General features: G+C 39.2%; 3 protein-coding genes and 1 long non-coding RNA gene across 4 annotated transcripts; 3 read left to right on the top strand and 1 right to left on the bottom strand.

The window, feature by feature from the left end:
- Positions 1-15,259: 15,259 nt before the first annotated feature.
- On the top strand, positions 15,260-31,231 carry LOC143848674 (vacuolar protein sorting-associated protein 9A-like). Its single transcript, XM_077357667.1, has 5 exons — positions 15,260-15,468; positions 22,550-22,697; positions 23,887-24,057; positions 27,857-28,036; positions 29,783-31,231. Exons 1-5 carry the CDS (start codon positions 15,359-15,361, stop codon positions 30,590-30,592), a joined length of 1,419 nt encoding a protein of 472 aa, XP_077213782.1. The 5' UTR covers positions 15,260-15,358; the 3' UTR covers positions 30,593-31,231.
- A 3,793-nt stretch (positions 31,232-35,024) lies between these two features.
- LOC143848484 (uncharacterized) lies at positions 35,025-36,234 on the top strand. Its single transcript, XR_013235397.1, has 2 exons — positions 35,025-35,555; positions 35,653-36,234. It is a non-coding gene; the product is annotated as an uncharacterized LOC143848484 (long non-coding RNA).
- A 2,449-nt stretch (positions 36,235-38,683) lies between these two features.
- LOC143848885 (T-complex protein 1 subunit zeta 1-like) lies at positions 38,684-57,130 on the top strand. Its single transcript, XM_077357938.1, has 13 exons — positions 38,684-39,012; positions 39,102-39,165; positions 41,938-42,073; positions 43,434-43,585; positions 43,713-43,748; positions 44,275-44,471; positions 47,236-47,320; positions 49,777-49,981; positions 50,108-50,202; positions 54,071-54,139; positions 54,229-54,336; positions 54,441-54,559; positions 54,664-57,130. The coding sequence occupies exons 1-13, from the start codon at positions 38,879-38,881 to the stop codon at positions 54,737-54,739; spliced, it is 1,476 nt and encodes a 491-aa protein (XP_077214053.1). The 5' UTR covers positions 38,684-38,878; the 3' UTR covers positions 54,740-57,130.
- A 796-nt stretch (positions 57,131-57,926) lies between these two features.
- LOC143848360 (Late embryogenesis abundant (LEA) hydroxyproline-rich glycoprotein family) lies at positions 57,927-59,525 on the bottom strand. The gene is made up of 2 exons (XM_077357284.1): positions 58,818-59,525; positions 57,927-58,131 (listed from the first exon to the last, which is right to left on the bottom strand). The coding sequence occupies exons 1-2, from the start codon at positions 59,406-59,408 to the stop codon at positions 58,045-58,047; spliced, it is 678 nt and encodes a 225-aa protein (XP_077213399.1). The 5' UTR covers positions 59,409-59,525; the 3' UTR covers positions 57,927-58,044.
- Between the last annotated feature and the right edge of the window lie 1,237 nt (positions 59,526-60,762).

Raw genomic sequence — 60,762 nt, 5'->3', positions numbered from 1 at the left:
AAATAAAACTATGGTAAGCAAACTTACGAATGCAGATATAGCCAAATTAACTTACCAAATTATTTGTAGATAAATGGATTTCTCAGAAAGAAAATACCCTTTAAATTTACAGCCTCTAACTTGTATTTCTTTCCTCCTCCACCCATTACTAGAAAGATTATCAGGGTAGCTTCGTTTTTATTCATGTGTTTGAATGGAAAAACCTAACCAATAACATACAACAATGAAAATATCTAGTGTTAGTAAAACAAATCAACAAATCTCTTCAAATTACCTATCAAAAAAAAAAATCTCTTCAAATTCTAAGAGCAAATACATGGGTTCTTGGGATTAAGTGAGAAAGAGAGAGAGAGAGAGAGAGAGAGAGAGAGAGAGAGAGAGAGAGAGAGAGAGAGAGAGAGATCGTCATGCATATAAAAGATTAACATAGAAAGATGTCTTAAAAAAACATTGACCATAGTGATCTATAAGAGCAAGTAATAAACCAAAAGAAGGGAGATCAAGTAGAGAAGAATATCATTACCATTCGTGCATGTGTTTTTTTCCTCAATTACCTGTGCACTGAGAGAGAAAATGGGCAGATGAAGAAGAAGTAATAGTGTCGAATGTTGCTTGAGGGGAATGAAGCCTGGTCCGAGGTCATTTAGGATTAAATCCATGGCTCAAAAACTTATCAAAATTTAAAACCATAACTCTCTCCTACATGATCTAGAGCCAGACAACATTCCCCACAACCTAACCTTAACAAACAAAACAACCCAAATAACAAATTCCAGATAAATTCACAAAAAGGATTAGGGAGAGAGAGAGAGAGAGAGATTTGAGAGGAATGAAGCCTGGTCCGATGCCTTCACCTAATTATCATTAGAGAGAACGCCTCGAGCCAGCCAACATTCCCCTCAACAAAACCATTCCCATGTCATAAGAAAGAAAGTAAAACAGAGATAAACACAAAAGAGAGAAAGAAATGGGTGTATGGAAAGAAGTGAAGGGCTTAGGCCCGTTTTAAAGCCTCCCCATCATTATATTTTTCCTTTTTATTAACATTCCCACCCGAACCTTTTTTCAAGTCAGAACTAACCCATCTTTTTGCTCCCTAAAAAAATAAAACTTTCTATCATTTCTCAGGTCATCTTGCTAGGGGTGCAACTTGGGTCGGTCTTAACCCGAAGGTTCAACCCGATTTTGAGTTGGGTTGGGTTATGGTTGGGAGAAGCCAATCCTATTTAATTTCTGGTTGTTGGGTTAGGGTTGAGGCCTTGGCAACCCGACCAGACCTCTATCCTCTAATTTTATCATGATTTTCTTAGGGTAATGTTTTTTTTTCTTTTATTTTTCTGTTTGGCCCCAGGTGATCCCGGCTCAACTTGGATGGGTTGGGTTGGAGTTGAGAGATTTAGAGGCGGATTGGGTTACGGTGGATGAGCATCCTCAACTCGAGGCTAAAGTTGGGTCGGTTAGGGTTGGCCTCAACCCCATCCAACCCGACACGAGTTGCACCCCTGCATCATGCACCCAAATCCAATACAAGCACCTGCTGCAGCCGGTCACCCAAGTCACCACTACTACAAGACAAAACCCTTTATTTACTTCAATCCCATTCTTCATCATTACCCTATTATTTTTTCTCACCCTCTTTATTTCCCTGTCATACAAACCACTTGTTCTCTCTTTTTCCATTCCAAAAAATTACTTTTCCAATTATTTCTGTTTCTTCAGGTTCTTCCGAAAAACACGTCATTCAGAAACGCGCTGAATGGGGTAATAAGTAATCTACACCGTTGGATTGGAACAAATAGACGGTTAGATGATGGGTTACCGGAGACCGGCTCTGTCGGTGTCAGCGGGAGCGTGGGATTGGGAAACGAGGAAACCCGAGTAACGAGGGGAAAGGTCGAAAGAAAAAAGGACGTAATTAATATATTGGCCCCTTTTCTTCCCCTAGCCACACCACTGTAATATAAAATGTGGCCCTAAATGCACTGGAGAGGGTTGGCCAGGGTAAGGAAATGGGGGCGAATATAACACTTTCCAAAAAGGGCTTTTAAATATCTGACGTGGACGCTTCAAACGCTTGTCACTGCCACTGGATTTATGATACCTGACCGAGTCAACCCACCGAGGTGCATCGGACTCGGTGTCGCCCTGCATCGACGGTCACGATTCGCCCACATTGTACGCCGCAGACTACGCCACGTGCTAGAATTTAATGCGGCTTTGTACGGTCGAGATCCGACCTTCTGAAAGGACCCTTTTCGAGGAGGTTTGAGTGGGCCCCAGTTGGGAAGGAAGCATGTGGACAGAGCAGTGGTGGGGGCCACTACTGTAATTATATGTTAATGATGGGGGAATGAGGATTAGGCGGGTTTCTCGTAGCGGCCGAAAATTAAAATGTCGGTTGATACGAGGACCGCAATAAGTTTGTCCGATTTATCGGGAACTTGATATATCGGGTGGTATTTTGATTCTAGTTAATATATCGTGACTTGGTGTTTTACTTGAACAGCAAGTAAAAGAGAAGCTACTGATGTTGGCACTGCCATGTTTTGATAATTGCACAAACTAAGCTTCTCTTTTCTTTTATTGGCATAAGAGATCTTTTTTGGAACTCTGATAAACTTATTCAGGTTTTTAAATGATAGAAGAAAAGCTGTGCAATTATCAAAATATGGTAGTGCAAAAATCAGTTCCAACAACAACTTGATATCCTCGCGACCATATTTTGATAATGGCATTTCTCACTTTGTTTCACCTTTTTGGTTTACTTTTTAAGGGTGTGCATTCGGATTGCTTGTCGTTGGAATTGGCATCATATTCCAATTTCACCTTAGAAAAAGGAACAAAGACAGAGGTCGAATTGACAAAGGGTCGGGATTAAGGGAGAAAGTTTCGGAATCTCTTTCCCACCCAAAGAGGTGATATTCTGATTCTGCCCTACTTGGAATGAATTTTTTATCAGAATTTTTTTTTTTACATTCCAAGAATAAGAATAGGATACCAATTCTAATTCTTGATTCCGGCAATCCAAACACAGCCTATATCCAATGAAAAAAGTATAAAATATTTTTTGGAGTGTCATTATCAAAATATGGTAGCACATATATCACTTACTTCAAAAAAGAGAATAAGCTGCTAGGAAAAAGGGAATTTTCACCCTAAAAGAAGGGTATTTATCTCAATTTGTCGTCTTTCAATGCTGTCTCTTTTCATTTAATCTCTCCTTCTTTTAATACACAGTTGTAGGTAGCAGACGTTAATGCTAAATTCCAATAGATATTTAATGTTCTCATGGGTGGATTTATATGGGTGGGCCCTACCAACCTTGACTTTCAATTAATTTGCTGTTAAATTAGGGAAAATATTATCATAGAGTGACCTCTCCACCACTCACATGACACATTTATAAGGTGACACAGCAGTTGATCATGTGGGTCATGGATCCTTGCAAAAATTGTAATTGGCATTTGAGTTGTCCCTTAAAATAAAGTACTACCTAAGGGTGTCAATTTTGGCTCGGAAGCTCGCTCCAGCTCGGCTCGAATCCTTAACGAGCCGAGCCGAGCCGGCTCGCCAGGCTCGTTAAGGCTGGTTAAGAATTATATATATATATATATATATATATATATATATATATATATATATATATACACTAAAAGGGTTGTCTAGGGAGTGAACGGGGGAGGCAAAATATGTCACTTTATTTTTGGAACCCCATTTGTTACTTGGACCACCCCTCATAGTGTAAAAAAAGTAGTAAAATTACACTAGATAGGGCTGTCCAGGGAAGATGAGGGGTGTGAACTTAATATAACCTGAGTTCGGTAAGGCTCGCGAGCCTAGCCGAGCCCGAGCTTGGTTCGAGCCCGAGCCGAGCCCGAGCTTTTGAGCTTAACGAGCCGAGCCGAGCCTGGCCAAGCTCGGCTCGGCTCGGCTCGTTTACACCCCTAGTACTACCCCATGCCAGTTTGCCCTATGAGGCACAAAATAGCTAATTTGTGTACCAATTTACTTTTGTAATTTATAACTTTGGGGTGAAAAGTAATGCTAAACTGAATGTTTCCCTTCCAAAAATCAGCTGCAAGGCACCCTTGGTGACTTCGATCCAATGGGGGCGCCCTTTCAGTTGATTTTTTCAAGTGCGCCTTTTGTTTTAGCATTAATAAACTAAAGAGCTCCCTTACAAAAATCAGCCTCAAAGGCGCCCCTATATTAGATCCACCTAATCAAAATACATTAATTTTTTCATTTACCTTTACATATTTCAGTGCTAATATAAATTCACTTTGATTATGTGGATCCAATGGGGGTGCTTTGTGGCTGATTTTTTCAAGGGTGCCCTTCAGTTTAGCATTCATCCAAATAATATACTGCTTTTGAATATGACCATGCATACTATGGAAGGCAAAAATATCATTATATATAAACTATAATGCAGCAAATCCCATTAGTAGGAGGATGGGATCCTGGGAATTGATAATGTAAACCCCATGGTCCCAATAATAACGCCAACCAGATATGGCACCTAGTTATTAGGTGCCTATATTATTTGTCTCACTCATGCATGAATGAATAACATACTAGCAAACAACCCATATGCAATGTGTTGAGGAAGGGAAAATTGACAATGAATAAAGAGACAAATAAGAAACATTATTTAGAGAAGGAGATAAGGTAAAAAAATGGTAATTAAATAAAAAGATATAATAAAGTTTGGTTAGTAACATAATATAATAAAAATTAAGTCACCATGAATTATTTAATAGTTAGGTTGTCTCATAAACAATAATGACATGAAAGGTAAATACCAAATCCCTTACCCTAAAGACATAATCCCTTGAAATATGCTTTAAAAAAAATCTCCAACCCTATCCCGGGGAATATCGTGAGCGACCGTGACCCATATTCAGGTGGTGATTTTGACCTTAGGCCTTATTTGGATTGTAGGATTTTTTTATTTTTTATTTTTGAAAAGTTTGGAAAGAAAAAATATTTCTAAAATTTTGTACTTTTTTCATGCGCGAAAAACGTATAACTTGAACCAACCCTATCCAATTTTTACTCAAACGGACCTTCAATTTATTATACTATCCCTCTAAATTAGCCATAATTATATCATTTCCCTGTAAATAGTAGAAAGAAACAAAATCTCAGAAATGTTTTTCTTGCAATCCAAACAGGGTGTTAGAGTAAAGATTGGTCTTCAAAGTGAATTGTACAAGGGCTTCTAACTCCGCGATTTTAACTGTAAACTAATCAGTTTCGTTTCTTCAGTTTGTATACGTTATTTAGATGAACGGAACTGATATTCGGACTTTTGTTTATTTAAGTTTTTCTAATTACTTGTTAAAGCCTCCTACAATTCCCAAAACACTATCAGTAGATGATCAGAAAAAAATCATCTCCCATATTAATTTATTATAGTAGAGTACACTGCCATTTTTCCTTAGTTTTTCGAACATGGAATCATTATTTTCCTTTTACTTTTGAATTCATTTCAAGCTGACTTAGGTTTTGGTTTTTTGGACTATTTATTTGAGAAATGTTTCAAGTTATGTTCGAATATGTGTTTCTGTCCATTGCAATATATTTAAGTATTCTATGCACCTTTTACAGATTTGTTGTTCTTGCTTTGGTTTGAAATTTATCTGAGGAAATGGTCTACCATTTGCTTATTGAAGTTTGGTGTTTTAGATAAGGAATTATTAAAACAGCATCAGAGCTTTGTTCCCCATCCTGTGATGAACTTTGATGCCACATTTCATTCTCAAGTACAAAATAAAAAGAAACAGTTCCAACCCTACTTTGAGGCACACTGTAGAGAAATTTCAAACCTAGTTGCTTGAAACTAAGATAGAGATTTGGGTGATTTTGCTTTAAAATTTTGTTGTCATGCTTGAGTTGTTGGCAAAGATTGTATAAAAGCTTGATCAAGGAAGAAAACCATAGCCACCATAAAACCAAGGGGAACCTTCAAATTGGACAAGTTCTCATGTCTAAAGGAGTAAAATTTTAGTCAGGTATACTCACTCGCCACTGTCTAGGCCGCTAAAGCCCATGTTCCTGCAAAGGTAGACCTCTAGTGCATGGCAGGTGTCAAATTGGACAAGTTCTCATGTCTAAAGGAGTAAAATTTTAGTCAGGTATACTCACTCGCCACTGTCTAGGCCGCTAAAGCCCATGTTCCTGCAAAGGTAGACCTCTAGTGCATGGCAGGTGTCAAATTGCAATATTAAATGCAAATGCCTATGTTTGATGGAAGAGAGACTATATACATCAGCTAGAGCGTGGTTGTAGAAATTACAGACCTACTCCCAGCTCAATCCTATGGCCAAAGGCCATGCAATCCAATTTGCAAAAATCTACTAAAAGGATGTCAAATATTATTGGCGGTTCCATGGATTAGCCACACAAGGTCATGAAATTGTTTGCACCTTTGATGATTTTATGTGAAGGGTGTTATAGAAAGAAGGAATGAAGAAGAAAATTTCAGGGATTTAGACATTCTCAAGAAAAAGACTGGTAGAGATTTTTGTTGAAGAATTTCAGAAAATTTCTATCATGGTTCTAGACTTCTCTTAGATGAGAGTCCTATTCCATTTTATTGAAGGGCAGATGGAATCATTAAGGGGCATAGTAAAATCTCTGGAGCCCCCCTACGTTACAAGATGCAATTAGAAGAGCTTTGAACTTAGAATTCTCTGTAACTTAGGGGTGCAACTTGGGTCGGGTTCAACCCGAACCCATCGTGCTCAACCCAAAAAAGACACGGGTATGTTTGAGTTGGGTCGGGTTCGGGTTCGGGTTGAGGAAGTTGAACCTGAGTGGGTTCCGGTTGAGGTGTCCGGTTGACCCGCATCAAAACTGGAAATTTGTAAAAACAAAAAGACCATTTTTCTGTTTTGTTATTTTAGAAGATAAAAACCTAAATAGGAAAGATATCACAATATCGGGTCAACCCAACCCAAATTGTGAAATTGGGTTGGGTTTGGGCTGAGATATTAAGTTTTAAGGTTGGGTCGGGTTAGCCTCCATCGGGTTGAGAGTTAGGTCGGGTCGGGTCGGGTTTGGATTGACGGTTTAGAGTTTCGGTACCCGAGTTGCACCCCCATACTCCCTTGACAAAGTTTTTTTTTTTTTTTTTAACTCTACCATCATCCCAAATTCCCAACCCAGTGAAGTGGGCCATTTTAGGGAAAGGTTCTGTTTTGTAGGATGGGTTTGTACCCTCAGGCGATAAGTCAGACCACACACCACCATCTTCTTTAAAGGACCTTCTGGATTTACAAGATCAAGAGAGCGAAATGACAAGGAACACAATGAGTTGAGCAGAAAAATTATGTTTCCATTGAAAGATACCATGGGAGTATGAGTCTTCATAAGAGCATGATGTGGTGGAACAATCACAAGATGCTCAATTACCCCTAAGCTTAGCTGCATTTGCTACATTAGAGCGAATAGAGGTGTTAGACTGTTAGGGATAGGGTGGTAGTCTTGATTGATGGCAGAGCAGCTCACAATTATATTGACAAGAGCTTTCTTGATAAAAAAAGGCCTGAAATCTGGAACATATTATGGGTTTCAACGTTGCCATGGGAATTGAAATTATTTATTAAGCTTAAGAAACGTAAATTTTCAGTTAAATAGTTATAAGGTGGCAGGCTTGCAGCCTTGATTGATGGCAACTCACAATTTCATCGACAATAGCTTTGTTGCTAAAAATGTCCGAAATCTGAAACATTTCTGGGTTTCAATTTTGTCGTGCGAAATAAAATTATTTGTTAAATTTAAGAAACATTGTTGAGTTGGGTGTCTTGAATTCAAACTTGTTTAGGGTCCGAAATATTGTGTGCGATCCGGATTAGGCCCGGTTATCAGCAACCGCTTGGCCCGGCCTGTTTTATGTGTTTTTCGGCCCGACAAGACTAACTTAAAGCCCGCTTTATATAAAGGGGCTTTTATGGCTTATTTCGAGAGCAAGTCTTGTAAAGAGGGTTGAGAGCTATAAAGAAAGGAGAAAATGGTGTGCTAGGGTTTCTAGTGGGTTTGGTGAGAGAGACCGATCTTCTCTTGTAATCTCTGAATCTTATAGTGGATTTTCTCGTCGCCTCTGCCGTGGAGTAGGCTTTTGCCGAACTACGTAAATCTTTGTGTCTATGTGTGATTGCTTGTGTTTATTCTTTTGTTTTACTTTGCCATTGAAATCACATATTACTATTTGAGGTTTTTCACAACAAACATAAATTTTCACAGGAAATCATTATAATAATGTAAATTAAACTAAATATTTGAGCTACCATGAAGCAACTTTCTTCACACTCTCGATTGACTTCAAATTATGAGTTTTATCAACTGAATGGATTTGAATTGCAATCCATGAAAAGATAAAGAAAAAGCAAACCAAAAGCCTCAATAAATAATTACAATGAACACCCATAGAAAAATATGAAAAGTTATAACACCTTCAAACCATACGTACTTTATTGTTTTTTTTTTTTTTTGAATGCTAAATATGTACTTTTATTGTTGATGGGGTGTAAAAACACAGCAGCCTATTAGCTGCCGACACGTGGCTAGAGGAGGGCCCACCGCGGACCAGCCTATTAGCTGCCGACACATGTCTCGAGAGGGGCCCACCGCAGACCCCGCGTCAGCAGGGGTAGTTTGGTAATTACACATAGTAGGTGAGCTTGAACCTATAGCTGGTCGACACCTGTCTTGGAGCATTAACTCCCCAACTACCCTAATTTCTCCCTATAAAAGGGCCTTCAAAGCTCATAAATCAGGGTATTGAATTCTCACCCACCACTCTTAAAACACCCTCTTCACTCCGGCTCATACTGACTTGAGTGTCGAAGGGCCTGTCCGGAGTACACTCCGGGTCGGTCATTCTGACCTCGTTTGCTCCTGTGCAGAACACAGCTCATCCGGACTCTACTTCCCTCCAGCTCGACTCTTACGTCACTGCCATATCTGTTAACCGATTTTGGGCCTAACAGATTGGCGCCATCCGTGGGACTCCAGAACTAAAAGCTGTTCAGATCCCTCACAAACAAAAATGGCAGGGCACAAGAGCGCGCGCATCCCCACTGCACGGACTACCCAAGACGTGCTGCCCCGCAGGACCCGGAGCGGGCGAATTGCCTCGCTAGTAGTGGCGGCCTCCGCTACGGCCGAGCAGAGCCTTGCTCACTCGGAGCACCTGAACCCCCTGCCCACTCCAGAGCAAGTTCAAGCTCTCTTCCAGCAAATGACGACTCTCGTCGAACAGTACCAGCAGCTACTCCAGGCACCTCCCCAACCGCCTCCAGAAGCTCCACGACCTGCCCAAGAGAGGCCAGATGTCCACCGGGGGGAGTCATCGCGCCATGGTGAGGACCGAACTCACCGCTCCACCAGACAAGTCCGCCGCCAAGTTCATTAAAACTAGGGTGCTCGCTGCTTGGTTCGCCACGACTCGTCTCCGCAAAGACCGGGAGCCCACTCCTGGTCCGGGACCAGTCCGGATCAAAAGCCAAAGCTCCTTGGAAACCCAGTTCATTAAAACTAGGGTACTCGCTGCTTGGTTCGCCACGACTCGTCTCCGCAAAGACCGGGAGCCCACTCTTGGTCCGGGACCAGTCCGGATCAAAAGCCAAAGCTCCTTGGAAACCCAGTTCATTAAAACTAGGGTACTCGCTGCTTGGTTCGCCACGACTCGTCTCCGCAAAGACCGGGAGCCCACTCCTGGTCCGGGACCAGTTCGGATGCAAAAACCAAAGCTCCTTGGAAACCCAGTTCATTAAAACTAGGGTACTCGCTGCTTGGTTCGCCATGACTCGTCTCCGCAAAGACCGGGAGCCCACTCCTGGTCCAGGACCAGTCCGGATGCAAAAACCAAAGCTCCTTGGAAACCCAGTTCATTAAAACTAGGGTACTCGCTGCTTGGTTCGCCACGACTCGTCTCCGCAAAGACCGGGAGCCCACTCCTGGTCCGGGACCAGTCCGGATGCAAAAACCAAAGCTCCTTGGAAACCCAGTCCACTAAAACTAGGGTACTCGACACTTGGTTCGCCACGACTCGTCTCCGCAAAGACCGGGAGCCCACTCCTGGTCCGGGACCAGTCCGGATGCAAAAACCAAAGCTCCTTCGAAACCCAGTCCACTAAAACTAGGGTACTCAACACTTGGTTCGCCACGACTCGTCTCCGCAAAGACCGGGAGCCCACTCCTGGTCCGGGACCAGTCCGGATGCAAAAACCAAAGCTCCTTGGAAACCCAGTTCACTAAAACTAGGGTACTCGCTGCTTGGTTCGCCACGGCTCGTCTCCACAAAGATCGGAAGCGCACTTCTAGTCAGAAACGGGCCCTGGCAGAAAACCAAGCCCTTGCAAAAACCCAAGTTCAATAAAACTTGGTCATCTCCAGCCGGACTGGATACGACGCGTCTCGCTAGACGACAAAAATCAGTCCGGCCCAAGCCGGACTGGATATGACGCGTCTCGCTAGAAGACAAAAATCAGTCCGGCCCAAGCCGGACTGGATACGACGCGTCTCGCTAGACGACAAAAATCAGTCCGGCCCAAGCCGGACTGGATATGACGCGTCTCGCTAGACGACAAAAATCAGTCCGGCCCAAGCCGGACTGGATACGACGCGTCTCGCTAGAAGACAAAAATCAGTCCGGCCCAAGCCGGACTGGATACGACGCGTCTCGCTAGACGACAAAAATCAGTCCGGCCCAAGCCGGACTGGATACGACGCGTCTCGCTAGACGACAAAAATCAGTCCGGCCCAAGCCGGACTGGATATGACGTGTCTCGCTAGAAGACAAAAATCAGTCCGGCCCAAGCCGGACTGGATATGACACGTCTCGCTACACGACAAAAATCAGTCCGGACTGCTCCAAAATCCGGACTGCTTCAAGCTCCGGATTGACAAAATCCGGACTGCTCCAAGCTCCGGACTGACAAAATCCGGACTGATAAGCTCCGGACTGCTCCAAAATCTGGACTGCTCTAAGCTCCGGATTGACAAAATCCGGACTGCTCCAAAATCCGGACTGCTCCAAGCTCCGGATTGACAAATCCGGAGTGACAAAATCCGGACTGATAAGCTCCGGACTGCTCCAAAATCCGGACTGCTCCAAGCTCCGGATTGACAAAATCCGGACTGCTCCAAGCTCCGGACTGACAAAATCCGGACTGATAAGCTCCGGACTGCTCCAAAATCCGGACTGCTCTAAGCTCCGGATTGACAAAATCCGGACTGTTCCAAGCTCCGGATTGACAAAATCCGGACTGCTCCAAGCTCCGGACTGACAAAATCCGGACTGATAAGCTCCAGACTGCTCCAAGCTCCGGATTGACAAAATCCGGACTGCTCCAAGCTCCGGACTGACAAAATCCGGACTGATAAGCTCCGGACTGCTCCAAAATCCGGACTGCTCCAAGCTCCGGATTGACAAAATTCGGACTGCTCCAAGCTCCGGACTGACAAAATCCGGACTGCTCCAAGCTCCGGACTGACAAAATCCGGACTGATAAGCTCCGGACTGCTCCAAAATCCGGACTGCTCTAAGCTCCGGATTGACAAAATCCGGACTGTTCCAAGCTCCGGATTGACAAAATCCGAACTGCTCCAAGCTCCGGACTGACAAAATCCGGACTGATAAGCTCCGGACTGCTCCAAGCTCCGGATTGACAAAATCCGGACTGATAAGCTCCGGATTGCTCCAAAATCCGGACTGATAAGCTCCGGACTGCTCCAAAAGCCGAACTGGGTATGGCGCAAAGCGCTACAGGACAAAATCCAATTCATTTCAAGCCGAACTGGGTATGGCGCAAAGCGCTACAGGACAAAATCCAGTTCATCAAAAGCCGAACTGGGTATGGCACAAAGCGCTACAGGACAAAATCCAGTTCATCTCAAGCCGAACTGGGTATGGCGCAAAGCGCTACAGGACAAAATCCAGTTCATCTAAAGCCGAACTGGATATGGCGCAAAGCGCTACAGGACAAAATCCAGTTCATCTCAAGCTGACCAGAACTCGGTGAGATTCGCTACAAGACAAAATTCAATTTCGTCTTTTAGCTGATTGTGCTATATTCAGTTCATCTCAATCCGAACTGGATATAGCGCAAAGCGCTCCAAGCTCCGGATTGACAAAATCCGGACTGCTCCAAGCTCCGGACTGACAAAATTTGGACTGATAAGCTCCGGACTGCTCCAAGCTCCGGATTGACAAATCCGGACTGATAAGCTCCGGACTGCTCCAAAATCCGGAATGCTCCAAGCTCCGGATTGACAAAATCCGGACTGCTCCAAGCTCCGGAGTGACAAAATCCGGACTGCTCCAAGCTCCGGACTGACAAAATCCGGACTAATAAGCTCCGGACTGCTCTAAGCTCCGGATTGACAAAATCCGGACTGTTCCAAGCTCCGGATTGACAAAATCCGGACTGCTCCAAGCTCCGGACTGACAAAATCCGGACTGATAAGCTCCGGACTGCCCCAAAATCCGCACTGCTCCAAGCTCCGGACTGACAAAATCCGGACTGATAAGCTCCGGACTGCTCCAAAATCCGGACTGATAAGCTCCGGACTGCTCCAAAATCCGGACTGCTCAAATTTTCGGACTGCCCCAATTTCCGGACTGCTCCAAGTTCCGGACTGCTTCAATATCCGGACTGCTCCAAGTTCCGGACTGCTCCAAATTCCGGACTGCCCCACAGGCCGGACCCCGACCGCCACCAACCAGAAGATGTACTCACCACATTTCCCCAAGTCACCATAATAACTTGGAGAACTTGGGGGGCAACTGATGGGGTGTAAAAACACAGCAGCCTATTAGCTGCCGACACGTGGCTAGAGGAGGGCCCACCGCGGACCAGCCTATTAGCTGCCGACACATGTCTCGAGAGGGGCCCACCGCAGACCCCGAGTCAGCAGGGGTAGTTTGGTAATTACACAGAGTAGGTGAGCTTGAACCTATAGCTGGTCGACACCTGTCTTGGAGCATTAACTCCCCAACTACCCTAATTTCTCCCTATAAAAGGGCCTTCAAAGCTCATAAATCAGGGTATTGAATTCTCACCCACCACTCTTAAAACACCCTCTTCACTCCGGCTCATACTGACTTGAGTGTCGAAGGGCATGTCCGGAGTACACTCCGGGTCTGTCATTCTGACCTCGTTTGCTCCTGTGCAGAACACAGCTCATCCAGACTCTACTTCCCTCCAGCTTGGCTCTTACGTCACTGCCATATCTGTTAACCGATTTTGGGCCTAACAATTGTTGTCAACCAAAACACATCAAAAAGGGGGAAAACCCATCATATTTACCATAGTAAATATACAACGTAGAAGGTTTGTAATTAGGAATAATTTCCCACACAAGATGATCATGGACAGGGGCGGAGCTACATGTAGCATAAGGGGAGCAGTTTCCCCTATTGAGTTGGGCCAAATCCTTAATAGGCCCAACTCAATTGGGCCCAGCCGCTTTAAAATTTGAAGGCATGCCCCCCTTATGTATAAGCATGTATAAGCTTGCCCCCCTTCTGCATAAATCCGGGCTACGACACTTATCATGGAAGAAACTATCTGTGTTACTTCGTCGTAAAAGGTGGTACAAGTGATGTCTTCATTGGATACCAAATGGGAGGAGTTTTTCATTTCTCTCTCTCTCTCTCTCTCTCTCCATATTCGAACTTATGCTCTTAGTCCTTGAACTCACAAGTTTTCTTCTTGCCTTTGGTGGCCACTAAAGGCAAAGGTTCCAAAGAAGGAACCCACTGTGCCCTATCGAAGGTATATACGATATCGGATTAGAACAGATATCCCTATACATTTTTTTTTGAAAAGCGACAATTTTATTAATATTTAAAATGGCATTAGTGACCAGTAGTCCCATTCTGCTTACAAAACACGATATACTACCCAGGATTATGAACATCCCCAAGCTCCAATACAATCTGCCCATAAAAAAGCCCCTTCCCCCGTCAACTAGAATACTACTCCAGCCGCTCCCCATCCACCGCCCTCGGAAACAACTAATTTGAACATTTGCGAAGCTCATCCAAAAGTTTTTGTAGATGATTTACTGGCAAACCCATGTCGGCGTCAAACGGGTTCCCTTCAAGGATTCTTTCCAACACTCTTATCTCCAAGAACAACTTCATCTTTCGATCCCCTAGGCAAGAGTGAGAGTCCTGTTGCAATGAATCGGTATCTTCCACTTGCCTAGTTAGGGCACCGATGGGGCACCTTAACAACTTCTCTCTTCGATACCAGATGACTGTAACCAAACCAATTATTTTCTCTCCTTTCAAGAGCCTTAGCTCCAGAGAAATTCCAAGTATACCTTTTTATGCCTGTGACTTATTGTCTTCCGTCCCAGCCCAAGAAACAATTACTTCTTGAAAAGAATAATTGGTGATACCCTATCCCCCTATATCCCTATACATTTCAGTTAAGAACTAACTATAAAAAAATTATATGCAGTCAATGAACTTTTATCAGTAGCTGTCATCATATGATCATAACGTATGACTGTGTTTGCGAGTTGAAATGGCTTATGGAAGTTTGAGTTTTGAATTTCAAAAAGAGATTGTGAGGTTGAATGGTTTAGATCATCCAAATCCAAATAAATGGGTGCTAGTGTGCTACTCTACATTTTATCTGCTGATAATTTCTCAAGGGAAGTGATATATTCGCCCACATTTCATCGCTCGGCCAGCCCCCTCCCTCTTCAGTGTATTTATAAATTATAACTACGCTTTTTACACTACAAGGAAGTGGCCCAAGGAAGAAAATGGGGCGAATATATCACTTCCCTTGTAGTCCCTTGTTTTTCAAAAAGTACTGTACGGACCGTATCATAGGATGATCCAAACCTTCCATAATAAGGAACACAACGTAAATAGGCTGCTCCCCAAAAATCATTTCCATAGGATGATCCCAATTCTCCGATCTATAGAGGAACTGCATATTATGGAAAACATCGATCTATAGATTGGAGGGCTAGGATTATCCTATGGAAGCGATTTTTGTGGAACAACCTGTTTACTTACGTTGTGTTCCATCTAATGGACGGTTTGGATCATTCTATGATGGGGTCCATACAGTACATTTTGAAAACTCTCTCTATTGATCAATTGTGATTTTCTAAACATCCTTAAGGCCCCACTAATCGGATGAGTAGGATCATTCACTTACCACATTGGTAGGGCCCACTTTAATAACCCCACTCTAGTCCTTAGAAAACGTCAGGGTTTATTGCCTCCAACTTTGGATTCAGAGATCGGAGACTTCGAGACTTCCATTATCTCATTCTCATGAAAAGCTGGTTGTTTCTTTGATAATTCCACCACTCTATTCCAATGGAAAACACGGACGTGTTTGGTTCTTCTATTGCTCCGCTCACATGGCACGATTTTCTTGAGCGGATGCGACACCCCTCGGCTTCTGATTTCGTCAAATCTATCAAAAGGTTTAACGATCTTTTCTTTCTTTTGTTTTGGATTTCGCATTGAATTCAGATTTATGTATTTCTCCTTGAGACTATGAGAATAAAGTTTAGCATTCTGCGTTCCAATTAGGGCTACGTTTTCTTCTCTATCTAATTTTCTTTGGGTTTTAGAGTGGATTTATTCTTTCTTAATTGGGAGTTTTGCGTAGCAATCCGTAATTTTCTTGTATTTGTTGAGATTAATAGTTGAGAATTATGAAATGGCCGAAATTTTGCAATGTATTTTCCTATTTAGCGATTGAAAATTATGTAATGGCTTAGAATTAGGGCTTCGTTTTTTTTTTTTTATCTTGTTACTGAATCTACTTCGGCCAGTAATTATACAGGATTTATTGAATGGTTGAAATTCTGAATTCTGCTTTGATTAGGTAGTTTTTCGGAAGTAAATTTAATTAGTGAGCACTTTTCCTTGGGAATTATTAGAGTGGATTTCTTCTTTCTTTGTTGGGATTTTACCCAAGAATCCCTAATTTTCAGTGTAGTTATCTGAATTAATAGTTGAAAATTATGAAATGGTCGAAATTTTTCAATGTATTTTCCCATTTAGTGACTGAGAATTATGAATTTGGCAAACAATTTCAAACATTTTTAATAAAAGGGTGATGATGAATGCACCATTTATTTTTTTGCCATTTCAAAAAAAAATTTCACCATTTCAGAAAAATGAATGCACCATTTTTTTTACTATAAACTCTACCTTGTACTGGTTTTATAACTGGTTAACTCTTCCGTCTTTGTTACAAAAACGGTTCTCGTCTTGTTGAATTTTTCATCTCTCTGAAAAATATTTCCAATAAGTCCCTAAATTGTTCACCAAGTTTTGTCGGCTAAAATGCCCTTTGATCAATTCTAAAACCATGATTCACTTGGAAAGTTTTTAGTCTTAGGCCATGTTTGGAAACCATGGAAACAAATTCAGGGAATGCTTGTTTATCTAGTGTAATAGGGATGTTGAGAGGCAGGAGAGAAAGTGAGATTTGAGGGTTTTTTTTAAAATAGTTTTTTCCTCTGTTTTCAGCCCCATCACATGCTCTCTTCATTCAATCCTCTCTCAAATATCTCTCTCTCACCTGCCCTCTCCACCCATCTCTCAACTTGGTTAAACAAATATTCCCTGAATTTTTTTTTTCGTGGTTGCTAAACATGCCCTTAGCGTTTCTCATATAAAAAATGTGTGAAGTTCTCATAAGAATACAAGAACAATTTAGAGTTGCTCAAAGGGCACTTTTGTGCAAGAAAATTTTAGTGTATAATGTATTTTAACATAAATAGCACTTGAGGACTTACTGGGAATATTTTTTAAAAATGCTTTCAGGCCAGATCAATGACTAATTGAAATATATTTTACAGATTAGGGATTTGTAAGTAAAATTCTATTCTTTATTTGTGATCTTCATTGGACAATGTGATGGCTGTTTTCTAGACAATTATGATGATCATACTTTATTGTGATTTTCATGCATGACATAAATTACACAATTAAGTATGAGAGCCCATCATTTGGTAGCAGAATGCAATCTTTTTAGTTGGAAGGCTGGTCCAACGATTGCACAACATATGCCACACTTAGCGTCTGGGATTTAAAGGATCAGGGGCACATAAATAAATACACACTATGGGGTTTTTAGGTCGCCTGCTTGAATGAATGATCCATATGGAATCTCTAGTGTGAGGCTGGAAGAGACAATTTTGAGGTTGGCCTATGTGGCCTTTATTTGTGTTTTATATATGCAATTTAGCTGACTGGGAGTGGTTGAGTTGTGTGGTATGGTGTATACTATTCCATATTAGGATTATCACATGCTTACCCACAAACCCTATTGTAATCTGTGACTCACATAGCCGTGTCTTTGTAGCTAACTGGGAGTGATTGAGTTGCGTGGTATGGTTTATACTATTCCATCTTAGGATTATCACATGCTTACCCACAAACCCTATTGTAATCTGTGACTTGTAGAAAATGGTGTCTTGTGATGCAATGCATTATGGTTGGACTTGCTTGGTCATTAAGGACATACTAAGTATGAAAAGGTATAATGTCTCTTTTGAACAAATTTTATGGGTTATATGCTAGGACATTTTTTCTGCATTGTTATAAATAATTTACTTGTGAAGTAAACCTAATTCGCAACTTCTTGCATGAGACATCCATATAAAAGTTGGTTTTCTCTCCTCCTTCCACAAACCCTAGATCTGCTTTGTTCCTTGCAAACAAGGTCTCACAAATTCTATGTGGAGGTTGAAGGTGCAATCTAGGCTTTCCTTACTGGGTTTGGGCCCTGCAGGGTTGCAAAGTCTCTATCATTATGATGGTCCAGGATCACTTTGAGGAGAGCATTTTGAGGAGTTCTCATCTACTCATTCACGATATGTTTTTTATCTTAGTTGTCACCTCTCATCTACTTTGTAAAGGTAAAGGATCACTTTTTGATCTTGGTTTTGTAAAGGTAAAGGAAGTTCACAACTGGGAGTTTATCGTAGGCTTTCGGACAAAATTTCTAGAATATTCCATTTTGGAATGGAATCCGAAATAGAAAGTCAAACAAAACATTTTAATCAAAATTTCAAAAGCATTTTAATTAAAATTCTATGAAGAGGTGGAAGGAGCAATCTAGGCTTTCCTTACTATGCTTGGGCCCTAGAGGGTGTAAGGTTGCAACTAGGGGTGCTTATTCGGTTAAAACCGAATCGAAAAAACCGAATTGGATGAACCGAAATTATTTCGGTTACCTAAAAATTCCAACCGAAACCGAAACCGAAAAGTTGAAAACCGAACCTAACCGAAACCGAAATTTTATTTCGGTTGTTCGGTTTTTCGGTTAAAACCGAATAGTGAGGGTGGACGGAGATAAATCAAACCTAAAAGTAAAAACCTAAAATCAAACCCTAAACCAGTAAAAAAAAATCAAACTATCAAAGTATCAAACCCTTCTCTGCTCAAGAAGAAAAAACCCTAAACTTTGAAATAACTAATAAGTCTTCAAAAGAGTCAAAACTAATAAGTCTACAATTTGCCATCACCAGTGATCCAACAAAACCTTGAACTTTGTCCGGTGACCGCCCTTGTGGTGTACACAGTGAAGAGGATTAAATCTACTGAAAACCTCCGTTGATGGTGCGGTAAGCGTGGACAGCCAGTGTATATCGCCGCTGATTCTGCCTCCCAAAACATTTCAGACGGTCTGATGAAGTGAAACCCCCTTTTCTTTGTTTCATTGGAGATGAAGAAAGGAATATTTCTTTTTCTTTTTTATTTGAGCCCATTTTTGACTTCCCAAATCCCAAGTCATTTGATCTTATCTTTTTGTTTTTTCAAGAATACCAATAGTGGAACAGAGAACAGACACCTCACCCATTTTTCGTACAAGTGCTGAAGAGAGTCAGAATATTATTATTTTTTATAATACTACTGTTGAATTTACATCTTCATTGTTTAGTAACTGCACCACCTCTCAAGTTCGCAAGTATTGGATGTACGCGTATCAGCTCATAACTAGCAACAGAGCCACGTGAATCGAGGCAAATTGAAAAGGGAACGACTAGAAAGTTGTTCGGTTTATGAACCACAATTCGGTTTTCGGGTAAACCGATTTTGTTTTTGCCGGAAACCGACACCGAAACCGAAAACCGAAATATTAATGTTTATATAACCGAAACCGAACCGAAAGTTAAAAAACCGAACCGAAATAACCGACCGAATTTGGTTCGGTCGGTTATTTCGGTTTTACCCGACTAATGAGCAGCCCTAGTTGCAACTTGGGTCAGGTTTTCCCCGACGCGCATCGAACCGACCCGAAATACCTTGGGTCGGGTTTAGAAATCATCAGTCTTGGGTTTGGTCGGTTTTCAGATTGAAAAACCCAAACCCGTCTCAAGTCAGGTCGGGTTTAGAAAAAAACCCAAAACATGACCAACCCGAGAAGGAGGGCCGTTATACAAACATTCAAGTAGATATCATCATATCATTCATGTATTTTATGGTTATTGTGTATGATGAATAAAATGAGATCAATCTTTGTTTTCATGTTATTATCTCAATCTCTCTCTATCTCTCTAGTTATGTTTGCAGATTGTGTAGTGTGCTGGCTTGCTAGACTTAATCCCAATGGTAAATACTAGAACTAGTTTGAGATAAAATTTCTAGAATTTTCAGTTTTGGAATGGAATCCAAAACAGAAAGCCAAGCAAAACATTTTAATCAAAATATGGAAAAGTATTGAGTAGAACTTGTTTTTTGTTTTCCTTGAAAGATATGTTGACTAGAACTTGTTTCAGAATATCCGCCTGGAACACCATGTTCCAAGCGGAGCCAACCAAAAACGCAGTGAACTGAGTAGTGACGACAATTTGTTTTCGTATTTTCCCAATTTTATTAGTTTTTCTTAGGGAAATGAGGGGCCTTTAATCGAATTTTCCCTTTCTAATTTATGGGAGGATTAAAATCCATCAAAAAACCCTCTTTTGGTTGCATTTAGGGTTTCTTTTGTTGCCCAAAAGTCCTCGGTTCAGGGTTTTGGCCCAAAACCCTGAACCAAGGTTGAAGACACGACCTTACATGGCCATTTTTTGTACTTTCTCTCAATGCTTTCTTCTACCATACTTTTCTCATTATTCTTCTACGCCTAGCGGAGTCCTTTCTGAAACAGAACATTGGAACGGGTGGAACACCATAATGTTCAATCCAGGAGAGAAAATAGAATGATATCCAGAATGACAACTAAGTTTGTATAACAAAGTCTGTTGTGATACTGAGACAGTCAATAAATCTTTCTCAGAGATTGTTATGCTTCTGCATGGCCCTATTAGTAGTTTCAGAGCCATTAGATTATGGCCGTGCAAACCTGTGTTCATCAAAAGAAGTGAAGGTATTGTGGTATTTACCTTGTGCTAGTTAGGATTTTTGACTCGGAATGGATGTTAAACTTTGAAGGCAAAAAACTTTTCAAAACTTTGTGCTCTGATTAGATATCCAGTTCTGCAATTCAATTACAGCCATCTTTTAATAATAATGTCCTACAACATGTAAATAAATAGTTGATTCTTGCAATCCTTTGGATGCATATTCCCCTACTTACTAACGCACAGTGGGCCACGATGTGTAGCCTACTCATATGGTCCTACCTACATATAACAGTTGGTGCATATGGTATCATCTCATGTGCACCTTCCACTGTCTCACATACTTGCTGTTCCAATGGACCATCCGCATGAGTCACTCACGTTGTCTAATTCACTGCCATCACACCCTTCCATCTAGTGGCTGGACATGTCTGATTTATGAGCCACTCACATGCTCCAGTGTACCACTCATGCGTTTTCCACCCGCCATTGTGCACCTCAGATGCCACCTGCTATACATTTGTGTGTTTTTATTCGAATCTCCTATCCGTTCAGTGCACCCCTCATGTGCCACCCACATCTTCCTTACTCCCAAGCTATTTGACAATTATCTGCGATGAATTGAATTTACTGACAAAATTGCAGTAGCTATCCAAAAGATATTATCATGAAACTTCCAAAAGATACTATCACAAAATGTGTGTGTGTGTGTGTGTGTGTGTGTGTGTGTGTGACGCTCTTAAAATGGTGCATGGCACCATGCCTATTTTTTCTCTATGTACCAAATTAAGAAGCAATAGTTTATGTGACTTGGTGGTCTCTGCAAAGCAGGGGTAAAGCTGCGTACATCTAGCCCTCCCAGACCCTGCAATGGCGGGAGCCTCGTGCACTGGGCCGCCCTTTTTTTTTTACCAAATTAAGAAGCAGATAAAGTAACACATTGCTCAATAGTTTATGTGCTACTAATAAATGTGAGGCACAATGAAAGTAGGGTTGTATTTCTGGTGTCACCTCACCCTGTAAGGTTTATAGTTTTTGTATTTCTTGCCTAGCATAATACGAGAGATTATGCTTCAATTCCAAAAGCAGAAGACGATTGAATAGCGGGTTGTCAGATCAAATGTTCAGTTATCAAATCTGGTTTATTTTATGTTACTATATACCTAATTCTACTATTTTCATCATTATTTGTAACAATTCTTTGGTGGGTAGAATCTCTATATTCCTGAACTTCTTTCAATAAATAAAATGTGGGAATCTTTGGATCAACATTTTTTTTTTGAAGATTATCTTTGGAACAACAATTGGTTTCATTATTACCTTAGTTGGTGCTATATCAGTAGCCTTTGGAAAAAAGATGGGGTTGTTTGAAGCTTCTATAGTAGCCGAATGATTCAATGTTTAACAACGATGACATAGATGAATTAGGATGAATTAGGATGCATCGCAAATCCGTAGGTTCTTCAAACCAAAAATTGGGGAGGAAAGATGGAACTTTGAAGAACGGAATTTGTATGAATTTTGATTATTTTTATATGAATTTTTGAGATATTTTTGTTGTGTTTTAAAGTCCATGTTTTGGAAAGTTTCTATAGTTTTTTTTTCTTTTTGAATTGAGGTGGTTTAAGTTGAAGTAGGAAGGTTGAATTAAGATCGGTTTAAAACTAGAAACAATTTAGGAATGGAAGTAATCTATAGGAGCTTCAAGTTTATTTTCTTTGGAAAATTTCTATTTTTTCTTTTCAAATAATTCTAGCTTATTCTGAACTGTTTTAGAATTTTTTTTTAAAGTAAGAAAGTGTGTCGGAAAGGCCTAGGATGTTTATTTTTATTAAGGTCTTTTGCACTGAAAATAATATATTTATATGATGTGAGACACTCTTTTTTAGTTTTTTTTGTTCATTATGAATTTGAAGTTCATGCAAGGAGTTCCCCCCTTCTTCTGTTGTTTTCTCTTTGAGATATGCCCTTGGTTTTGGTTTGGCTTGAATTTTAGGTTTGACACTTGTGATTGTTATTTTATTTCTGCTCCATACTCTGTCCTTGCCGTGGCATCCTTTAGTCTTTTGCTCCCAGTGTTCAATGTGCTTATTCTGTTGTCTCTTGTCATGCGCTACTTATTGTGTTTCAGATCTTGATTGAAAATTTTCCATTTGCAAACAAATTAATAACTGTGTGAATTTGAATATGCTTGCAATGACAGCTTCATTGTGTCCTCTTCGAACCATGCTCCTGACCCAGAAAAGGATAGTGCTGCCGTACAGGCATTCCTTGCCAACATGGAAGGGGCTTTTAGGGCTCATTCACTTTGGGCTGGTTGTTCAGAGGAAGAGTTGGAGAGTGCTGGGGAGGTGATCCATTTTACCTTGTTTGTTTATTTTAATTTCCCTACTCAGATCCCAACCAGCCTTATGTTTGGCGATTGCTAGATATTCTTATCCTTATACTTTTCCTTATCCTTATCACAGAGTAATTAAACACTTCTCTCTTTTCTTCGTAAAAATTAAAACACTTATAATGCTTTGCAAAGTAACACCAGTCTCACCAGTTTCTCATTGGCCAAGTTATACTGTAGTTTGATGATAACCTATCAATTCCCTGTTGAAATTCTTTGTGACTGGAAGACTTCTTTATGGTTAGTAATATCAGTGTCTATGTCCCATACACATTAGTTAACAATTTCTACTGCACATTTAGATTTTAGTAAGTCTCTAAACATTGCAGTGGCTTCGAATTTTCGGCAAATTCATTCTTGTCATCAAATTGGACACAAACTGCTAAACAGCTATGGGCTCTATATTTACCTGGAAAATAGCTATGTGCTCTAGCTTTGCGTGGAAAATGTTTCTGGTCAAAGTGCTTCATCTATTATTATGCTTTTGTTCAGTTATCATCTCGACTTTCCAGTCTTTTCTGCTCTCAAGAAACGGAAAGAGAGATATGATCTATTAAATGTTTTGATAATAGTAGGTGCCTCTAATTCTATCAAATGGAAGTCTATCTTTGGCTCGTACTTCTATCCTCATTTTGAAGAATGGGGAGTATCAGCATGAAACTTGACATGCTCTTTTCAACCCTTCCTAGTGTCATTAACTGTTTTTACCACCATGTTACTGATTTTCTCATTCTCAGTTACATGCATGGTTTTAAATTTCGGATTTCGGGTGACTTTCGGGCGAAATTTCTAAAAAATGATTTTTAAAAAAAAATTATTATTCTGGAATTTTGCCCGAAATTTGGGAATTACTAAAATAATACTTTTTTATTACCGGATTTCAGCCAAAATTTCGGTTTTGGCCAAGGGCGAAACCGAAACCGAAGTTTAAATCCATGGTTACATGTTCTGGATTATATTATTTTCTGTATTATATGCTTTTCCAGTTTCAAGGACATCTCATTCTATAGAATGGATTTTATTTTTTATTGCAAGTCTTAAATTTCAGACTGTTATGCTATGATGGATGATTATTATTGTTTAAATTGATACTTATAGATGTATATCTCTTTCATATGATATGCATGCTTTCCTGTCAATTGTAGGGACTGGAGAAGTATGTCATGACAAAATTATTTACGCGTGCATTTGCATCACTTCCAGAAGACGTAGAACTAGATGAGCAACTTTATGATAAGATGGCTTTAATACAACAGTTCATTCTTCCAGAAAATTTGGATATCAAGCCATATTTGCAAAATGAAACGTCATGGCTGGTAAGTGGCGGACTATAGTACTATACTATTTTCTCAAAAGAAGAAGAAGAAGTGGACTATATATTTTTCTGAAGATCTCTTTATGATGCAATTAAGTTTATTGTTTCACAATGAAATTCAGTTATGCACAACTCCATTTGCAAATAAATCCCATGTTGATCTCTCTCTCTCTCTCTCTCTCTCTCTCTCTCTCTCTCTCTCTCTCTCTCTCTCTCTCTCTCTCTCTCTCGGACTGATAAGATATCTACAAGGTACAAAAAAATCCGGAAAACATCTATTGCGTAAGCATATAATTCCATGTTACTAAATCCCTGCTAGGTATTCCAGGATGAGCTACGCGATCAGCCTGACAATTTTCTTTGCAACACAAACTACATTTCCTTTGCCATTCATTAAAAAACAAACAAATAAACTACATTGATTAAAAAAAACAAACTACATTGATTTTTTTAAATGGAAACAACATAACCAATTGCATTGATTCACTAATTGAACTCGATATTTTATTCAGTGTGGGAGTATTGAGCAGATGATTGTCGTTTTTCACCTTGACCTGTGGTTTGAAATATTTTTCTTCTGTTCAGACATTTGAATTCATTGTTTTGTTGTAATTTCATTGGATGGAACTCTCAACAATCTTCTTGTGGTAGCAGTTGCGCCAAGCTAAATGTTTTGGAATTCTGTAACTCTTGCTGTCATTAAATGGCTTCTTTGTCCTTTTACTTTCAACCGTCTTTATAAGAGGTGAACTTTGCATTCACCATTATGTTGCACTGAACACACTTACTAGCGAAATACGTCATCTTGTTCATATCCTTAGATGCTTCTTTGAAAATTTTAGAATCATGAACGTGCTATCGAAGAACGTTGGTTGCTTAGGAGTTAGGACTAATCTGATAAGAGACTGTTAGCTCTCCTAATAAAGCATCTAATCACCTCTGGCATCAGTTGGCAGGAACCAAGCTATTAGATAGAGAAATCACGGATAAAGTTATGGCAAAAGGCGATTCTTTAAATGTTACTCGGTGGATCACTAGATCCCATGATCACCCTTGGCGTTTTGATAGATTCTTTGATGAGATCCATGATTGGTCGGAGTCGTCTTCTATTACTTTTCATCATGGTAGAAGATCCGCAAACGGCTTGGCTGATAGCCTAGCTAGGGACGGGGGTGGCAAAGGAAGCATTATAGATCTATGATTCTTTGCCTCCTTGATTTTTATGTTCTTCTCTTTCTCTGCTGGTGTTTTTTTGCACTGTTTTCTTTGTTCTTGTAATGACCATCTCGGCCTCTTTCTTTATTAATATACTTGCTGCCATTCAAAAAAGAAAAAAAAAAGAAGGAACAATGATAGATCTTTTAGATCCTAGCCAGCCTAAATCTAGATTTTGAAATGCAGCAAGTTCAGGCTCTGGGAAAAGATGAACTACCTTCCCTAAAGTCCATCTAGAACTATATCCGAGGATAGGCTAGTTGAAAGAACACTTTTATGGGAGCTGGTTCAACATCAAACATTTAATGATCAGCCCTTATTGTCGAGAGAAGGACTAATAGAGATGGTGGAAATGGCTATGAGAAAAGCCAATCTAAACCATTGATATTGTCGAGTGATAGAAACAAGATGGAGTGTATACATTGTAAAAAGAAATAGCATACTCGAGATATTTTCTGGGATCCATGTTTCAAAGTGTGGATGCGGGCTAAAGTGCGGTCAAAGCAAATCCTATTTGACTTGGCGTGGTGTTATCAAGTACTTGGTTGACGCGGCTTCATAATCTATCAACGCTGTAAAAACTTAGGATAGTCAAATGAGTTTTGATTGCCTTTGTAGGGCAAAATGAACACATGGACAAGAACACAGCCATGGTAAAAGGTAGTTGACTTGGGCAATTCGACGATGGTGAGTGCGGGGAGGGGGGTTGTTGGTTTGAAACTATCGCTGGATTTACACCCTCATCTTTGTCCAAAAGATGAGATTAGCACGTGCAAACTCTATCACTATTGAGGGGGAGCATACTAGTGGGGTAGTACTCGCCAAGCCTCCACATTACCTACCAAAGGAAACTTAGATATCAATCTCGTTTTTGTTTTTGTCCAAACAGATGAAAGAGTTTGTACTAGTAGCCAAACTGGTACAACTGCCAGGAACGAAACCTCTCGGTCTGAATTTTGTTTTTGACTGAGCTGTTTGAATATCTATTTTGCCCTGTTTCGTCTAAAAATGCATTTTTAAGAACTTAGAGTATTGCCCCCAAATGACTCTTTTTTTGGTTTTTACCTTTTGACCTTATTGTACCATTAAAAAAAAAAAACCTTTTGACCTTATTTTTTGCCCATTTGACCGTTTTATAGCCGTTTAAAGGGTCTTTTGCATATTTTTTCTTCAAACAAATAAGGGCTATAAAAACCCATCAAATCTCTTTTTTTTTAATCTTCTTCAACACTTAATATTTGTCAAATCCTTCTGTCCATCTATTTTCATCATATTTAATTTATTTGCAATCTTTTTTGTATTTCTTCTACTTCCAAATGGTGTTTCTTCTACTTCCAAAGCGTGATTTTATGCTTCCAAAGGATTCTAATTCTAATTCTACACGAAGCGGAAGCTTGGAAGGAGAGGAGTATTTGCCTTTCTTCAAAATGGTATATTCAAAAGAGGTACCTTGTATACATTCAATTGTAGCTTCTTTTCTGAAACGAAACACTGAAACGTACGAAACGCTGAAGCTTCTTGTCCCGCTAACCAAAACAAAACACCGAATGAAACGATATTGAAAACTAAGGAAGACTGTGATCGACCCTTGTGATCACTATCAAGGAACTCACAAAACAACTTCCTGCCCTCAAAGTCCCTTTTAGCACTTTATCCACCAAGGATACAACAGGTACATCCACACTTGCTTTGCTAATCATACTTTCACCAGTAAAACACCTCCTTTTCCTGGATCATTGATTCAGGAGCCACTGACCATATGGCATGTAAGCATAATAGTTTTCTTTCATTTTCCCCCTTGTCGTGTTATGTCAAACTTTCAGATGGATCCCTCTCTAAAACTTCTGGGAAAAGAACCTATCAACTGTCTTATTCACTGTCTTTACCTTTTGTTATTTATGTTCCTACTTTTCCTTCAAATCTGATCTCTATCAGTCGTCTCACAAAACAATTAAATTGCAGTGTGACCTTGTTTCCTTCTAATTGAATCTTTCATAGTCTAAAAACTAAGGAAATGATTGGTGGTGTTCGGGAGGATGATGGGTTGTATTTGCTTGATACAAAGTCTATTTGTCTTATCACCTATTATTCAGCATCCATGGATTCTCCTAATCAAGTGGGTGTATCTATGGCATTGTCATCTTGGCCATATTTCATTAAAGTCAGTAAAATTGTTGTTTCCAGATAAATTTACTTCAAACATCGTGGCGAAGTTTAATAGTGAAATTATTGTTTCCATATAAACGTCTGTCAAGTCTCAAAGCATTAAAGTACAAATTATCCCAATATAAATAAAAGTTCTACACCTTTCTCTTTAATTCATTCTGATGTGTGGGTGACTGGGTTCCTGCCTCTGTGGTTGAGAATTTCAGCATTAGATTGAAATTTGTTAAAGTTGAAGAAAATGAGCTTTATCTTTCTTGCATGTGTGTTTAGTTTTACTTGAGTTAAACATTTGATGTTACATTTTCATCTGACTTTGCCATTTAAAGCGGTAGCATTTTATGGTGCTGTAATGGTTGTGAAATTCCCTGACTGGGTTTTCCTTTTGGCAAGCCTTATCTATAATGTTTGCTTTTTTCCAGCTTGCACAGAAAGAGCTCCAGAAAATCAATATGTACAAGGCACCTAGAGACAAGCTTGTTTGTATACTCAATTGTTGTAAGGTCATCAACAACTTATTACTTAATGCTTCTATTGCGTCAAATGAAAATCCTCCTGGAGCAGATGAATTCCTTCCCGTTCTTATATACGTCACCATAAAGGCAAGTTTAATCATCCATTGAACTACATAAGTATTCTTTTACATGACATTCACATGTTTATATGTGATTCTAAGTATTTATTTGGTTGGTGATTTCAACAGGCTCTATTTTACTATTGCTGCTTTGACTGTCAAACTATAGCAGTACTTGTATTAAATGCTTGAATTTCTTATAAACTTCAAGGAGTAAAAAGGGTCACTCAGTCTGTTCAAAATAACTATTCTTTTCTGTTTTTGTTTTATATTTTGGTAAGATCCTATGTATATAATATTTGTGATAGTGTTGCATTCATTATGGCTTACATGTGGTTTTGGAAGGATACATTAAGTTGGGAAGGATACATTAATTTTAGCATTTATTAGGGCACTGGGTGGTGAGATATATGGCTACCTTTAGCCGCCAGTCCAATCCGCTTTCTTCTTAGTCTCTGAAAATTATTTAATTTGCCTCCCCTTATTTTGTTTCTTTGTTGGACCATAAGGTGCTGCAGGATTTGGAGGATTTCCTTTTAATGAGAGACCACGGATCAAGTGGTCTTCACCTGCCAAAAAGTATACCGATGTTGGGGAATATAAATTGCGGTAGAAGCATGGTCTAATTTTTGCGTGGAATGAAGTTGTTTTGATTAGGTTTCCATCCCTTTTTTGTTGGTTTTAGAGGTTAGGACATTCATGTTTCTTCCTTTGTGAGACAGTTGGATTCTGACCAAAAGTAAAAAAAAAAAAAGAGAGGAAAAAAAACGAGAAGAGATTTAAGAGTGAAAACCACTCGGCCATTTTCTCTATTTTGATGCCACAAAAAAAAAAAAAAAAAAAAAAAACCCAATGGAATGACCCTCCTGAAATACTCCTAACTAATTATTGAGAGTTGATCCAACATATTGAGAGCTGGTTGTGAGACTGAAAGAATGTGTGGGCCCTATGAAGGCAACCCAAGAGAGGGTGAATTGGGTTTTAAAAAACTTGTTATTCTCTTAAAGAAATTCAACAAATTAAAGCAACAACAAACTAAAATTAAGAACAAAAAAGATAAACCATGCATAAAAGAGATTAGAGATACCATTTCAAAAAAAAAAAGAGATTAGAGATAGGAAAGAAGAAATGCACCGGGGTTTATAGTGGCTGCCAAACTTGGCCTACATCCACTCTCTCAAGGATGCCCCCTCCTTGAATCCTTCACCAAAATTTATCACTGCCCTTATATTTTGGAGTGCACTAAATTATTCTGAATATTGTATAATGATCATATTTCTGGATATCCATATGCCCAATTATACAAAATGGCAAGAAAGACGATAAATTGGGTATTACTAACTGCAATGCCAACATGCGACTCGCGTGCATGTCGAACATAACTTTTTCAAAAAAGCAGGACTTGGATAACAATTAAATAATTAGTGTTTCATCTGCATCTTAAATGCATGTGTGTTTGCTAGGTCCAATGCATGAGCACATGGCTACCGCATGTAAGCGTGAAGGAATAGTGATTTGCATATTTTGAACTTTTGATCATTTCAGTCTGAGTCATATGTCCGATACTCTAAATTGAAAGAAAGAAACTTTCTAAATCACCATGACTGTCCTCTTTTTCTCAAAAATCCACTTTTATTACACAACTTAATTCGCCTTACAGTTCAAAGAATTTCAACATTTAAGGTCTATTCTTTACTGCTAATGTCAACAAAGATATGCCTGTATTCATTTGATGTTTATCAATTTTCTTTCTCATAACAATATTATTTAGCAGGCAAACCCTCCCCAGTTACATTCAAACCTATTATATATACAGAGATACAGACGTCAATCACGATTAGTCTCTGAAGCAGCATATTTTTTTACAAATATTCTCTCAGCAGAATCCTTCATCTGGAGCATCAATGCCGAATCCCTTTCGATGGAAGAAAAGGAATTTGAAGAGAACATGGAGTCTGCTCGTGCACTTCTCTCAGGCCTTTCATCCAATTTAGAAAATCTTTCTAACCAAATTAACCAAGATGTGGGTCATCTTTCAACTCCAGAATCCAAGCAGCCCAAATTACAGGCATTGAAAGCTAAGAATGAAGTGAACAGTTCTCTTCCACCCCAACCACATACCAAGGAAGCTACAATTGATGATCCAAATCTAAAATCTCAGTCGAAAACAAACAAGCCATCCATTTCAGATTTGGAGAATAAAGGGGCTACTGATCTCCTAAAGGACGATGAGGTAAGCAGTGCTTTCCGGGAGTACCCATTCTTATATGCCCTCGTTGGCGATCTAACAGTTGATGATGTAGAAGCACTACTCAATAGTTACAAACAACTTGTTGTCAAGTATGTTTCGCTTTCGAAAGGCTTGGTCACTAGTCCCCCATCTCTTTCTGTGCCGCCTTCACAAACACAAAGCATAACCAGGAAGGACTCTGTGGACATGGGAATAATGGAGATTCCTAACGAGAAGTATGAAGAGATAAGTAGGACGACTAGTGACACCCCGGATGGAGGTCCATTTATCGACACGGATAATTCTGAATCCAAGCCACATCCAGATGGGGACAAGCATGAGATCTTCAGTTAGTTCTGTTATTTGGAGGTGCCTGCATGTACTCCAATGTTCACCATATCAGAGCTTTTTCTACACACAAGATATGATTGTCATCATAACTGTACCTTGGGTAGCAACCAGAATGGTATCCTTCACACATGATTAAATTTTTTTCACCACTAGCTTGAGTGTCTGATGTATAACTTTTCCGTAACATTGAAGGAAAAAGAAAGGAAATTTGGCTGTGATGGAACAGGAGAATTAGTGAATGGGGTTGAAGAGCACTTTGATAGGAACATGCATGTGGGCTTAACTGGAGTTAAAGTTGACAACTTAAAGTCACCATTTTGAACCCTTTTGAGGCAAAGCTGAAGGAACAAATCAGTATCAACCATTCAAAAAAAAAAAAAAAACTCAGTATCCTTGTCGCTGTTTATTATGAAGAGCATGGAAGACAATTTTTTGGATGCAAATGTAGGCGGGTACGCTCTCTTGCACATCTTTCCTTTTCTAGCAATTTTGTAAAATCAGATTTTGTGGTCCCTCTTCATTGGGAGAGAAGAGCCACCTCATAGCTGGATTTTCAAGTATGAGATAAGCGCCTTTATGGGTGTGCTTGGGGGAAAGCCCTTCTTTTATTTGTCTGTAATGTCTGTGGCTTTGCATGAGTCATATCTTCATCTCGACCGGAAGCAGGCTAACATATAGTAGGAGTGCAACTTGGGTGAGGTCGGGTTGAGCTTTTGCTAAGAACTGGCTTAGAATCAACCCGAATCCAGCCCAATTTTAATGGTAAAAGCTCAAAGATTGCTATACAATCATATAGGATGATCATGTGATCACAAACACACATGGTACATGCATTATTTTGTTTTTAATTAATTATTCTTTAATATAAAGTTTATTATAGAACTATTTGCCACATGCGTTAACATGGGAAGAGTGCTGTTGATTGTCATCACATTAATTGGTGACTTTGCATGGAGATATTGTTAGATGGGCAAGTAACCCTCTCTGTTGTTGATGATCATCTAAGCAAGACCACAAGTCCTATTTAAGAGAAAAACCCTTGCCACTGTTGTGCAAAAGTGATATTATTGAAAGAAGATCAAAACCATCTACCCTCTACGCTGGCCCTTTTGTTTTGTAACATCATTCCTCCAGTGACCTCTCGGATCGGTCACCTGACCCTGACCCTGACCGTTCCCGCCAACCCTATTTTAGCAGTAGCTATGGTTATGTTGGACCATACAGTAACTATGAAAAGAATGGGTTCTTACATGGGATTTTTACAAGAATCTATCTTTATGAATAAGCCACCACTTAAATGAGTGTGGAACTATCATTCTATTTTTATACGTTGACGGGTGATAACAATGCCTACTGAATGACTTCAGGGCCGAGCGTTTGCTATGACTTCATCACCAAAGTAGCTTTTATTTCTGTTTGGTTGCCGGGTTTTTTTTGTTCCTGGGAGTTATGTGGGAGAAAAAAATACCCTGGGAGATAGGTGGGAAAAAAAAAGTCCTAGAAGTATCCTGGTAAAATAAAAATCCCATGTTTGGTTGACCGGATTATCGTGGGAAAAAAAAACCTTTGTTTGGTTGCTTGAACTGTTGGGTAGAAAAAAATTATTCTCAAGCTTATTTTTTGTTCCTGAGTTTATTTTTGTTCCTGGGGTTATCTTGGGATGGGATGAAAAGGCAATCATTACAAAAGTGGGATTAAAAAATTCACCCCACAAGTAATCATTACAAGAGTGGGAATAAAATAAACCTAGTGCTAAAAGGCAACCATACATGGGATGGGACCAAATTTTAAGTTACTCTCCCACATAACTCCCAGGAACAAAAAAAACCCGGCAACCAAACAGAGCAAATGTGGCTTGATGGAACAAGAGACTAGGGTCTTCCGATCAAAGTGGGGCCAATTGATTTGGCCCGGAATTGTTCTTGCCAATCTGATCAACGTACCAAATCAAAGTCTACATGGCACGTGGGGCCAGGCTATCAGCAAAGAGCCTAACAACCCACCATCTCTTTAGGATTTTTCTTCTTGGTATATGCATGCCTTGATCATTCAATTCATAGTGTGGGACCACAACATAAGATGGATAGTCTCCGTCACCACAGCTGTGACTGTGAGCCACTTTTGTACTAGGATAAAAAATGGCCTTAATGCGAATCTCTATATTGTTTAAAAGACTCCATGAGGTCCTTAAGTTGTGTTAAGGGGCCCGTGGATTTTAGGAAAAAAACAATCCAAATAATTTATATGTGTTTCCCAACCAAGATGCAAAAGAAATTCATCAAATTAAAAAGTCCAAACAAAATCCCATAAGAATCTTAAAATTCTTCAAAAATCTTTAAAAAAAAAAGAAAAAAAAAAAAGGATCAATCTTGCTACCATCTTCCCATACCAAGAACCAGTGGTGCAATGCAAGGGAAGGAGGGCCCTAATATCTGGTGTAGCGAACCAAATATCAAGTGAGTATTGCATGCACCAATCTACATGCGCATTCACCATATTAAATCTCATAAAAAGAAAAGATAAAGAAATTAGAGATGCAGAAGTGTGTCGCACTAGTGCAAGAATAATGATAAGGAAACCGCGCAAATTCAAATTTTGAACTGAAGTATGGAACAAGCAATGGCCTCTTGACACGTTGACAACTACTCGCCTTTATAATAGTTCTTTTTTTTTTTCTTGAGCAATGATAGATAAAAGAGAGCCCTTGTATAAAGAGCCAAAAAAGGGCTCTTGATTGGATCGACGTGGATCCAATCCAGAGCCTTTTTTGGCTCTTTATGCAAGGGCTCCCTTGTATCTATCATTGCTCTCTTTTCTTTTCTTAAAAAAGGAATTCTAGACTGAAGGGAGCCCTTGCAAAAAAGAGGTGACATGATGGTGATGTGCAGTCAACGGGGGAGCCCTTTCACCTCTTTTTTGCAAGGTGAAACTACTCCTCTCTATGCCATGTGGCGTGTAGGGATTTGCTTGGTATCCCACTCGGTTTGGCAGCGGGTCTCCGTAGCAGCGCTATGAAAGAATATGGTGTCCCTAGATTGCTTCAAGTAATGAAGATACTCCGCAAGTGCCGCCCTTGATATTTGATCCAATCATAGTCTTTGAAAAAGTCAGTTATTGTTGGATCAAATGTCAAGGGTGGCGTTCAACGCATGGACACCATATTAAAAATCTGGTTACATACATCCTATTCCCCTCCCATTCTTAATACAATGAATGAATAAAGAAAAATTGAAATATTCCAAATAGAAAAATTAGGTTTTGAGTAGGAACTCGAATAAATCTAACAAAATGAAAAACTTTTATTTATTTTAATCTAAAAAACATGTTCAAAATTGTGGCCGAGTTAAACACGAGGACAGTATGCCCAAAAAACTTTGCACTCAACATTTCCACCATACATATGGTACCTTCAGGTGATGGAGCCATTGATCTGCAAATCTACTAGCAATTCATACAGTGGGCCTCAACACATGCCCACAAAAAATTAAGGATCAAATTCCTTCTTCTTTCTTTTCTTTTTTGAGTTTCTCAACCTAAATTCAATGGACAAATATCCTCCTCGAACACTGATTAAGGTCAAGATGCTGGTTCAAAACTATTTTGGACCACTTGTGCCCCTTAGCCGTTTCTCTCTGTCAGCATATAATTAATATCGGCTGGTGAAGATTCAAGGAAATTGGTATTGACACAACGTTTTTTTGGCCTACTCTGATATTTTTCATTAGCTGTCGCGATTCTTAATGAGTTGTATTGACTAATGAAAGGGTCCTAAAGTACAGAAGCAGAAGGGAGCTTGACTGCAAGATCCACCCATTGAGAGCTTAAATTTAAAAAGAAAGTGTGTGAGTAACCAGAACAAGGAGTGCCGATATTAGTTCCCTTTCCACCACCTTATTAAAATAGCATTTTAATCCAAAAACACTAAGGAAAAAAAAACAAAAAACAGAACATTTTTTTCACCAAACACTCCCACCTTGTCATCACATTATTTTTTTTACAGCCTCCACTGCAACCCACGTGCATGCAACTATTCTAATTTCATTTGTTAATACAGCTTATATTCCTCGGAAAGTGCTATCCATGTCATTGTATAATAGGAAAGTTAGTATGATTAGCCAGTCGGGATAATATTTATCCGTGTTTTCTTCATGTTTTTTATAATAATATATAATAAGGCTGTATAAGCGGAGTTTTTATATGGTGTAAGCCCTTATAGTCCCGTACTTTTCAAAAAGAACTGTACTGACCACATCATAGCTAGGATGATCCAAACCCCTTCGATGTAAGTAGGTTGTTCCCCAAAAATCATTTCCATATGATAATCCTAGCCCTCCGATCTATAGAGGTTCCATAATATATAGTTTCTTCATAGACCGGAGGGTTGGATCATCCTAAGAAAATGATTTTTGGGGAACAACCTATTTACATCGGACGATTTGGATCATCCTATGATGTGGCCCGTACAGTACTTTTTGAAAAATAAGGGACTATAAGGGTTTACACCATATAAAATCTCAAGTGGGCGTGTGTTTTTTTTACTTTCCACCAGTCAAATAGTCCAAAATAATAGTCTTATTTGATTTTCTTACCAAATGGCTTCGAGGAAATGGTCTCCAACCAATTCATTTAATAGTACCATGCTGTTTGATTCCTTCTTGGATCTGACGAACTCAACCCATCTCCCTTTCTCTTCTTCAACACTTCTCTATTTCTCCCCTCTCATGTCCTGAAATGCATCAAAATTTTTCATACACCATGGCTACTAACAAACAACCCTTAATCTCCTTCAAGTCCATGCTTTGCTTGAGACCCCCAGGCAAAGAGATAGCCACAAAATATGAAGATAATGCTCCATTCTGCAATCGAAAGAAGTTCAAGGGGTCGGAATTCGAAGATCCGGTATCCCCTAGGGTGGGTTGCATGGGCCAGATTAAGAGAGACAAGGTGGGCTTCTCGGGCGCGAAAGGTAACAACTTCTTCAAGCTTAGGAAGATCTTCTCTTCGAAAAATCTGACTAGCCGAGAGGCTGGTGCAAGATTTGACAAGGAGTTTGGTGTTGTTAGGATCGTAGGATTGGATCGTTCTTCAACGGTGATCAAACGGGTCGGATTGGATCCGCCTCTTCAGATGATCAAACGGGCCGAATTGGATACGCCGCCTCTTCAGATGAACAAACGGGTCGGATTGGATCCTCCTCTTCCGGTGATCAAACAAGCTGAATTGGATCCACCTCTACCGATGTTCAAACACATCGGATTGGATCCGAAGCTTCGGATGGTCAAACGGGTCGAATTAGATCCACCTCTTCCGGTGAACAAAGGTGCCCTCAAAGGTAGCGATAGCTCTAGTCTTTGGAAGAGACGACATGGGGTGGCATTAGAAGGTATCCAAATTCGACAACAGCAACGTTGTTGCGTCTCTCGTAAATCCCTTTAGAGGGAGAAGAAGAGGAAGAAATGTTTGGGAGTTCAATCTACCAAAGCTTCATACATTTTTTTATTTTTTGTTTCAATTTTATGGAATTCTCCCTCCTGGAGTCATTATACTTGTAGATTCACCAAAACTTAGATGTCCCATTTTCTATCTGAGATAATTTGATGATGGATCTTTGGTATTCTCTAATGAAAATGCAGTTAAATCTATCATACATGTGTAATTATGCATGTAAAATTAGTGGTAAAAATGGAAACTATCTGCTGAAAAGTACTGCACACATGAAAAAATGGTCATGTGCCTTTCGGAGAGCTTTCTGAGTAGTTTACTAAAGTTGAAGCAAGGCACTTTTTTTCCTTTGGAAGAGAGGTCAATTAGGCTTTCTTTCCCCCCTGCCAGTCACACTTGCCGATTATGAATGTGAGAAAATGAACCCATTGATTTTTCACTCTTTTATGATAAGGATGAACGCTTAATCAGAGAAAACAAGTAGTTGTAAATGTGAGAAAATGACGAACCCCTGCGCCATTTTTCTTCCCTTTATGATAAGGATGAATGCTTAACAAGACTAAACAAGATAGTGATCCCAATTAGACACCCCAATTCTCCTATGTAGATGTATTGGATTGGACCACAGAACCACTCTGATGTGATCGATTTTTCGTAAGGATATTGAATAGTCAGAGATATATGATCCCCAAAAGTCAAAAGTATAATTTTGGGAGAAATTACAAGTAGCGTCCACGTTCTCAATGATGCCAACCAATTTAATTATCTAGGTGTTGCTAGTAATGGGTCATGCTAGGGGTGGACATGGTTCGGGTCGGTTCGGTTTTGGGCTAAACCCAGAACCGAACCATGTATAATCAGTTCTCTGGAATTGGAACCAGAACCGAACCATATATGTGTGGAACCGAACCGAACCAGAACCATATATAATCGGTTCGGTTCGGTTCGGTTCTCGGTTTACTCAACCGAACTACAAACAGCCAAACAGGTATATATCCCTATCAAACATGCCCTATCAAATTATATGTGAACATGTATATATGGACTACAAACAAGTATATACCATTCGTATCAAAGTTTTGGGCAATTCCTAATATACAATATCCAATGCATATCAAAGTTGGGATAACATTTATATATGTAGACTACAAATAGGCCCTATCAAATTATATATGAAGTTATGAACTACAAATCGGTAAAAGGGGGGTGAGTTAAAATTTTAAAGGCAAAAGAAAACGTTAGAGAGAGGTGAATTAAATGGGGGAGGACTGATTTTATCAAATCCCTAAGTAAGTACTAAGTAGTGTCGGTTCTCGGTTCCGGGATCCCAAACCCAGAACCGAACCGAATATCCACCGGTTCCAAATTTTTAGAACCGGAACCGAACCATATATAGCTGGAACCGAACCGAACCGAACCGAACCAAATGTGCCGGTTCGGTTCGGTTCCCCGGTTCGAACCGGAACCATGTCCACCCCTAGGTCATGCACCAAAATGCATTCCCATGAGGCAATTGTAGGCCTCCAATCCAATGTGTGGAGACTTTGGTAGTGTTTTTTTATCCTTTCTCGTCAGTGCTTCTACGCAAAGCATTGAAGAACACAGGCCATTCTTTATGGATATAGGCCTTTGCTACTTTTGTTTCTTACTTTCAAAGGCCACAGATTGGGAACTTAAAATCATCTGGCCCCAGGTGGATTTTGATGAGTGGCTAATTAGATAAATGGTTTGAATCATTGAACAAGTGAGCCCCATTTGTACTTTTGCCTGCTCACATATCTCTCTATCTTGAGAGAAAAGAGAGGACAACTCATGCAAAGGATTCTCAAAGTGGTAGCAGTTTCAAAACTTGTAAATATGTTTAGGCTTTTGGTAAGCTCACAAGGAAAAACTCATGTGTGTGTATGCGCGCGCGTGAGAGAGAGAGAAATTAGGATCTCCACTAGAGAAGCTGTTCCATGTAAAAAGAAGGGGCGAATATACCATTTCCCCCTTTAATTCTCTATCTAATGGTGATGATCTCAAATATGACAAAGGCAATTTATATTCCCACTACCATGTTTTGATAATGAGAAGACACCAATTTGTCGTTTATAATTTAACCAGCTATCAAATGCTATTGCAGTTTCCAAAAGAGTGATGCTATGGAGAGCGAGAGTGGAACCAAGAGTATAACCTAACAAATCACTACAAGCCACATGGCGTGGGATGGGTAGTTTTGTCATTTTCATGGAGAAAAAGCCAAAAATCAAAGAAAATATTTCTGATGTGTTAAGAGGCCATTTGTTCGGTTCCACTCCTGGTTCCCAAATCGGTTACCATATCATTATTCTTCCGAAAGAGCTCTCTACAGCCTATTAAAGAAGAACAGCCAAGGTGAGTTAGTCCCATTATCAAAACATGGTAGCGGAAATATCAGTAGCCATGCTAAATATCCTACTAATTGGACCAACTATGTCAGTATGTTAGAGCTCTATATCATTTTTTCTCTTGGATCCATTTTAGTTCATATTACAGCCATAGCCTTATACCACTCATCTCAAGGGTAAATTTGTCCTCTCAATAATACCCCTCCAATGTGCAACTCCCTGACCCCAAAAAACGCTCATTTTAAGTTCGTTGCAGTCATCTAAAGATTCTAAACCATTCATATTCTTGGCCCTACCAAACTGATCCACCACTTGAAGGGCCCAGATCACAGGTCCCCCAAAACAAGCAAGGGTACTTCAGTCACACAATTGTCTAGGTCTTTTCCCGGCTTAAACTCTTCAAACCCCTCACACTTTCGTTTCATTCTCTATCCCACTCGTTCTCCAGAAAAAAACAAGAAGAAAAAAAGATCGAAAAATGTCAATCCGATTATTAAATCCGAATGCCGAAACCCTAAACAAATCAGCAGCTCTGCACATGAACATCAATGCTGCAAAGGGTTTGCAGGACGTTCTCAAGACCAATCTCGGACCCAAAGGCACCATCAAAATGTATGGAGTTTTTCATTGATTAGGGTTTCAGTTTCCCCTTTTCTTTTGATTTGATTTCTCTCTTTTCTTTTTCGCTCTTTTTTCTTCAGGCTTGTTGGGGGATCTGGAGACATCAAACTCACTAAAGATGGAAACACTCTCTTGAAAGAAATGGTTAGTTTTTGTACCCAATTAAACCCTAAACCCTAACCCCTTTTATTCTATTGTAGTAAGACAGGTTTGAGAATCGTTTGCTGTTGAATAACGCGGAACCGAGAATGTAAATGATTGTGAGGAAGTAAACTGCGGATTTCTTAATAGGGAATGTAGATCGTGTTGGTGTTTTTCTTATCTTTTTAGAAAATCTCCAGGTACCAAATTTGGTTTTTTAGTTGTAGTTGTGAGTTTGTGTTCACGTTTTCTTTCAGGAATGTGGATAATTTTTTATTCATGTTTTTTTGTTGGCAGAGGTGGGTACATTGTTTTTGTTTGGTTGAGACTTTTAAACATGTTGGTTTTAGTTGAAAATTTCATTGAATTTTTTTTAAAATTATGAAAACTATAAATGTATGTAAATGATGGAAATTTAAGATGAAAATTCAAACACCTCCGAAGATCCCAAGAGCCCAGTTCACCATGAAACTTTATCCCTATAATAATCTTCTTATGGGTCTTTTGTTACCTTCAAACACCCATTCATGAACAATTGGGCCAAAAGATCACACATGGGACTACACTCCATGCATAAGCAGGCTTAGGGTGTGTTCGGCAAGGCTTATTACAAGGGCTTTTCCCACTTTTTAGTTGCAGAGAACAAGAAAAGCCAAAAATCTAAAAAATCAAGTCCGACAACCCGACCCGCAAAGCCTGTTTCCTTCTTTACGCTTTTTTTTTGTGAGTAAATAATGGAATTATTCGAGTGACTCGAAGTCGCTTCCGAGATTTCTCATCAATATGTTTCTGCCCGACTTTACGGAAGAGAATGAGAAGCCTTGCCGAATACGCCCTTAGCGAATTACTCGGACCATCCACCAACTCGATAAGAGATCTTTTAGCGATATTGGAAAACCCAACCAATCCAAACCCTGATAGCTGGCATACAATGGAGAAAATGTGTTCTACTGTCATCTCCTTTTGGTTGCAACGAATGCATCTATTTATTAGATGGGTCCTCTTAAGAATATCAAGAGTGTTAATTTTCTCAGACACATGTTGTCCACACGAAACATTGGATCGGGAAGGGAATGACTGACTTCCACATCCTCTTCCAAAAAGCCTCTGAAGCACCTCTTTTAAGAGTAGAGAGACAAAGGATTGCACAAAATAAACATCACCATTAGGTTCTTCAGCCCAAACCCTGTTGTCCATGATGGATGTCAAAGATGAAATGTGATCCAACATCCAAGAAATTAAGAAGATGCCTAGCACTAGTGGCCTTGGACTGCTTAAGATTTCTACAGAATACCCAACTCGAAACTGCCCACCCCTAAGGGGGGCCAAGATATGACATAGGAAGAGCATCAACTTTGCATCCCATTATCTCCACCAACATCTCCATCCTCTCCATCGGCATGATGAGCACTCGATCCCCACAACAAAGCTTTTCCTCACATTGACTTTAAGGCCTAGTACCGCCTCAAACCATCACAAAATCATCTTCAAATTCCCCATTTGCTCTTCCAAATCCTTACAAAAATGAGAATATCATCAGCGCACCAAAGGTGGGATATGTGGAACACCGACCGACTTGCCATTACCAACCACCTTACCATTTAAAAGCCCATTTTAAACTTCCGCATCCATCATCCTGCTAACGGCCTCACCAGCCACTGTAAATAGAAAGTGGGAGAGTGTGCCACTTTTCCTAAAGCCCCGTGAGTTGGGGGAAAACCCACTGGCCTCTCGTTGGCAATAAAAGAGAAGAGAGGGTTCGTGATACACTATCTTATCCATCCGCTCCATCTGGCCTTGAAACTCATCCTTTCCAACATGTCCATTCCACGTGGTCATATACTTTTTCCATTCCAATCTTGTAAATTATGCCCTTTCCCGCTTTCGCTTCCATGTATCAATGCATGCTTTAACAGTTAACACACCATCCAAAATTTCCCTCCCATCTACAAACTCCCCTTGGGTTGGGGAGACCACTCTCTACATCACCCTTCTCATTCTCATGGCTAAAGTTTTCGCTGTTATCTTATACATGCCCCCAAACAAACTAATGGGTCTGAAATCTTTCATCTCCTCCTTTGGAACTAGGGAAATGAAAGTGGCTTTTGCTTCAATGCTAATATGACCTCTAATATAAAATTTTTTCATCACCGCCATAATATCTCCCTTCATCGATTCACAATTATCTTGATAGAATGCCATAGTGAAGCCATTGGGGTCTGACACCACATCTCTATCCATGGTGTAAATCACCTTCCAAACTTCATCTTAATCAAATTCCCGTTCAATCCAAGATGCTGAACTTGGTTGAGGATGATTGAAGCTGGTTCCATTTAGGTCTGGCCTCCATACATTATGGCCCGTGCAAATCTGCCTATAAAGCCTAACCACTTCCTTCTCAATCTCCGTTCAGTCCTTCCCTTAATGCCGTCAAGAAATCCACACATCTCCTGGAATTTGCCATCCTTCTGGAAAATGCCGTGTACCCACGTTTTTAAAGTTTATGTCTGAAATAAATTCTGCCCCTCCCCACCCACTCACCCATCGTCAGTTTTGTTTGCTCATAAAGAATATGATCTAATAACTTTCATTTGTTTTATTCCTGCCAAATAATTTCTAGGGAATCTGACCATTAACTGGTGCTTTGTATTGGATGTAACGTGTAGCTAAATTACAATTAATGATTTTCAGCTTTCCTATCTTTGTTTTGCTCTGTGAATTCGTGATTTTTTTTATCTACCTATTTTTAGTGATTCCCTAGTGGTTGTTTTGCAGCAAATTCAAAATCCAACTGCAATTATGATTGCAAGGACTGCTGTTGCACAGGACGATATAAGTGGAGATGGGACGACTTCTACCGTGCTTTTCATTGGTGAGCTCATGAAACAATCAGAGCGTTGCATCGATGAAGGTTAGTAGTCGCGGTTGTTTCCATCACATCAAAATCTATCTTTATTTTTGAATTACTTTCTTAATAGGCACTATAAGCTGATTTTGTTAATTTCTGGCTTTAATTTGTTTGAGTGTTGGCAGGATGCTGAGGAGGGCGCTGTCCCTGGGACTGCCACTCCCTGCATGTTCTCCAGACTGTGCAGGTTGTCTGGCCCACGTGCAGGGAGTGGCAATTCCAAAGATGGTGCCCTCCCTAGGTGTCATAAAATTATTTTTTTTGTCGACAACAAAGCACCTAAGTTTTTTTCTCTTATTATATTTCCTTTAGGATGTATGGGTTAGAAGATGCATGCGTTACTGTGAAATGGGTTTGACTTTGACTCTGCTAGGGTTACTGGTGTCTTTATTACTGTTTAGTTTGAGAGTGAACTGTTCGTTTCTTTTGAATCCCATTTGACGAATTATATTCCAAAAAGAGTTGTGTTAGTAGCTTTTAGTTAGGTGAGGATTATCCAATACTGATAACATGGTTTATGAGGGGATTCTTACTTAATGCTAAATCAACCAGCACAATTATTAGAGGCATGGCTATATTGGCAGTTCTGTGGTTACTCATTTTCTTCATCATCCTGATTAGTACAAGCTTAGTATCTACTTTTTTTTTGTTTAATATTCTTTTTTTGATATTCTTAGTACTTCATTTATGCACATGATTGGAGTGTTTCTTGGTGTTAAATTAACAGAAATAGGGTGTTTTCTTGTTATTCTAGTATTCATCTCATGGGTTTGTTATTTTCTTTATATTCATCTAAACAAGATACAGATGTGCATATTTTCTTTATATTCATGCGATTTTATCGTGACATTTTGACAAAACGACAAAATCCCGAAATAATCCCGGGAATTTATAAAATATAGTGATTTTTTCATTTACCACGATATTTTTACGGATTTTTTACGATATTTTTAATTTTTAATTTTTTTCTTAATTTATATGTACACATTTAAAAAAAAATTTATTTTTACTGTTTTTTATTTTTGAATGGCTTATTTTTACCATTTCTTTCCCTATATAAACCCGAAAATAGAACAGATTTAATATATCCCGAGATTTTCCCATGACGAGAAATCCTGAGAACAGTATTTGTGACTTAAGATGTAGGTGACTGCAGTATACACATGCAATCACATACTTTTACCATGTAGTATTCTTGTGGCTGCATGATGGACATGCAAATAAATATTTCCTTCACGTCCAGAGGATGTGTTCATGTAAAATTTTGCCACTGCATCCACATTTGTGTTGATTCTTGAAGGGAAGTTTTTTTTTTTTTTCATTTGCTTTAAGTTGTGACTTTGTCAAACAATGTTTGGTGTAGGGATGCATCCACGTGTATTGGTTGATGGATTTGATATTGCAAAAAGTGCAACTCTTGAATTTCTTGAAAAGTTTAAGACAACTGTTGTGATGGGCGATGAGCCTGATAAAGAGATTTTGAAAATGGTAGCAAGAACAACACTAAGGACAAAGGTATTTTCTGTTTAAATAATTTTTTTATCTTACCTATTTAGGTGTATGATATGAATTTTCTCTTATATGTGATGTTGTTTTCAACACAAGTTGTCTTAAAACATCTTATATTTCTTTTCTTGCATAGTTGTATGAAGCGTTGGCGGATCAATTGACCGAGATATAGGTCTTTTAATTTCTGTTGCATATGGCAATATCGGCCAAGATATATATAATATGACATTAATTATTACTGTGATCTTTCTTGCATTTAGTTGTTCTATTTTTGTTTGCTTTATTGGTTTTGCACATGCATTTAAGTTTGGACCATGCTCACCCCTTCTACAAAGAACTAATGCCATGGCCTAATACTTCTTGGCATAAACGTTTTTGCATGCTGTTGGTGAAGGCCAGAGCTGTCTTGGGGATCCAACATTAAGCAAATAAATGTTGCAACCTTTGATTCCACTTGGGTATCTTTTCACATAATGATATGCTTAAGCCATCAAGATAAATTTGTAATTAAACTTCTTCCTAAGATGATGCCCTTGAGACTGCTTTTCTCTCCTCAGTGGCCATATCACTTGCTCATTGTGAACTTTCTGTGTCACTTGGTCATTGTGAACTTTATGTCTTCAGGCCATCTTGCGTATGTTCTTTAAATTGGCTAAGTGTTCTATGATCCCATCAAATAACTAATAAATGTTAAAATGTTACGGTACTCTTTACAACTTCAGCTGCTTATTTATTACAATTATGCCTTCATTGCGACTAATATTTCATGTCTCAGTGAAGTAAATGCAGGTTTTTTCTACTCCAATGCGGAACAGAGGGAAAAGATGGTTGCTGCTGAAAGGCGTCAAGTTGACGAGAGAGTTTATAAAATCATTGAACTAAAGAATAAGGTGATGGAATTCTTACACATTCCCCTTTTATTTCTGAAAGACTAGAATTGAGAAATTTGTATCGATTCCTTCCTTTAGGGCAAGATTAAGGCCTCACACATGACTGGAATTCTATATGATGCAGGTTTGCTGTAAGAACCGGTAAAATAGATATATATATATATATATATATATATATATATATATATATATAAATATAAAAATGGCCTCATAGGTGGGTAATCATCGGCCATTACTCATTTTCCCCAAGTTAATCGGGCATGAGGACATCTGGCATAATGGGGCGTACACGATTCGAACCCAAGTCTAAGCTAAGATTGAACGGCTTCCTACCACTAAGCCACCACCCCAGATGTCAACAAAAACGGAATAAATATATATATATATGTTAAAAATTTCCAATAGTCACTATTCACAATTACTATTCACAATAGTCACTATGCAAGATTACTATGCAGAAATACTATGCAAGTTCACTATTGAGATACACTATTTAAAAGTATTATTCACAGTAGGACCCACCGAGTACTATTTACAAACGGGTCCCACCATTAGTAGGTCCCACATCAGCGGGCCCCACACCAGCAGGTCCCACATCAGCGGGTCCCACATCAGCGGGCCCCACACAAGTAGGTCCCACACAAGCGGGCCCCACACAAGCGGGTCCCACATCAACGGGTCCTACCAACAGTAGGTCCCACAACAAGTAAGTCCCACACAATAATTCAAGTTACTATTCAAGCAAATAAACTAATAATATAATAATTCAAGTTACTATTCATGCAAATAAAATAATAAATAAAATAATAATATAATAATTCAGGTAAAGGCTATAAATAGAGGCTCGCAGACGAGGAGAAGGAAAAAAAAAAAAGAGAAAGAGAGAGGAAGAGAAGAAGAAGAAAAAGAAAAAAAGAAATCTGAGAAAAGGAAATCTGAGAGAGAAGAAGGAAAAGGAAATCAGAGAGAAGAAGGAAAAGGAAATCTGAGAGAGGAGAAGGAAAAGGAAATCTGAGAGAGGAGAAGGTAAGTCTGTCAATAGTTATTTATTTATACAGTGAAATATCGGTGATATGGTTGGTTCTACCACCTATGGATAAAGCGTGCATATGAGGCGATAACTCGCTATAGATTATGCAAGTTTTATCATCTTAGGATAAAGCATGCATATGAGGCGATAACTCGCTATCGATTATGCAAACTTTATCATCATATTTGAACGAACGGTGAAATGCTCGCATAGTAACCGTAAAGTAAACTGTAAGGAAAGAAAGGCGAAGAAAGGCGAACTGCTGAGCATAGTAGCCAAAGAATGGTGGCCCACATGAATAGTAACATGCGGGGTAACATGCGGGGCCCACATGAATGAGTAACATGCGGGGCCCACATGAATAGTAACATGCGAGGTCCACATGAATAGTGACATATAGGGTCCACATGAATAGTGACATGTGGGGTCCACATGAATGGTAACCTGTGGGGTCCACATGAATGGTAACCTATGGGGTCCACATGCATAGTAACATGTGGGGTCCATATGAATAGTATAGCATGTGGGGTCCACATGAATAGTAACATAAGTGTCTGCTAGGCCCCATGATCTTGAAATATGAATTTGATATCCAATAATATGGGGTCCACAGGGAACATTATTTTGGACATAGATGGACATTACCTGGATAGAAAGGACACTACCTTAAAATATGAATTTGATGATAACTGCTAGTTTTTGGGCCCACTTGGTAGGGAGGCATACACGTGCAAGGTGGGACCACCCTCAAATTGGGGTATATATCTTTGGTGGAAGTTTGATATAAAAAATGAGACAGCAGTATAGCGCCTCAAAATGAGTGTCTATGCCAAAACAGAACGTGAATATGATTTTATCTTCAGGATGATGCCCCTCACACCCTCACTTAGAGGCCGTCCCAATATATATACATCCGAAGTCTTTACAAGGCAGGTGATACCTAACTTTGCTCGTACGACTTTCAATGTATCCAACAAGAATGGTGAAGTGTTTGATTTACATTGTTTCTAAGTTATTCTATATTATATGTTGAAATGGATTCAGTTTAAATTGTATTTATTTGAAATGATTCTGAAAATCTCGAGGAAAGGTAGGAAAGGTTGCTGGGCTGTATATGAGAAGTTTCTCCTCACTATGTAGACGTGTTTTAAAACTGGGGAGGGCGTGGACCCAAAAGGGCAGTGACCCAAAAGGGCATGACCCAGAACCGGATAATAGCAGACAATATCTACATGGGTAGGATCGGGATTTCACATCATGGTATCAGGGCTGGACCTTCTATCATATTGGAAAAGTATTTGTTCAGTTTATTTGAATTGAATTCTGGTTTAGAAAATCTCTATGAATTATTATGTTGGAAAAGTAGTTGAATGTTATTTGAATAAATATGGATCTTGATCTGCTGTTTAGATTGAACTATCATACCTGCTAGGTTACTATCACTCTGCTTGACGTTGATTCCTCCACCACAGGGGTTGAGGCATTAGATGGCGGAGCATTTGCAAATGAAGGAACCATGGGATAAGGGACTGTGTGATCAGAGAGTTTGTTCCTGAGTTTTTACATTTTGACGCCTTGCGTCATTTACCATGTCTATCAATACTTTGTTATGATAAGACATCTTTCAGTTGTAATAAGATTCTATCGTGGTTGATGCTTGTATAAAAAAAAAAATAGTTACATGATTTTTGCTTTCTTTTGCTCGTAGCGACTCGTCGGAAATCGGGTCGTTACATTTGCTCTGGCAATGACTACAATTTTGTTGTTATCAATCAAAAGGGAATTGATCCTCCATCCTTAGATCTTCTTGCTAGAGCTGGGGTGAGTTATGCCTTGTAATCGAAATGATTTTGATGTTTCTTTGTTCTCTTACTTATCAACCATCTAAGGAGCCATTTCTCGGGTACTGTAATTGTCACTCAGAACTTAGAAACCATTTCTTCATACCCTATATCTATTTTGGGGCTACTTAAAAAAAAAAAATTTAATTAGGAATGATGTTTTACCGAAGTAATTTGTACACCACATGGTTTGGTTTTTCCCAGATCTTAAGAAATTTATCATGTGTTTCCAACCTATGTCACAAATATCTCCGATATTTTCAAAATATCGCATTTTTATAGCGATATTTTGATAAAACGACAAAATCCCGAACTAATCCCGAGATTTTCAAAATATAGCGACATTTTCATTTTTACCATAAAATATCCTGATAATATTGCGATATTATCCGAATATTTTTATGATATTTTTATTTTATATTTTTATCATAAAGCTAATATATATATATATATATATATATATATATATATATAGAGAGAGAGAGAGAGAGAGAGAGAGAGAGAGAGAACATTTCCTACATACTTGTGTAGGTAAGTTACCTACACACTACCTTAAAATACAGTGGGGGCCCACATTGTTTGGGTGATCCAAACAATTCATTTGAATGGTCCTCACATAGATAGGGTGTCCACAAAAAATCAGATCCATAGGATCATCCTAACCATTCAAACTATGGAGGCAAAAAATGGACTAATTTGTGAAGGTTTATACACGTCCATTTTACCTCCACAAATCCTAGGGTTGGGATGATCCTATGGATCTGATTTTTTGTGGACACCCTATCTATGTGAGGACCATTCAAATGAATTGTTTGGATCACCCAAACAATGTGGGCCCCCACTGTATTTTAAGGTAGTGTGTAGGTAACTTACCTACACAAGTGTGTAGGAAATGTTCTCTTATATATATATATATATATATATATATATATATATATATATATATAAAATTTTATTTTTACCGTTTTTTCCCGACATAAACCTGAAAAAATAAAAAAAATTAATATATCCCGAGATTTTCCCTTGCCGAGAAATTCTTGAGAAGGACATTTGTGACATAGTTTCCAACAACTGGTTGTATGAAATTCTGTTCTTTCATATTAAAAAAAACTAAAAAAAAATCTGTTCTTCTTCTAAGGGGAGCCTTGTAGTCTGACAGCTATCTTTACTAGGATATTTATGAGTGATCAATTGATTTGCAGTCAAGAGACCTGTTTTGCTAGTATATTATTCTTGCTAAAGTACTGAACTGCTAGTTGGTTTGCGTTGACAACTTCTTTTTTGTTATTTTTTCTCTTGTCTCTAACAAGGGCATTAATAAAATTTTCTCTGGCTGGTTTGGACTTCTTATTCGTCAAACTTGAAATATTTCTTAGTCTTAGACCAGTTGATTGATTTTCTGCTGAGGACCTGCTTTGGTCTATGTTGCATGGGTACTGGTACGAGTGTCAAAATCGTACACAACTACACATTTTCGAATTCGACAAACCTCAAGAAATTCATGGACTCTTCAGCATACTTTGATCAATTGTAAACGTTTAATGCATTTACATTATAATATAGTTATAATATATTGAGCATTTAAATAGGTTCAGGAAGTCTAATGTTTTTTTTTCCTACACAAAATACTTACTATTAGGATAGATAAATTTCAAAACCTGAGGTAAATATAAATTTGTGTTAGAGGTTAAAAGTAGATAAAAGGGATCAAGAACTATCACACCAAATCGATCAAGTGTCGGAATCCGACATGTGTTTGACATGGGTGGTTCACCCATTCAAAAGAATCGATGTTACACATTGCTTTTGCCTGTAGGTTAGTTTAGCTAAATTACTAGCTTGTTTGAATTGCCGAACAATGTGTTACCATTGTTTTTTTAATCCAGTCTTCCCTGGAAGGTTTAGAGTTCTTATTTCTAGAACACTGAAATATATTTTGCTTTCATTTTCTGAGTGAAATGACGAATTTCTTTGATATTAGAAGTGCTTCATTCATGGAAACTTACACATTTTAGATACAATTTGGGTTTAGAGATATATTTTTTAATTATTTCTTAGAGTTAAAATTTTGGCGGGCACTTAATCGAGGCATTGCAAGTTGTTTAAAAAAAATATTTTTTTACAACTTGTAGTTTCTTTTATTCTTTCAATAAATTTGTCGTTCATTAAGAAAAGTTGGTGCATTACAAGTTGTTTGCTATATATTATAAATATATTGTTTATATCCTTTATTTGCTTTTATTATTATTATTGAATGGTATTCTTTATTTGCTTTTATCATTCAGTAAATTTGTCTTTCATTAAAAAAAGTCGGTGCATTACAAGTTGTTTGCTATATATTATAAATATATTGTTTATATCCTTGTCAATACTTGTACCTTGACCTTCTTATTGTGGTACCTCTTTTCGTAACATGCTAAGTCTGTGGTTTTGTAGATAGTTGCCCTACGGAGGGCAAAGAGGAGAAATATGGAGCGATTGGTTTTGGCTTGTGGGGGAGAGGCTGTTAATTCTGTTGATGACTTATCTCCAGATTGTCTTGGCTGGGCTGGACTTGTCTATGAGCATATCCTTGGGGAAGAGAAATATACTTTCGTAGAGAATGTGAAGAACCCTCATTCGTGTACAATTTTGATAAAAGGTTCACGAAATTGCCAAACTTGCAAAAGAGAGCTTATTTATTTTCTGTTTCATATACATTTAGTTGTAGTATTTCTATGATACAGACCACCTTACATGGGAATTTTTTTATTATTTGATGATACAGGACCTAATGATCACACAATTGCTCAAATTAAGGATGCTGTCCGTGATGGTCTAAGAGCCGTCAAAAATACTATCGAGGATGAAGCAGTTGTACTGGTGCGTTTTTATAGTTATAATTACCTCTTATTAGTTATTACTTTATAATTAAATGGCAACTGCTTGATTTTTCTTCCTCTCCAATTATTTTTATTATAATGTTTTCATTTGTACGGAAGCAGCTCATGTTTCATAATATTTGCAGCAAATAAAATTTTTGTTACTTCACATACATAATGACCGGAATCGACTTTGTTGAAGTAAAAAATAAAGATGAAATCTTGGAGGAGGCCACACAAGTCTTGGGATTTGAGCGTGGTTTTAAATTTCGGCCAAAATGCTGAAATTTTGGTTGAAATTTCGAATTTCAGCCGGGGCCAACACCGAAAGTACACATTTTCAGTGTCGGCCCATATTTCGGCCGAAATTTCGGCATTTTGTATTTTTTTTCGAAACTGAAATTTTTACTGAAATTTTGCTTTAGCGATTTTTCTAAATTTTGGCAAAATTTTAAACCTTGGATTTGACATAAAGAAGAAGAAAACAAAGAAGAAAAGCGAAAAGCAATAGGAAGCATAGTTGTAAATTCCGTTTCGTTTCGTCCGGAATGGACGAAACGAACCGGTTTCGTTACAATTCCGGAACGAAATTCCAAAAATTTCGTTCCGGTGGAAATTTCGTTCCATTCCGGCCATTCCGGACGAAATTTTCCGAAATCCGGAATTTCGTCCGGAATGGACGAAATTCTCCATTCCGGCCGGAATCGTGCATAAGGGCTAGTTTGACTGGATTCCTGCTGCTTCTCTTTCCTCTCCTGTACTTCTCTACTTTCCTGTACTCGGTATTTACATGTAAACCATTTAAGTAAATGTCTTTACTATTTTATTGTCCATTTACTTAAGATTTACATGTAAATAACAGAATACCCCCCTTTTGGATTTATTAAAAATAGTTTCAACACCCAAATCTAAAAGGAAAAAAAGTCAACTCTCCAGTTCTAGTACAAAATTCAAAGAAAAATGGTCGGGTCAAAATTTTAACTTTCTTAACTTCCAAACGGTGGGGTATTTTTCAAATTTTAAAAATTCATAAAATCTATTTTGTCCAAACATTATTAAATCCCAAAAGTCCGGTAAAAAAAATCTCAATATTTGGTCTCTAAAAATTATTCATCTTGTCAGGCACTGGTCAACACATTGGTAACAGACTTTTTTTTTCTAATGAATGATGTATTGATACCTCATGTTATGAAATATGGAACTTAATCACGTACCCACGTACCCGTATCGTGTCGTACCCGCACCCTGACACATATTTTGGACTATTTATTAGTTTTCATCTTTTTCTATTGATTTTTTATTTTTTTGAATTTTTCTCATATTTTTTAATATATTTTTTGTGTGAACGAAAAGTTTCAACCGAAATGCACCGAAATGACCGAAATCCCACCGAAATTTCGTTTCGGTGGCCAAAACGAAATGGCGACCGAAACGGAATTTACAACTATGATAGGAAGGGGTTTGTGAGGTTTGACTACCAGCGTCACAACTCCCATGAAAGCTTCATGTACTATTCACTTAAAACAAATTACAGTGATGTCATTAGGGCACCCATTATGATGGGCACTATCCTAATTTTCCATGAATATTAAGAAGAAAAATATACTAGTGGATACCATTCAAAAAATAAAATAAAATACTAGTGGGCCTAGTTACCTTCTATAGGCTTGATCTCATAAGGAGCCCTTGTTGCAAGGGGAAAATTGACAATTTCTTAACTGAAAATGGAATTGGTGAGTCTTATAGGAAGTATGCGTAGTGTTTCAGAGAATTATCAAATTATGACTTGGCTTTGGAACAATTTGGAGCCGCAAGGTGGTGAACAATACGGAGTCACAAGTTGGTGCAAATGTGATGTTTGTTGATATGACCAAGGAGGTGTTAGAAAGAGAGACCACTGTTTCAAAAAGTTGATGCGGGTCAAAACGTGGCCAAAGCATGTCCTAGTCGACTTGGCACGATGCGGCCGAGTACTCTGTTGATGTGGTCATAACCTGAGAGAGTCAAAGGAGTTTTGATTGACCGTGGGACAAAATGCAGTCTCGGACAAGAACACATCCAAGGTAAAAGGGTGTCGACTCGAGGGAGTACATGATGACGCGGGAGAGTTTTTAAACTACGTGTGAAACTATACTTCAAACATATTCCTTGTACAAATATATCATTTGTATGAGTTGTTTGACAATGTATTCTTGTTTCAAAAAGGAAATAAAAGTTTTTAAGTATTTATGATACAAACTGGACATCGAGAGGCTTTGATTGGTTTGAATGGGACTGCCTTGATTACCTGTTAGGAAGAATGGGATTCGGTTCTAAATGGAGATCATGGATCATGAATTGTGTGTCGTCGCCTTGATTCTCTGTACTCATCAATGGGTCCCCAAAAGGATTATTCAAGTCTTCTAGAGGACTCAGGCAGGGTGATCCCCTCTCTCCCTTTTTTATTGTGATTGTGGCCAAGACTTTGAGCAGACTCTAAGATAAGGTAGAAACAAAGGGCTGATCAAAGGTTTCAAAGTTGGTCCTAGTGGTGTAGAGATATCGCACTTGCAGTTCGCTGATGACACCCTATTATTTAGCGCCCCTAATTAGGGGAAGATTATTAACCTTAAAGCCATATTAAGATGCCACGAGCTTATTACTGGCCAAATATCAAACTTTCATAAGTCTAGTGCATTTGGCATAAATATGGATGTTGAGGTGATTCAATAAAATTACTGTTTTTATTTTTTAAACACCCTTCATTATCGCCCCCCCCCCCCCCCCCTCTTTGTCTGCGCGAATTCCACCAATATTTGTCGGTCCCAGTTTGACGCATGATCTTCCATCACAATTAAGTTAAATGGTATTCGTGGAGGAGGATTTCATGTCCAGATAGTGGAAGTGTATTGATTCTTGGATTGTTCCATAAAAAGCTATCAGAACCACTAAAAAGTGTCCTCCCACATCTAAAATTCTCCTCCAGCATGGTTTATCTTACTCTTGTCCCACCGTGGAGATTTGCTCATTTATTTGACGAGATCAAGACAAAATTGGAGATTCGTTAATCATTTTCTCCCATGTTAGAAAATCAACGAATAGTGTGGCCGATCGATTGTTTAGGGAAGGAGTCATCAAGTAATCCTTGGACCTGTTTGATTCTTTGCCTCCGTGATGTCTGTCCTTAATTGTTTTTTGGTTCGTCTTTATATATTCCAGTTCACTTGTATTTTTGGGGATGACTTTCTTGGTCATCTCTCTTTTTAATGAAATTTGCTATCAATCAAAAAAAAAAAAAATCTTACTCAAATAGTAAATTCACTTATTTTCCTTAGGATACTGTGAGATATTTCCTCCTCCCTGTTGACTCTCTTCCTGTTACTTTCTCCTATTTTTTTCCTTCATAGGTGATGTCTGTTGCTAGACTCGATTTTTCAACCATTTCCCCTTACTGAAATGTTACTCTCTATCCTGGCATTCATCTCTCCAGATCTCTTTATCAATCCGACTTAAACTTCAATTGTGTGGTCTCCCTCATCTTTAAATTTTTATTCCAAAGAATAAGTCACCTGCCATGATCTCTTCCGTTGAAGGTGCTTTGACTATTTTGCTTGTGAAGATCTTTCCAAATTGATCTTAATCTTTCAGTCAGCGGGATGGGTTCGATAGAGGTGCTGTGAATGCTGCGTCATTTATATTTATGTTGATCACCAACCTAGAGATTCTTACTTGTATTGACGTACATTTTCTATTGTCTAAAAGCTTTGCACCAATACTTGAGAATGAAATGCTTTCTTTTTTTTCATTATCAACAGTTTATTCTTTTAGTTTATAAATATCATTGTGTTCTTTTATCGCTGGTATGGTTGCTTATTTTTCTGCAAATTCAGGGGGCTGGGGCTTTCGAACTTGCAGCCAGACAACATTTGGTCAACAATGTAAAGAAAACTGTCCAAGGGGTAATATAAAATGCTCTCTCACAATCACGATATCCCTAGGAAAACAAGAACTGTAACTATTCTTAACTTGGTTAGCTGGCTATCAACAGCGTGCACAGCTTGGAGTGGAAGCGTTTGCTAACGCACTTCTGGTCATGCCCAAGACACTTGCAGAAAACTGTGGCCTCGACACACAAGATGTTCTCATTACTCTCTTGGTAATTTGTTCACCATGTTATTCATTGTTACCTCTTTGATTATCATGTTTCATTGCCCCCTAAAAAAGAGGAACAAAGTCATCGTGGTGAACTTTTATATTCAGGGAGAGCACGAAAAAAGGAACATTGTGGGGTTGAACCATCACACCGGAGAACCGATTGACCCAACAATGGAAGGCATATTTGATAACTACTCTGTGAAGCGCCAAATCATAAACTCTGGGTATGTGTTGAATCTTGTCAATTTTTTTGAAATGTGTGTTGTTTCTGCATTTTCAGTACTTCTATTCAGTGTTTGAGCAAAAGGGTGTATTGTGTTTTGTGCAGACCTGTTATCGCTTCCCAGTTGCTACTTGTGGATGAGGTTATCCGTGCCGGTCGGAACATGCGGAAACCAAGTTAGGTATCTTGATATGTGCTCTAGGATTAGTTCATGATATATCTTTAAGCCAAGCCATTTCTGTTTTTTGGTTGTGTTTGGTTATGGGGCGATAACAGAAGAGAGAGGGTGGTGGTCTGTTTTGCTGCGCTGAATGAGTAGTTTTTATACAGCCTACTTCATCTGTATCGATTGGTTTCATTCTTTCTGATATATAAAATTTATACTGCAAAGAGGCCTTCATGACTCAGTGTCACGTTTCAATTTTGTTTCCTTTAACAAGTATGATGTAGTGCTACTATAAATCTCTTCCGCTCTTATTGGAAAAGTAGAGCCTCAGCTTCATGCAACAAAAAATTTAACTTTGGAAACCCAGGGTTTTGTTCCAGTGGCTGGCATTTAGGATGGAATTCTGTGCTTTTCATTTGGCTCGATGAGGGAGGACTTCTGATATTGTGTAGGGCCTTGACGCTTATCTTCTTCAAAGATGGACTCTCTCTCTCTCTCTCTCTCTCTCGGTCTTCAAAAATGGACTCTAGATTTTCTTTCAATCCATTCCATCAACAAGGCGTTGATTTGGATCCAGGTTCGGTTCAATATCTCTGGAGGATGAGTTTCTTTCCAAGTGTTGCTGCTGGTAGGAGTTTACATTAAGAAGTTAGAGTTGGTGAAGAAATAAAAGGAGAAACTCTATATAATGGATATGAAGTGGCGTCTAATTCGTGCATTGAATTTTGAATAATATTGAATTTTAGTTTTTCCTCCTGTTTGCCTTGTGGTCTAAAGGCTTGCTCCATTGTAGGACAGTGATCTTGCCTTTGTGTGCTTAAGCTACTTCAATTGGTATCGGAGTGAGATTATTTCTTGGATTGATTGCCAATGGTGAACCTGTTGGTGATTCCTTTGCTGACTGTGATTGCGGAGTTTAACACTTGGCGGATCAGTTTGATGCTTTTCAGCAAGAAGTGGGCACGCTCACGCTCGACTGCCAAACGTAATTGAACACAACCATGCTTGTGCTTGAGGTAGACGCAGGTCATTGAAGAGGCTCACAACCTCCTTGCTCGAGCTTGAAGCATTTATACTTGGAAGAACAATGAGGTGGAGACGAGATCATGACTCGAGATTATAGAATCAAAATTGATCTTCCAACTTTTAATGGTCAACTCCACGTCGATGATTTCTTCGACTGGCAACTTGATGGTGAGAGAATATTTTATTATACGATGATTCAGGGCCGGTTGGTGTATGTGACGCCAACGAAACCGAAGCTACAGCATTGCTTTTTGGACTATACGATGGTACGAAGTTCACAATCTAGGATCACTGATTGTGGAAGGAGACTACCAATATATATGCCTGGGCAGCGAATCGGTGTTGCGGGCCAAGGCAATTGGCCACCAAAATTGATGGTGCGTAGCATTCGGCTTCAGCTAATTCACAGGAGATCGGCAAACACTATGGTGGACAGTTTGGCGGAATGTACGGCAGCCGTCACTGGGGAGAAGCAGATCTAGTGGACGAAGTACTGCAGAACTAAACTGTATTTTATCTTTTTGGAATCTGTACATGATCGAATCACGGGGACATCCTGTCCCCTGTAATTTGCTATTCTCTTGAACCTGGTTGAGGATGAAAGCTTATGGTGCGTGTATCATTTGCTATTTTAAGACTACTAGAATTATCTTCAGGGGATTCAAACGGTGAGGGACTATGTAGAAAAATTCTGTCCTCTGACTTGATGTAATAACTTGGCTGATGCTGATCACAACATGTAGTGAGATTTATTGGGGTTCTTCATGTAATCTTTTAGGACCAGGTTGCAGTATAGCCCATCTAGACCATGTCTGATGCTGTCAAGATGGCCACTCAAGTTGAGGCGCAGTTGCGGAAGCCGTTTGCTTGGATTTAGATGATTGGGCGGAGTATTGTTAGGGATGAGTCCTCATGAGATGCGCCACAAAATAGAGGGAAGACTGATGTTGGGGACCGACATCGACCAAAGAAGGCCCAGAAGGAAGATTCATGTTGGGGATCATAACTCCTCCCTCCAGACACGACCCGAGGCTCATGAAGGGAACTAAACAAGCAAACTAATGGAGCATTGATTGCCACAGAAAATCTTTACGTTCCACCTCTTCCCAAAGTGTCACAGTTGTGATGAAACTGGACATAGCTCCTACGAATGTCCCAAGAGGTCAGTGAATGTGGTTGAGAATGAAGGATTGAAACCAAAAGAAGACTTCTTGCATGTTAGAGATGACGAGGTGACTTAAGTTATGAGTAAAGAAGGCTAAAGTTAAGAAACTACAAGCTTGGAGTTATGTTCAGATTTGTTTTCAAGGGATAGGGATATTATTTTCTTTTAAAAATACTTTCACTTTTTCTATTTTTCATTCGGAACTCCGTTTTGTAGCCGGAATTTTTTTGGTTCTTGGGATTTTTGTGGAAAAAAAACTTCCTGGAAGTATACCTGTAAACCGGTAAAATAAAAATCCCATGTTTGGTTGACCGGACTATGGTGGGAAAGATAGATTTACAGAAAACCCAGGGGATTATTGCCTGTTACCTCACCTTATCTCAATGAAAGGAGCGATTATAGTGTAGCTTTGTTAATAAGCACTTATAGAGACCACAAAATTAACTTAACCAACAACCAATCTAACCATAATTCAGAGTAAGGGTCTTCATTGTCCGGAAGTTATTGTACATGCCCAAGTAGGACGACAATGACACTCATTTAAAACCCGCGGTACCTTCAAACCTAATCATAGAATGCAATGGCTGTGAGAACATCGTATGAAGAAGAATTTCGGTAATTGAACCGAAATTTCGAGAAAATCGCATTTAAAAAAAAAAATGTTACAAATTTCGGAATTTCAGTCCAAAATTTTAGAACTTAATACCAAATTTCGGACCAAAATTTCGGATTTCGCCGAAAATAGGTAACGAAACCGAAATTTAAACCCTTGGTCTGAACTCGACCCAACCCGGCGGAGTCCACCCCTACATTAGGATTACCTAACAACTCAGAACCAAATTTTAACATCAAAACCCTGTTCTTTTTTCTCATAAAAAATAGTTATTAATGTAGTGTTCATCAGGTGTAATGCACTTTCACTGCGTCTTTTGCTCGTGGAGAAGGTCAGTAGATAAAGTAAGAAAGAAGAGAAACCACTCCTTTTCTAGAATCAGAATCAAAAGAATGAAATAGAAAAAGGGCATGGAATTTCCAATTTTAATATTGCATCTGCAAATTCCAACTCAATTCCAAAAATTCTAGAAACAAAAAAAGAAAAATCATACAATTTCTCTTCTCCGCGACTGAGTCAGACGCTTACACCGTCCACTCCACACTGTTTGTAAGTTAGTGATTGCTTCCTTGGACTTATCACAATCGTGCAATCCACCGAGACCTAGTTCCAAAATTGAAATACACAATTTATCAACAATTCTCAAAATTGAAATGATATCCGCACTCCCTCCCTTGTTTTGATAATGTCACTGTTCAAATTTGGCCGTTTTGAAAATTGTAATAGCAGTTACACCCCGTTTGGACTTTGGACTGCAATTTCAACTATTTATTTATTTTTCCATGTCAACGAAAAAGCAGGAAATTTTGTAAAAGTTTTTAGTTTCCAAACTTTTCCTGAGAAATTCGGTGGCATCCATCCAAAGAGCAGAGGAGTGTTGTTATTAGAACAAGGGAATGCGTAAAAGATAAAAGAAAAACAGGTCGGCGGCGCACTTTAGCAGGGAACAAAGTAGAATGCTTCTAAAGATTATCTGTCTGCATATAATAAGAGCGATGACACAATCGTACCCCCGGTAGGATAATTCGCACCCCTGGAACGTCAAAAAAAGCGTTAAAAGTCTGCAACATATCCTCCTTCCTTTAAAGGGTGCGAATTTATCATCGCCCAATTTATCATTTGCATATAAGATTCCCTAAGCACCAATTTTAGTGGCATCCAAGTAGGAAACGAGTGCTATTATTAAAACGAGTGAGTGCAGATATCATTCCCATTCCAAAAAAGAAGATAAAGAAAAAACAGACAGAAACAGCGCATGTTAGCAGGGAAAAAAAGAGGATAATGCTAACCTGAACCCTAGGCGAAGTGATCTCAATAATCCGGATCTTAGCCCCAACCTCACCAGTAACAGAAAGCTCAACCCTATCATTAAGGGTAGCATCCTTAACCAAATCCAAAGCATTAGCCTGCATCACATCCACCTTGTCCACACTAACCCTAGTCTCAACAGTCCTCACACTATTAGCAGGCTGATAAAAACTAGGCACAGTCGCTTTTCCTAAAGGCACCCCCTTATACATAACATAAAACCCAGAAGAACTATACTTAATCCCCACCTTGTTAGGATTTACAGCAGTAAAAATCATGGAGATGTTTAAGGAGAGGTAAGCAGAGGTGGGTCCGTCAGAAGGAGCGGTCACGATGATGTATTGGACACCTACTTGTTGGAGATCGAATTGGGGTTTTTTGGGTTTGATGACGAGGAGAATGACGAGGACTACGGCGATTAAAAGGAGGGCGAGGAAAGTGAAGAGGAGGAAGAGACAACAACAACAGCCTTTGAAGGAAGCTGATGAGGAGGAGGATGAAGAGTAGTGTGAGGTTTGGTAGTGAGAAGGGTGGGTTGTGTGCTCCCCGTTCACGTTAGCCCTCGTGGTCATTTTGTGCGCCGCTTGGGTTTTGGTTTGGGGCTCTGGTAAGTCTTGTGCTTGCAGAGGCCAGAGGGATAAAAGACAGAAAAAGGAAGAAAAATCTCTCTCTCTCTCTCTCTCTCTCTCTCTGCTTTTTTACTTTGTGGGGAAGTGTGCGTGTCTCTAACGTGGGGCAGACGTGGCGTTAGTGAAGGAGGTGGGGCCTGGTTTTTTTAGAAGTTATGCTTTTTTCTTGCAGGGACATGAGCGGTAGGTTTCGCCGCTTAATTGGTGGTCATTCTTATCCTTGTGGGACCAGGAAATTGATGATTAGGATTTGATCCTGACCCTTGTTTATATTATGGTGGGGCTCATGCGTTAGGGTTATCTTCACCATTCTATTTTAAACCTGCATAAATTCGAGGGCTAGTAACCCATTATGAACGGTTTACATCACCAAACAGTCGACTGTGGACTCTAGACCTGGCAAAAGTGACCCGTGCCCGCGGGTCGACCCGGCCCACCCGCAAATTTGCGGGCACGGGTCTAAGTTTCCGTGACCCGTCAAAAACCAACCCGCGGGTGACCCAACCCGCAAAAATACGGGTCGGGTCAACCCGCGGGCACCCGCATTTTTACAGTATTTTTTAATCTTTTTGAGAATGTTATCATCACTGCTGTTTGTTTTTTATGAGTAACTCCTCACTTTATAAAAAAGTACGGTATGTCCTGCACCGTAGGATTATCCAAAGTTCCAAACCGTCCATTAGATGGGCCATACCCTAAATAGGTTATGCCCCAAAATTATTTCCATCGGTTGATTCTAACCCTCCGATCTACAGAGGGTTAGGATCAACCCTCTAACATTCAGATTGGAGGTATAGGATCATCCTATGGAAATGATTTTTGGAGCATAACCTATTTAGGCTATGGCCCAACTAATGGACGGTTTGGATCATCCTATGGTGTGGGCCATACATAAAGTGAGAGTGCCCAGTAGTGTTGATAACATTTAAATGTGGTTTTTATTTTATTAGAATTTGCTATCAAGCTTCTCCTTTGGCAATTTCTTGGCAAGTGGCCTTTGTGTATGCAAAGATGCGCGCATCCAAATGTTTGCTAAAATGTTCCTAGAAAATGTAAAAAAGTAATCATTACACCACAAAAAAAGTAAATTAGCTAAATTATAAAGTTTTGAATGAAAAATTACCTAGAAAGGGTTATAAAATTTTAAAATTACGAAAAAAATACCAAATCACTTATCGGAGGGGAAAAATAGAGGCTGTCAAATCAAAATAATTACTACAATCCCATATTTGCGGCATATTTGCGGGTGACCCACGGGCCGCGCGGGTCACGTAAATTTTGACCCGCCAAAATGCGG

Source organism: Tasmannia lanceolata, unplaced genomic scaffold, assembly GCF_043159265.1.
Source record: "Tasmannia lanceolata isolate RefF3 unplaced genomic scaffold, GAP_Taslan_0.1 ptg000016l, whole genome shotgun sequence".
NCBI classification, from domain to species: Eukaryota; Viridiplantae; Streptophyta; class Magnoliopsida; order Canellales; family Winteraceae; genus Tasmannia; species Tasmannia lanceolata.
Note: the sequence above shows the minus strand (reverse complement) of the source record. Positions and strands in the feature narration are given on the sequence as shown.

Bases quoted from the DNA above. Each gene is read 5' to 3' on its own strand.
- LOC143848360 (XM_077357284.1), bottom strand. From the start codon at position 59,408: ATGACCACGAGGGCTAACGTGAACGGGGAGCACACAACCCACCCTTCT. The intron at 58,132-58,817 runs GTTAGCATTATC...TTTTGGAACTAG, and splicing joins TCACTTCGCCTAGGGTTCAG to GTCTCGGTGGATTGCACGAT.
- LOC143848885 (XM_077357938.1), top strand. From the start codon at position 38,879: ATGTCAATCCGATTATTAAATCCGAATGCCGAAACCCTAAACAAATCA. The intron at 44,472-47,235 runs GATGGAATTCTT...GGGTCGTTACAT, and splicing joins ATTGAACTAAAGAATAAGGT to TTGCTCTGGCAATGACTACA. The intron at 54,140-54,228 runs GTAATATAAAAT...GGCTATCAACAG, and splicing joins TAAAGAAAACTGTCCAAGGG to CGTGCACAGCTTGGAGTGGA.
- LOC143848674 (XM_077357667.1), top strand. From the start codon at position 15,359: ATGGAAAACACGGACGTGTTTGGTTCTTCTATTGCTCCGCTCACATGG. The intron at 15,469-22,549 runs GTTTAACGATCT...TTGCAATGACAG, and splicing joins TTCGTCAAATCTATCAAAAG to CTTCATTGTGTCCTCTTCGA. The intron at 28,037-29,782 runs GCAAGTTTAATC...ATTATTTAGCAG, and splicing joins TTATATACGTCACCATAAAG to GCAAACCCTCCCCAGTTACA.